The following is a 72,089-nucleotide window of genomic DNA, read 5'->3' as shown; positions in this document are numbered from 1 at the left end:
TTGTCCCTTCATTCTATTTACAGTGTCTTTCGAAGAATGGAAGTTTTTAATTTTAATGGAGTCTGACTTACCAATTTGTTTTTTCTTTTATGGATAATGCTTTTGGTATTGTATCTAAAAGTCATTGTCAACCCAGGTTTTCTCCTATGTTGGATTATATTTTACAATTGTATTATTGCACCATGCGTTACAGCTAAAATCCTGGTAGTCACATCTATATGGAATAGTTTGCCTTTTATAAAATCTTGTTCTAGAACCAGAAGGAGTGGAGTACCTTTATATACTATCAGCTTTGATGTAAGCATCTGAATTTGCTTAGGAATTAGTTTATAGCACCAAAGTACAATTAGAAGGCTAATTGGCTAATCATTTTTCTCAGCTACAGACATAATCATAGGAACATAGACTTTTTCTTTTGGGAAGGGTCTTAAATCTATTTTTTGAAAGTTCAATCCACTCTACAATATGTCTGCCAAGTGCTCTTTAAGGCTGGAATTTGCCTTTTGTTCTATAGCTGTGCAAACTCATGGCAGAAGTCCTACTGACTCTTGGTGATCAGGTTAAACTTTATCTGAATTCCCAGTTGCACCCCAAGGGGTAGCTGATAACCTTTCCTCACCTCTGGTGGGCTCCTAAGGCTTGGTGATCTACTTCTGAAAAACTGGCCATTATAAACCCTATGGAGCAGAGTTCTACTCTGACCCACATGGAGTCACCATAAGTTGGAATCAGGTTGATGGCAGCTGGTCATGGCTGTTGTCTGGCTTTCTCTGACTCATGATGCTTTTGACGCATGCAGCACAGGACTGGTGGTGGTAGGGGGGGCAACACCCAGTATTTCACTGGTTTTCATAAAAAACAAGCAGCAACAACAACAAAAATCCATCAGCTTCAAGCATGTTGTAAGTCTGATGTGTGTGTTGTAGGGGAAGAAGGCAATGCCACCTATAGCGCCCTTGGCCGTTTCTTTTTCTGCACTCTGATACCCACCCCGTCCACCTGAGGTATGAGGCAGGAGTCATTAAGAAAACTTGGACCACATTCAGTGCCAACTGTGTCTCTCGTTCTTTCCTAACTTTATCAGATACTTATTTTCAGCAAAGACTGTGCTCACCCTGAAAGAAATTCTGCTGGATAGCTTTTTTTCTCCCCCCCCCCCTTTGCAGATTACAATTACTTTTTAAAAATACATTAAATATCTACCTACGTATATTGTACAACACTACCAAGTTGAGGCCTTGCTAATTTGAATGTTTTACAAATTTGTAGTAAGATTTGGTAAGACATTTAAATTATTAAAATGCTAGGAGTGTGAATTCTTGCCCAGGCTCGGAGGAGGGGATCTTTGCATAGGTACAACCATGACATGGATGGTAGCTTGATAAAAGGAAGTAACTTGCTTGTAGGTTAGGAAGTCGTAAACAATTACAAGGTCAGTACTCCTATGTTGTATTCACATAACTAGAGAATCAGTAGATAAAAACTTATCTGTCCTTTATTAACTTCTTTAATGGCTATATGAGACCGTAATTAGCACATACGTGTTCTAATGGCAAGCCCTCAGAGCACTTCCAAGCACTGAATGAGTGACTACTCGAAGTCAAGCCCTGTGCTGCCTAGCATGGCTGCTTCTGTGATTTTAAACGTGCTTAGTCCATTTCTCAAACGGGCATATGCTGTTGTTAGGTGCCGTCGAGTCAGTTCTGACTCATAGCAACCCTGTGCACAATGGAATGAAACACTGCCCAGTCCTGGGCCATCCTCACAATCGTTGCTCTATTGCAGCCACTGTGTCAATCCATCTCATCGAGGGTCTTCCTCTTTTTGCTGACCCTTTTTCTACCTTACCAAGCATGATGTCCTTCTCCAGGGACTGGTTCCTCCTGATAACATGTCCAAAGTACATGAGATGAAGTCTCGGCATCCTGGCTTCTCAGGAGCATTCTGTCTGTATTTTTCCAAGACAGATTTGTTTGTTTTTCTAGCAGTCCATGGTGTATTCAATATTCTTTGCCAACACCGTAATTCAAAGGTATCAGTTCTTCTTTGGTTTTCCTTATTCATTGTCCAGCTTTCACACGCATAGGAGGCGACTGAAAACGCCATGGCTCAGTTAGGCGCATCTTAGTCCTCAAAGTGATATCTTAGCTTTTCCTTAGTTTGAAGAGATTTCTCTCAGCAGATTGGCCCAATGTTTGGGCATATATTCCTCTGAACAAAGAACGTGTTCTTACCTAAGTTTCAAATTTGACTCATTTCTGAATGACTGTAGATACATTGATCAGTTTTTCTAGGATGCTTAGTTTTGTTCTGGGGTACACACATTTATTAAAAAGGATCACATGAAAACTAAAAGAGACATTTACTCTGTTTCTTTCTTGACAGCGTTCTCTCTCACCTATCTGTGTATCTATTCTCTTTATCAATCCTTTTCCTCAGTTTTTCAATATTGTGGATAAAAAGGATCTTGAGATCTTACTTAAAAAAGGATGTGTTTAACAGTTAATAGCTATGATACCCGAGAGCAAACTCTCCCCAGTTTTTCATATGACTCAGCTGTCTGAGAACATTATGGCTATTTAACTACTGCACCTTGACAGGTTTTTCATAGTTCTTTTTATAGCTAATGGATTGTTCTGGAGCCACATTCTCTCCAAATTCCTGCCAAAAAAAAAAAAAGAGAGAGAGAGAGAACTCTGGGGCTACAGCCATGCCTGTGATGATTAAATTTTGATAGATAAATAGGTGAGGTATCAAAAAAATGAGAGTTAATTAGAAAGCTCTGCATTGAAAGTGAAAAGGAATAACACCAGTGGAAAAGGGTTGTGATGGAGAGAGCGTGGCCTAGGCTAAGACATCCATAGACATAGAGGAGGTTGCAACTAAGGCTACTAATTTATTATTATTATTTAACTAATTATGACTATAAAAACTAGTTGTCCTTTAGTTGACTGGGACTCCTGACAACCCCATATGTGTCAGAGGAGAACTGTGCTCCATAGGGCTTTCAATGCCTGGTTTTTTTGAAGTAGATCTCCAAGGCTTTCTTCCGAGGCACCTCACGGTGGACTTGAACCTATAATGTTTTGATTAGCAGCCAACCATGTTAACTATTTGCACTACCGAGGAACTCCAGTTATGACTGTCCAGTTGCTGTTGAGCCAGTTCCCACTCACTGCAACCCTATAGGACAGTGTAGAACTGCCCCATAAGGTTTCTAAGGAGCGGCTGGTGGATTTGAACTGCACACCTTTTGGTTAGCAGCTGAGCTCTTAACCACTGCTCCACCAGGGCTCCATTATGACTGTAGTAGGTGTGAAATAGTGGGAAGGGTGGTCTTTTGGGTATTGAAAAGATTACTGACATGACACATCTTTAGCTCTGCGTATCCTTTTGTTCCCAGTGGTGGCAATGGTGCAGGCTGGGGTGTTGGAGTATTTCTGCCTATTTGCAACGTTGTCCTCACTGATTTGCATCAGCATTTTTCATACAGAATGGGACCCTAGTAAATAAATACTACATGTGTTCTCTCATGTGATCCTGCAAGTGTTTTTGATTGAAAGCAATGCTATCGTAAAATACCTGTCTATTCTGCTAAACCAATGAGTGCATTTATAGCCGTGGGAATTATTTAACGTTTGATAATCTCTTGTTTTGTTTATACTGAAAAATCATTAACTAAGAAGCAGAGAAAACGAAAAAGTGGTTTGTTAAATTCATATTACCTCTGTTCGTTCTTTTTTTCCTGTATTTTCTTCAAATTAATCAATTAAAATGCACAGATGTTCAATTAAAACTATAAAAATTTTCCATGGCTACAGCTGTTTTGAAGGTCCATTATTGAAAATTTAACATATCTAGTAATGATTCCCTCTCAGAAGAAATTAAATTAATGACTCTTTCCTAGATTATTTTCCATTTGATAAATTAAACAAAATTAGAAAAAAAAATCCCAAGACTTCCACTGCCTGCTACGTTTATTAATTAGCATGATAGACTAGCAGATATTAATATGAAAAGGCAACAAAATGGAAAATATTTCTTATTTTTTAAGTGAAGTGCCTTCAGGACTGCAGTTTATCTTATCAGCAAATGGTTACACGGTATAAATTATTAAAATTTCACCTGTACATCACAGACAAATGACAAATTTTGTTATCCCATGTAATAGAGATGGTAGCCATGCACTTACATGGGGCTGATGAGACATGTGTCTTTACATTTTCCCACCCCATGTGTGATAGTCAGTGACCCCTGGATAGAAAGTAGAGAAACGGGGTCTGGCTGCTTGGCAATGCCGCTGATACTGCAGTGGTTGAGTGCTCAGTTGCTAACTGAAAGGTTGATGGTTCGAACCCACCAGCTGCTCCGGGGAAGAAAGATGTAGCAGTCTGCTTCTGTACAGATTACAGCCTTGGATACCCTATGGGGCGGTTCTCTTCTGTCCTATATAGTCCCTGTCATGGATTAAATTATGTCCCCCCCAAAATGTGTGTATTACCTTGGTTAGGCCATGTGCGATTGTCCTCTATTTTGTGATTGTAATTTTATGTTGAGAGAATTCAGGTGGGATTGTAAAACCACCTTCACTCTGGTCACCTTCCTGATCCAAGGTAAAGGGAGTTTCCCTGGGGTGTGGGCTGTACCAACTTTTATCTCTCAAGAGATAAAAGGAAAGGGTCCCTGCACCTGAGAAGCTCCTCAGCCATGTGAAGATTGAGGACAAGGACCTTCTTCCAGAGCTGACAAAGACTTCTCCTGGAGCTGACACCCCGAATTTGGACTAGTAGCCTACTAGACTGTGAGAGAATAAATTTCTCTTTGTTAAAGCCAGCCACGTGTGGTAATTCTGTTATAGCAGCACTAGGTGACTAAGACAGTTCCTGTAAGTTGGAATTGACTCAATGGCAGCTGGTTTGGTATTTGTTTAATATTTAAAGGTCTGCCCACTCATTTTCTTTTTCTTGTGCCTAAACTAGTAAATGCTCATTAAGGAAAATTTTTTCCTTTTTTAAATTTTTGTTGTGCTTTAAGTGAAAGTTTACAAATCAAGTCAGTCTCTCATACAAACAGTTATTATATACACCTTGCTATATAAAAAAAAAAAAAATTTTTTTTTTTTATATACACCTAGTTGCTCTCCCCCTAATGAGACAGCATACTCCTTCTCTCCACCCTCTATTTTCAGGTCCATTCAGTCAGCTTCTGTCCCCCCGTGCCCTCTCATCTCCCCTCCAGACAGGAGCTGCCCACATAGTCTCGAGTGTTAACTTGATCCAAGAAGCTCACTCCTCTCCAGTATCATTTTCTATCCTATAATCCAGTCCAATCCCTGTCTGAAGAGTTGGCTTTGGCAATGGTTCCTGTCTCAGGCTAACAGAAGGTCTGGGGACCATGACCTCTGGGGTACTTCTTATCTCAGTCAGACCATTAAGTCTGGTCTTTCTATGAGAATTTGAGGTCTGCATCCCACTGCTCTCCTTCTCCCTCAGGGGCTCTCTGCTGTGTTCCCTGTCACGGCAGTCATGGGTAGTACCTGTGTACCATCTAGTTCCTCTGGTCTCAGGATGATGTAGTCTCTGATTTATGTAGCCCTTTCTGTTTCTCGGGCTCATAATTACCTTGTGTCTTTGGTGTTCTACATTCTCCTTTGGTGCAGGTGCGTTGAGACCCATTGATGCATCTTAGATAGCTGCTTGCTAACGTTTAAGACCCCAGATGCCACTCTCCAAAGTGGGTTGCAGAATGTTTTCTTAATAGATTTCATTATGCCAGTAGACCTAGATGTCCCCTGAAACCATGGCCCTCAAACCCCTGCCCCTGATACGCTGGCTTTCGAAGTGTTCAGTTAAATCAGGAAACTTCTTTGCTTTTGGTTTAGTCCAGTTGTGCTGACCTCTCCTGTATTGCGTATTGTCTTTCCCCTCACCTAAAATAGTTCTTGCTTCCTATCTAATTAGTGAATACCCCTCTCCCTCCCTCCATCCCCACTCTCTTAACCATCAAAGAATATTTTCTTCTCTGTTTGAACTATTTCTTGAGTTCTAATAATAATGGTCTCATACAATATTTGTCCTTTTAAAACTGACTAATTTCACTCAGCATAATGCCTTGCAGATTCCTTTATGTTATGAAATGTTTCATGGATTCATCATTGTTCTTTATTGATGCATAGTATTCCATTGTGTGAATATACCATAATTTATTTACCCATTCACCTGTTGTTGGGCACCTTGGTTGCTTCCATCTTTTTGCTATTGTAAACAGTGCTGCAATGAACATGAGTGTGCATATATCTGTTTGTGTAAAGGCTCTTATTTCTCCAGGATATATTCCAAGGAGTGGGATTGCTGGATCGTATGGTAGTTCTATTCACTAAGAAAATTTTAGAAAGTATAAAGAAACAAAAAGTAGATATTAAAAGATATTTATAATCAACCCACTGCAAGTGACCTCTTTGCCTCATCAATATTTACTCTTAAAGTCTTCCTGTTATTTTTATATGCTTTCTTCTTCCAGAATTGAGCATATAGTGTTTATTCTGTTTCATAACTCTATTCACTGAAGAATATAAATACTTTCTCACTGTATTAAAATTATTTCTTCTGCAACTTAAAGAAAAAAAAATTTTTTTTTTATTAAATAGCTGCAATATAACCAGTTGAAGGAATTGGTGGACTTTAGGTTTTAAATTTAGATGGACATTCTATCTTTTCACAGTTATCACAGTTATCTTTTGCATATATATGTTTGCTTTTAATAATATACACGTCTTGGAACTTTTTGCATGCATTTTTAAATCGCCTTCCAGAAATGTTATATCAGTTTACATTCAAAGTGGCAATATTTTTGAGGCCTGTTTACCTTCTCTACACTTCTTTGTTAAATGTTATAACTAAAAAAAAAAAAATCTAATATGAAAGATGAAAAAAGACCTTTCATTGTTGCTTTAATTTGTGTTTCTTTGCTTTCTGGCAATGTTGAATTTCACAAATTTATTGCTCTTTGTAGATTTTTTTCTTGTGAATTGCCCACTGCCTATTTTCCATTCAGATATTTGTCTTTTTCATATTATAAAAATTGTATGCAGTATATACACTTTGTTTATTTTGTATTTTGCCAATATATCCCTTTGTTGCCTGCCTTTCAATTTTGCTTATAATTTTTTGCTATACTCAAGGTTTTGTTTTTATTTTTGAGTAACTAAATCCATCAGTCTTTTCTGTTATGTCCTGCTTTTGATGTCATGTAGTCCAGCTTTTTCTAGCCCAGGATTGTGTGTCTTCTAGTGCCATTCATAATTTCTTTTCTTTTTTAAACTCAGTTTATAATTGATGACATATGGTGTGAGGTAGGGATTGTTTTTCACTTTATAATTTTGTGTAAAATGCTACTTTTCCATCTCCTTCTAAACATTGGGAAGATGGCATGCAAAAGACTGACAAGGCTAGACAGGAGCAACTTACACATTTCACCTCCAGTGAACCCAATGAAGATAACGGTGGTTCTGGAGCATTGTTTGGACTGCTGTGGAAAAACAGAGTTACGTGCAACAGCAGTCACCTGAGGCTTTCATGTGTGTGCATGTGCGTGTGTGTGTGTACAGGGGCGGACAAGTGAGCAGTTGTGATTTTGGGAACCACATCCAATGTGGCTCTATGATCTGATTAGCCACCAACACTTTACCTACTTGGGAATTTTTCTTCACAAACAATTTGCATCTTTAATCAGTGATCACAGTTGATCAAGCAATATCAGACTATAGCATTTTAACTGCAGGAGCATTTATCTACTAGGGCAGAACATGTCCACAGACAAGAGACTGCCGATGACCAAATGTTGTCACCAGTAACAGAACCGGGGCTGAAAGTTCACAGTTTCACCCTTCAGGTGCAGTGCCCTTAGTGGCCCTATTGTAATTGTCACTGTATTTTCTTACCTTCACAGGAAATGTCTTCCATTTATTCTTTCTGAAATGGTAGGTTATCAGGCCGCCTATCTATAACAGAGTGTAGTGTCTGAGATAAATTTCACCCCAGATTTTTCTTCTTTCTCACCTTAAAAATGCTCATCACTCTCTCCATCAGTAGATTTGGGACAGGGAGCAATAACTAGAGATTTCAAGTGAGCCATATTAAGGGTCATGATATTCACAATTACCAGAAGTAGGAGTTATGGTGGTGCAGTGGTTAGCTTGGGTGCTAACCAAAAGGTTGGCAGTTCGAATCCACCAGCTGCTCCTTGGAAACCCTATGGGGCAATTCTACTCTGTCCTATAGGGTAGCTATGAGTCAGAATCGACTCAACAGCAATTTTTTTTTTTTTAAAAAGTAGGCTTAGTATTTTACCATGATGTTTCACACATTCACCAATTTATTTTAGATTAATATGCTCTCTCTCTGAGATTACTTTGTCAGGGTAACCTTAGAGTTTGTTTATAATGTGGTAGAATTCCTTATTAATATCTGTAGGTTTTTATTTTGTATCGCACTATTCTTAGACCTGAAGTCTCTAGGAGATGGGGTTTGGGGTTTTGCATTTTTGTCAGGCTCCAAGATGATTTATATAGCCATTGAAGTGTATAAAGCACTAGACTCCTGTATCTGAGTTTGGAATTAAACCCAACTTTGGTGGATTTTTCTCTTGAAATGCGGTAAGATATGCAAAAGTCCCTAGTATGTCAGGTACAGTGTGGGCGTTGCATAAATCTGCATTACTTATTTTATTGGGGCATGAAAAATGGAATTATCAGTCAGTGGATGTGTAGTTGGTCTGTTCCACATTTTGTGGCTACTTCTAAGGATGCTTTCATTTAAATGCATGTATTTCACAATGTATGTTTTGCATTCCTGATCTCTATGAGTTTAACATTTAGAGGACAACGTTCATTGACTTTTCAGTGTGAACAGCTCATCGTTCTGTTAAAGATTCAATATTCTGAATATTCTAGGAACATGACTATCCACGAGTACTCCTTGCATTAGCTAACAGAACGGCCATGTATTTGCACAGCTGTTAAATTGTTGTCTTAAATTTTTTGAAAAATATTTCAGGTGTATGGAATTATTCAAATTATGTAAATATTCAGAGGTTTATACCAAAATAAGAAGATGCCACCTTGTGGTACAAAAAAAGGATTTTTTTTTAAGAATATGTATAGTATGTGGTTGATAAATGTTTTGAATAAATAGGAAAAGCAGCTAATATGGTCATTCTCATATTCAAGTGTTTTAGTTCAGTAATTATGTCACAAGTAGAAAGATCCCATGGGGAAGATTACGTGGAAGGGAGTGGTTTTTATGAAAGCAGGGGTCTATTCAGCAACATATAATGATGACATTGACATTAAAATAGAGAATTTCAATGACATTTCATATACCGTAATGAGTTCAGAACTTGTATTTGAAAATTAAGATTGTGTTGCACTTTTAAGAATGAATGTTACATTTTGTTCCTTTAGGTAAAAAGTAAAAATTTATAATGATTTAATTTCAATTAAAGATCATGTTTTAGCTCTAAATAACACTTTATATTAAAATGGTGTTTCTTTAAAAAGATAAAGATTACTCGAAATGGATTATGGAGAATACATGAACTATGATGTTTACATAGATGATAAAATTGTCCTAGAATGTCCCAGGATGAGTTGGTCTTGGAAATTATGTAGTTCAATGCTCTCTGTTTTATAGATTTGGAAACTGAGGCATGGAGATGTTAAGACGATTTGCCTGACCAGTTGTCAGTGATTGACTGTCTTTATTCTCTACTCCTTCTGTTGCCCTGTATAACATTTGAATTAGTCTCTTGTATTCAGAAGCTTTGTTTCTCAGAAAAAGAATAGAGCAGAAAATGCTTCTCCCCTCTGAACCTTTCATTAAATGTTTATTTTGTTGCATTTCTCCATAAGCACTTTTATATGGCCATTTTCTCCCCTTATTAGAATACTTAATATAGTTCCAAATAGTACATAATTGAAAACAGTTTATCATATCCATTTTTATTTATTAGTATAATAGTATCCCTGCGATCTGGTGGCAGGAAAGTACTGCACTATTTTATTGTAATTTATCCCATTTTAAATGTTCATTTGAGCCTATGAAATTGCATAATACTTTTTAGAGATATGCTTTCAGAATATGTATTGGGAAAACCTTTAAACATCAGAATTGGTTTAGAAAATTTTGCAGGAACACTGTTGTGGGATATTCCAAATTCCACATTTAAACACATCAGTCAGCCAATCATTTCAAAGATTTTGAATATGTGTGCACGTGTGTATGTGCACCAAAAAAATAAAGGACCTCGTCCAAAGACATTTGTCCATGAACAATGACAAAGGAGAACATCAGCCATCTGTATTATTGAATTTTAGAGTAGAGGATCAAGATAGCACTGGAAATAGGTTTATCAGGAAAAGGATCACCGATGGAATTATATTTATATAGGGTCTTGAGGAATAAGAAGGATTTAGATAATTAAGATAATTAGGTGGGGATGGTGGTGGGCATTCTAGGCAGAAATGGTGTGACCAAAAACGATTTCTATCTGGGACACCATAGTTGTCAAGTCGATTCTGATTCATAGTGATCCTATAGGATAGCGTAGAACTGCCCAATATGGTTTCCAAGGAGTGACTGGTAGATTCGAATGGCCAACCTTTTGGTTAGCAGCTGAGCTCTTAACCACTCTACCATCAGGGCTCCATCTGAGACATAGTTATTATAAAATATACCTAGAGATTAGAGATCTTCCATAAGGGTAAGACCCTTAAGGACATTGATAATAAATTAAGAGTTTTTAGCTCTTTTCTGTATATAATGGAAAACCATCAGTGACTTTTGATTAAGAAAGTGATATGAATGAACTTGTATTGTGGATGAAGTTTATACAGAAAAATGTGTTTTTGTGATGATAACATTTATATGTCTTGATGTAACTTAATTGAACAGATAATCTTTCTATTTATAGGTATACTTTGATTTGCAAGTTTCACAGAATAAAATATTCCTATTATTTTTATTTGGACATTTTCCCTTTTTTATATATCAATCTGAAATAGGGCTATGGAAAATTCACACTTCTTTATAAACGGCTCATCTCTTCAGCTACATCAATCTATGTGATGACAGTCATCTTCCATGGCAAATTTATTTAAAAAAAAAATCCTGAGGTGGTTGCACATTAACATGATGGTAGTAGAGTGCCTCATCCTTTATATGCTTTACAGATGGTCTTAGTAGGTGGTTGGTTTGCTCAGTATGGCTTTGAATAGGCTCTCAGGAAGCTAAAACATACCTTTCTGAAAAGAGTTCCTGTATTAGGCAGAGTGCCCCCCGCAAAAGATGCTCATTAAGGGGTATTAAGGTAGCAGATGGGATTAAGGTTGTGAATCACTGACCTTAACATAGAGAAATTATCCTGACTTATCGGGATGTGCCCGGTGTACCCATCAACTAAAACCAAACTCGTTGCCCTCAAATTGATTCCGACTCACAGCAACCCTAGAGGACAGGATAGAACAGCCCCATAGGGTTTCCAAGAAGTGGCTGGTGAAGTTGAACTGCTGACCTTTTGGTTAGAGCTGTAACTCTTAGCCACTGTGCTGCCGGGGCTGCAGTGTACTCACAGTCCTTAAATGTGGAAGAAGGAAGCAGGAGAGGGAGTTGGAGAGATTTGACACAAGAAAGACTCAACCCACCGTTTCTGGCTTTGGAGATGGAAAGGGTCATGAGGCCAGGAATGTGGGTGGCCTCTAGAAGCTAGAAAAGGCAAGAAAATGGGTTCCGCTCTAGAACCTCCAGAAAACAAAAACAAATCCTCAGCCCTGCTGATGCCTAGATTTTAGCCCAGTAAGGGAGGCCACTAAGTTTGTGGTAATTTGTCCCAGCAGCAATAGTAAACAAAAAGCAAGGAAAAAAAAAATCATGGTGATGATGTTGAAGAGGATGATAATCATGATGATGATGATGACGATGATGATGTTGATGATGATGACAATGATGATGATGACGATGACGACGATGACGATGATGACGATGACAACGATGATGATGACAATGATGATGACGATGACGACGATGATGACGGTGATGAAGATGATGACGATGACAACGATGACGATGATGCTGATGAAGGTGATGATGCTGATGATGACAATGATGACGATGATGACGACAGCGATGATGATGAAGATGATGATGAAGACGATGATAACAATGATGACAATGATGATGGCGATAGTGATGATGATGACAACGATGATGACGATGATGATGATGACAATGATGATGATGACGATGATGAAGGTGATGATGACAGTGATGCTGATGATGAAGATGGCGGGGGTGGTGATGATGATGATGATGGGGGTGGTGGTGGTGCTCATTATCCTTTCGCCCATCATCATATTGTAGCTACCATTTGTGTAGGGCTTACTATCTCTTAGGTCCTGGGTTAAGTGCTTTACGTATATAATCTCATCCACTTCTTACTTTCACTGTTGGTAATTATTGTCTAAATTTGCAGATAAGAAACAATTTTGAGGAAATTGCCCAAGGCTTTGCAGTTTGCATGTGGCTGAGGCCAGACTTAAACTGTTTCATTTGAGGACAATTCTCATTTTCTTTGCTGTAGGAGTGGTTGGGAGGCAGCAGAGCCTCAGGCTGAGCATGTTGGCACTGAAGCTGGACCAACTGGTGAAAATAGTCCTTAGATATAGTCAAAACTCAGTATATGTTAGCTATTACTATTATTGGAGGCCTGGTGGCACAGTGGTTAAGAGCTGGGCTGCAAACCAAAAGGTCAGCAGTTTGAATCTACCAGTTGCTCCTTGGAAACCCTGTGGGGTAGTTCTACTCCATATAGGATCAGAACCAACTCAACGGTACCTAACAACAACAACATAGAGGTAGCACAGTAAGAGCAGCTACTCTGATGAGAAAAATGTTTTATTAAAGTGTGTCTGCTATTAAATCTGCATTATCAGCTATTATGGATTGAATTGTGTCCCTCCAAAACACATGTTGAAATTCTAACATTTGTACTTGTGCAGAGGAGCCCTGGTGGCAGAATGGTTTAGCACTTGGCTGCTAACTAAAAGGGCTGCGGGTGGACCCCACAAGCGGGTCCTCAGTGGAAAAGACCTGGTGATCTCTCCCATAAAGTTTACAGTCAAGAAGACTTTATATGGGGCAGCTCTACTCTGCCCCATAAGGTCATAATGAATTGGAATTGACTCGATGGCACACAACAACAACAGCGTACTAGTGAATATGGCCCTGTTTAGAAAGAAGGGGTTTTCTTTAGTTATGTTATCAAGGTCATACCAGAGTAGGGTGGGCTCTAAACCTGGTTCCTTCTGAGTGGTGTCTTATATAGGCAGTCCTTGGATTACAAATGAGTTCCGTTCCTAAGTCTGTATTTAAGTTAAATTTCTATGTAAGTCGGAACAGTTAACATATGGTTCATATCTAACATAAGGTAGTCATAGTATACCTTTCTATGCATAAAAAAATTAAAGAAACACTTCCAGATACAATAAAACATCATTAACATAATAATACAGTAATGATAATAATATTTTGATGCGTATTGCAAAGCACTGCCTGTTTGCTATTATGAACCACTGTATGTACCTCAAATTTGTAATATAATAGACTTATGGGGATTGGTTCATAACTAAGGGTTGTATGTAAGTTGGACATTCATAACGTAGGGACTGCTAGTAAAACGAGAAAACAGACGAGAGAGACACACACGGGGGGAAGAGACCACATAAGGAACCACCTGTAAGCCAAGAAATGCCAAGGGAAGCCTGGGGCTGCCAAGAATGGCCTATTCATTGCAAATTTCTTTTTTCATCAACATAAACACCAACTATACACCTGGACCTCAACAGATGGAAAACACAGGAATCAAATCAACTACATCTGTAGAAGAGATGATGGAAAAGCTCTATATCATCTGTCAGAACAAGGCCAGGGGCCGACTTCGGAACAGACTATTATTTGCTCATACTCAAATTCAAGTTGAAGCTGAAGAAAATTAAAACAAGTTCACAAGAGCCACAGTATGACCCTGAGTATATCCCACCTGAATTTAGAGACCATCTCAAGAATAGATTTGATGCATTGAACACTAATGACTGAAGAAGCCCAGATAAGTTGTGGGATGACATCAAGGACATCATACATGAAGAAAGCAAAAGGTCATTAAAAAGACAGGAAAGAAAGAAAATAACAAAATAGATATCACAAGAGACTCTGAAAGTTGCCCTTGATGTAGAGTAACTAAAGCAAATAGAGGGAAGAAATGATGAAGCTGAACAGAAGATTTCAAAGGGCAGCTTGAGAAGACAGAGTAAAGTATTATAATGAAATGTGCAAAGACCTGCAGTTAGAAAACCAAAAGGGAAGAACAAGCTAGGCATTTCTCAAGCTGAACAAGCTAGGCTTTTCTCAAGCTGAATGAACTGAAGAAAAACTTTAAGCCTTAAGTTGCAGTTTTGAAGGATTCTGCAGAGAAGATATTGAACAAAGCAGGAAGCACCAAAAGAAACTGAAAGGAATACATAGTCACTGTACCAAAAATAATTGGTTGACATTCAACCATTTCAGGAGACACCATATGATCAAGAACTGATGGTACTGAAGGAAAAAGTCCAAGCTCCACTGAAGACATTGGCAAAAAACAAGGCTCCAGGAATTGGCAGAATACCAACTGAGATGTTTCAACAAACGGTTGCAGGGCTGGAGGTGCTTGTTTGCCTAAGCTAAGAAATTTGGAAGACAGCTACCTGGCCAACGGACTGTAAGAGATCCATATTTGTGCCCATTCCAAAGAAAGATAATTCAACAGAATGCGGAAATTATTGAACAATATCATTAACATGTCACGCAAGTAAAATTTCGCTGAAGATAATACAAAAAATGGTTGCAGCCGTACATCAACAGGGAAGTGCCAGAAATTCAAACCAGAATCAGAATAGGATGTGAAATGAAATATATCATTGCTGATGTCAGATGAATCTTGGCTGAAAGCAAAGAATACCAGAAAGAAAGATGTTTACCTGCGTTTTATTTACTATGCGAAAGCATTGGGCTGCGTTGATCATAACAAATTATGGATAACACTTTGAAGAATGGGAATTCCAGAACACTTAATTGTGCTTGTGAAGAACCTGTACATAGACCAAGAGGCAGTTGTTTGAACAGAACAAGGGGATACTGTGTGGTTTAAAATCAGGAAAGGTGTGCATCAGGGTTGTATCCTTTCGCCATCCTTATTCAATCTGTATGCAGAGCAAATAATCTGAGAAGCTGGACTATTTGAAGAAGAATGGGGCATCAGGATTGGAGGAAGACTCATTAACAACCTGCGACATGCAGTTGACACAACCTTGCTTGCTGAAAGTGAAGAGGACTTGAAGGACTTACTGATGAAGGTCAGTATAGATTACACCTCAACATAAAACAAAAATCCTCACAACTGGAACAATAAGCAACATCATGATAAATGGAGAAAAGATTGAAATTGTCAGGGATTTCACTTTACTTGAATCCACAGTCAATGCTTATGGAATCAGCAGACAAGAAATCAAATGATGTATTGCATTGGGCAGATTTGCTGCAAGAGACCTCTTCAAAGTGTCGAAAAGCAAAGATATCACTTTTAGTACTACTGTGAGCATGACCTAAGCCATGGTATTTTCAATCATCTTATATGCATGCAAAAGCTGGACAACGAATAAGGAAGGATGACCGAAGAAGAATTGGTGCCTTTGAATTACGGTGTTGGTGAAACATATTGAATATACCCGTGGACTGCCAGAAGAACAAACAAGTCTGTCTCGGAAGAAATCCAGCCAGAGTGCTCCTTGGAAGCACGGATGGTGAGACTTTGTCTCATGTACTTAGGGCATGTTATCAGAAGGGATCAGTCCCTGGAGAAGGACCTCATACTTGGTAAGGTAAAGGATCAGCAAAAAAAAGGAAGACCCTGGGTGAGATGGATTGGCCCAGTGGCTGCAACAACAGGCTCAAACAGCAATGACTGTGAGGATGGTGCAGAACCAGACAGTGTTTCATTCTCTTGTACATAGGGTTGGTATGAGGGGGAACTGACTTGAAGGCACCTAACAATAACAGCAATAGTGTCAGTGTTTCGTAGATGAGACCCATACCCCTTTCCAGCTTAAGCAACCCACAGCCAGGTCAGAAGATGGGTAGTAAGCCCAAAAATATGTACCAGGGCGGTATGAATTCCCTGGGTCACCATGGTAAATTTTTGGTCATCCAATATGGCAGCATTTTCAGTTGTCCCCAAAATGTGATTCTGTTGGCCAGGGCCAGGCCAATCATTCATCTCTGGCCCTCGTCAAGGAGCGGAGTAAGTTAGGTGGGGCAGCTAATTTCAGGATGTGTTTTATTTGACTGTAAGCCAATCTCTTACCAGTCAGCTTCCCAACCTTCCAGTCACTCTTCTGCTCCCTAGGCTTCTGTGATAGTCTTTTCTCCTTCCTCCTGGTTCCTTTCTCAGCTCTCGTTCTTGGTCTCTTTCATAGGCTTCACTTCTTTCGCTCTGACCTTTAAAGATGGGTTTTTTTTTTCCCCCAGTTTTAAAGGGCCCACCCTCTACTCTTCTTATTCTACCATCTCTTCTGTAATGATGTCATTGACTTCAGTCATTCCAGCAGTCACCCCTGTACCAGTTCTCCCCCTACTATCTCACTGTCTCCAGAATCCTTCCCTGAGCTTCAGACTTATAAATCCAGTGGACTGTCACCAGAAGCAATGGAATTAGTTGACACCACAGCCTTCAGGACTCATCGAGAGGAGAGCTCTTCCAGGCCTTTTCCTCCACATGTTATTTGTGGGTACGGCGTTTCCCAGGATGCCATGGGCTTTAATCATTCTTCTCCCCCTTTTCTTAGACTGTTACTTTCTCTGGCTTAACAACAACAAAACAGTTGCTGTTGAGTTGCCTCCCAACTGCTGGCGGCTCCTTGTGTCAGAGGAGAACTGCATTCCGCAGGGTTGTCAGTGGCCGAGTTTCCAGAAGTAGCTCAATAGGGCTTTCTTGCATGGCACCTCTGGGTGGACGTGAACCCTCAGCCTTTTGGTTAGCAGCTGAGTGCTTATCCATTCATACCTCCTACAGACTCCACTTTTTAACTTAATAGTGTGGAAATATGCGTGAATAGGAAGAGAATATAATATCCTGCCTGCGTTTTGAGCAGGAAGGTGGCCCTGTTTCCTGTTCAGTAGAATTCAAATCTCTGAGCTGAACTGTGCGGCAGACAACAGGAGCAGAAAGAAACACCTACTGCTTTTTCAAGAAGGTGGGTTTTTCTGTTTTATGAGGTGATGCTTGGATAGGCTAGCGACTGTCGTCTTCTTCATTACTCATCAGCCTTACAATCAGTCAAAATTTTTCCCAGATTTCGGGCACTGGTTTTCCTGTCAGTCTTAGTTTTCAGTGTTAAAGTCTTCCGTTTTTATACGTACATTGTTGAGGATCAGAAGATGCAGCACCAGGGGATGATGACCAGATGCCACTTTGTAACAGAAGTCTGCTGTTATCGATGTTTAATGGTTATAAATAACGAGGGCATTTTTGGAGAGTGTTTTTCTTTTCACTTACTCATTCTAACAAACCCTGGGACCGATTTTCCTCGTCATCAATTAAACTCAAAACCTACTGTGTGCCAGGCATTAAAATATATATATATATATATATATATATATATATATACCCAATACTCAGCTAAATTAAAAATGGTTTTTGCTCCGGAGTATTGTGATTAGGGCCATAACAGTGTTTGGTCGAAAGCTTATGGCACACCGGAGACAAGACTGTTTTTCTCCCTGAGAGATTGGAAAGTTTACAAGAAAATTTGAATCGTAAGTGTGATCTTGGGGTATAAATAGATCTTCAGAGGCTGAGAAGAAAGCTGATGACATTCTAGGAAGAAGGGAAACCACGGCGACATGGTGAGGTGTAGGGATAGGAAGTGGTGGTAGGGTGTCATCTGTTCAGCTGAAGAGGTTGATGGGGCCTGGTTCGTGCAGACAGTGAACAGGAGTGGGGAAAGGTGGATGGCAGGAAGACGAGATGTCAGAACAGTTAAAATCAACGAGGCAAGTGAAGATGTGGGACAAAGCGAAGCTGCAGCAACTTCAGAGGTACAGGGGGAGTGACAGGTATACGAGTTCAGTGTGAAGAGACAGAGGACAAGAAGGAGCACGTAGTCTGGGCATTGTTCCTTTCTTCTGGTCTGTCAGTCGTGGGCAGGTACAACTGGTCAAAAAGTGATTGATATGGAAAAATAAATCCATCTCTGTTTTCAATATTTGCAGACCAACCTATTGCCTGCTTTCGCTTATCAATCACGTGTTTGGGTTGTGATCAAATAAATCCACCGATCTTCACATACTTCTTTGTAGTAGAACTAATATATTTATTATCACATAAATAGTCACTTTTCATGAAGTAGTTACATTTCTAGTGATGGGAAAACTAAGACACAGATTGGATTGAGCAAACATCTTGAAGAATCCCTGATAGACCTAGTTGGGTAACTAATTCTGTTTTTGATTTCCAATGAAAGCTCTTTTCACTAGAATTATGTATTTTCTTGCTCAAGAAAATCCCTGTAACTATCTGAATAGTCGTGATAATCTACCAGTTAAGATGGAAGCTCTGTTTTATACTTCCGGTGATTCTTAGTTCCAGTGAATATATTTCTTTTATCTACTTCATATAGGTGTGATTAAGATAAATCATAAGAGATACAAAGTAGAATTATTTCCCTAAAGTTTTGGGGAAACTAATTTTCTACTCAGAGAACCAATTGGTGTTATCCAAGTGAAAATACTATTTATCCCCCAAAGGAATGTCTACCTATTACCCATAATTCAGTTAGATAGATTTGCTTCTCAGGTTTGAGTTTCTTCTCCAATACCATTTATCTTTTATTCAGCTGGAAAAAAAAATTCTTCAGCTGTGTTACTGAGAAGACTTCTACAATGAGAGAGTAAACAGTAGATCAGAAAATCTTTAATACGCACTAGAATTGTTTGAACAACTTAAAGTACCCGTCTTAGAAACTGATGATACATTTATAGTTTTCCAAAACTGAGAAAGAAATCTTCATTCGTTCTAGTCAGATAATTTTTAGAGAGGCACTGGAAACAAATGTATACTTATAAAACAAGGTTTAGTAACTTGGTGATGTATATTATAGGAAACAGTATTCTTTACACATTGTCAGTACAGAGGTAAAGATCTTTAGAAAATACTTAAATTTGAACTGTGACATTCACTCTGGAAATTAACGTTAAAACGTATAGTGATGGACTTGTTTTAATTGAAAAACAACTTGTTAGCCATTGTACAGTATCTGTTTCCAAACATTAAACAAAAAAAAAGAACCCTAGTAAAGTCTCTAACACCATCGTCATCAGCTATAGTCAATATGCAGACTCTGGTTTTCATTTTCCACTTCACACTGAGAGGCAGTTAAAGTACTGAGGACCAAGCTGTACTTGAAAATGGCTGAGCTTTACTTGCGCTTAGATCTCTTGTGTTCCTACTCAACTTCTAAGACATCCTTTCGCTTGCTAAGGATGCTTTAGAATCTGAATTTTAACATGTAGCTGCGTGCATTTAGGCATGCAAATATCTGCACTGTATATTATTTTGCTTTTACAGTAATTATTTTCATTTATGAGATTCTAAATCCGATGTTAAATATTGAATATTTTGGTTAAGCGACAGCTTGTGCTAGCTTTAGGATATTCCTGCTTGATAATTATTCATGAGAAGAACAGCTGAAAACAAACTAGTTGTACACCTTGGCAAATGACTGTGATCGCAATTCTGTGAAATTTCCCCACGGCCATGTGACTTTATTATAAGGACTCTCACGGTGCAGATGTCCAGAATGTTGTTGTCACAGACGCTATTCCTGTAGTCAGAGTTTTTGAATTACTCTTCACTGCTTCAGAGCCAACGTGAGAGAAGAGCTGAGACATGCAGTTTGCGTGACAGGACATTTGCTGCTCCTTCGACGCCCTCCCTTGGCTTGGAGAGAGCATGGTGCTTACGCTCTGCGTTCTGTAAAATACAGAAGCAGTGGTATTTTTGCGAAATTTCAGTATGATGAAAACATCTCCTACTAAACGTTCAGAAAAAGGGAAAATTGCCCCAATTCATCATCCTTCAAAAAAAAATTTTTTTTCAGTGTAAAATCAAACGTGATTTCTCTCCTTTCCTTCGCCCTTCCCATTTCCTCCCCCATATGGCTCCTGAAATGTTCCTCCATTTAAATGGATTTTAAAGCTCATTCCTTATAGTTCCTAGAGCATTCATTGCTTTTGAGAAAAAAAAAAAGAGAAAAACATTTTAGCATGTGCTATTTTTGTTATTCTAATTAGCAAAAACAGCTGGTCCTGTGCACTTAGACTGTAGTCTTTTTCAACACATTGTTCAGATTTTTTTTTCCTCCTCTTCTGTCAAGCTACAGGCTACCACCTCTCCTCTTCCCACACAAATCAACCCCCAAAACACCTGCACACACAACCTTAAATATCACCTACATCTGCCACGAAAGGAAAAGGGAGGCAGCCTCGCTTGCCTGGCTGCTGTGCAGGGCATGTGAACAAATTATCCAGAAGGTGGACGGAAGTCGCCCGCAAGGCACTCGCTACCTCACCGGTTTCCCATTCACCAAGCCTTCCACTCTGGTGTCTCAGAAGTACAGCTCTGTTGTAGTTTTTTTTGAATTTTTTTTTTTTAAAGTTTTTATCAATCCCTTTTGGCAGATGGGAGTAGCCTCTTGTAGAACCAGAGATTGAAAAATTGGATAATCAAACCTTACTCAAAATTTGATACCTATCAAAGGCATGAGACTGCCAGTGATCATTGAAGCTGATCAGAGTCACACTCTGTTGCCATGGCAATGAATCCCCATTCCGTTTACACAGAGGGGTGCGTGCCACAGGAGAATAATGCCACGACGAATTAAATTCACGTTGTTGGTTTAACGTGTGAGATGGTTAGCTCTCTCTACCTGATGCTGGGAGTGAGCTGAGTGGGTGCTTGTCAGGGGTGGGGGGTAGGGGCAAAACTAATGCAAGAGTCCAGAAAAACACCGAAATGTTTCAAAAGTGCATTTCTAAGATGAGGTCCGGGGGTGAGGTGATCATTTTTATTTGGTTTTGTTATTGACACGTCCCATGAGCTTAAGACTCTCCAAGATCTTTAGCTCTTCTTCTCTTTTCCAGATTTAAAAAGGGTTACAAGAAGATGCATCTTTCAAGTTTTCTATTTGCTTTTCCTTTGAACCAGAGCGAATCCTTAATCCTGTACCATTAATCTGCCAGGAAAAATGTAGTATGATGATCCCATTTAAATTTCCAGTGGTTTCTGACCTCCTTTTGCCAAATTTTGGGGTTGAATGAACCTTTTTGTGTTTTTGGTTTCCAAGATATCATCTGGCTATGAAGGTGATAAGCCACTAAATTCTGCCTATGATTTATTGACACCTCAGGCTGTTTAAAATTTTCTGAACAAGTGAAAATTTTCAACAAATTTCTCCTCAAAGAGAACACAATTTAGATGGGTATTTTAACTTTTTATGACATTCAGACACGGCGGTCGTTGCCACCTTACCCATCCTTTCTGCGTACACAGCTCTCCTCCAGCCTCTGTGTCCAAAGCTTGCTCCGTAATCCTTATCCAGCAGGAAACCGTCATTTCCCTGGTGTCCTCCAGCAGCCACTGGAATCATTTACTCACATTTTTGGGAAATAGACAAGCCTCTCCATCAGACGTCCAAATACCAGCTTCTTTCTGTTGCACTTGTTATTTTGCCCTTCTACCTCTTTATACTTCTCTCATTAATATTCAAAATATGGATTCCACAAATATCTGAAGTGACTGCCTCTTTCAAGGGTTGTGTTGGCACGTAAGATGTGCTCCCAGGCTGGGAGTTTATAACCCCGTTTTGAGAACGGGAGAGAAACCAACACTCGCTGACAGTCTCTTACGTGCCTGTGCCTCTGCTCAGTGCTGGATGCATTTATACATCCTTGAATCTTCATAGACACTGGAGGAGGTGAGTGGTATTCAGGTGAGGAAACTGAGCGACACAGACGTTACTCAACTTGCCTAAGGCCATGCAATGGCAGAGCAATGCTTAAGGTGTGCTGTGCCTTACTCTGAGGCCCTTGGTCCCTTTCCCAGGCCATGTTGGTAACACAACAGGTACAGGCATGCTTGCCACACATGATGTCGTACAATGATTGTCACATGGGTACTAATGGCAATACTTGCTTCAGAAGGGAAGGATAAGGAAAGGCCGCTTCTGACTACGAGTCCCTGGGAGGTGCAAACGATTAAAATACTTGGCTGCTGATCGAAAGGTGGGAGGTTGGAGTCTACCCAGAGGCACCTGGGAAGAAAGGTGTGGTGACCCGCTTCTGAAAAACCAGCCCTTAAAACCCCTGTGGAGCACAGTTCTCTTCTGACACATGTGCAATTGACCCTATGGAAACTGGGACCAGGATGGTCAGGGGTAATTCCGAGCCAAGGCAGCATTTGAATACAGCCTGAGAAGTGCAGAATTGGTTAGGGGACGACAGAGCCTGGAGTACCACTTGCTGTGCCCCCTAGGTCCACCATAAGTGTTTATCGAGGAGCATCAGGGTATTTACAATATATACTTAGAACAAACAGGGGTGAAATCTGTGTTTTTTGCTCTCATATTTCTCTTGGCTTCCACAAGAACCTTGTAACTTCCAGCTGGGGGGCTTGCTTTATTTGTTTATTTCTTAGTGCCTGAATTGTCCATCAAAAAAGAGCTAGCCTAGAATGGGATATGGTGGATGATATATTCCTGTTTTATTGAGCTATAAGGCCCTTGGGACCTGCAGCCTTTGCTAGTCAAATTAAATTAAATCAGCAAAGAACTAGTACAGCCAACCTTCTGAAACTCTGTATTGTGTGTGCTAATGGAGGTACGGGTAATGAAATTCAGGCAGGACCCACTAAGCACTGCTTGACTGTCTACTTTAGCTCTTTCTCATACCAAGGTTTGATAACCTGCCAACATTCAGTGAGATTCTATTATGATTCCAAGAAGTACTATTAAAGAGAGAGAGAAAAAGAGAGAAAGTAGGGGAAGAGAAAATTATGTCAAATAATCTAGTAGAGAGAATTGAATCAGGAACCAGAAGAGAAGAGGTCTCTATCCCAGCCATTGGGTTGTGTAAACTCTAGGAAGGCAGCCATCTTTCATTTCCTCATCTACACACTGAGAATTATAATCATGCTGGGTACCACTAGAGTTGGCAAAGAAGTATTGAATAGTCTCCGTGTCTTTTTAACTGAGTTGATGTTAATTTGTTACAGCAGCTTTAGGAGAAGGTCATTTTCCTAATAAAGCTATCTTGTCACCTCAGAGAGGTCCTGTCTGTGTCCCTCTTCCTCCGGAGACAAAAAAAAAAAACAAAAAAAAAAACAAAAAAAACAAAGGCGGCACAAAAGCTTTGTGGCCGTTGAACACCCTGCCATCATGGCGGGACCTGCAAGCAGGTGAGCACCTCCATGCTGACCCTTTGTCTGGCAGGATGATTGCTTTAGCCCAAGATTTCAGGGAAAATACATCTGGATTCTTTTTTTCCTTGGAGCATATCCTTGGAGGCTTCTTCCTCTTTTTTATTTTTAACCCCTCAGTTCTCTCCATCCTTGGAGAATACAAGCAAAGCTGCTAAATTTAGGGAACGGAATTCCTTAACCAAAAGTATTAAATAATCTAATTATTTGGTAGTCAAGTGTGTTTAAACCACTTAACTCATTTTTCTTTTTGGTTACGAGGAAGATGAAATCTGGCCAATGGCTTCCGGAAGGTAAAAGAATCAGCTGGCAAATGATGCTCCTGGTATTATTATCACTGACAGGTTATCTGCAAGAAAAGGTTTCCCACCACATTCCAAACCACCATCTGAGCCTATTTCAGGCTGTTCCGACCTTGTCTAAAGAAGCAGGGAGAGTGGATCCTACCGCTCCAGTTTACAACTTGAAGCACACATTGGGGAATTTTGAAAGCATTCCCTTCAAAGTCTGCGAAAGGCTGTTGCCAGGGGGAACCATCTGGGGACCACAGCTGTGTAGTTACCAGTTAGCGCCATCCGCACCACTAGCCCTGCCCCAAAGGGCTTTGAAAGCATTTGAGTTTTCAAAATGTACCTTCAGGCTGGGTGGCAGGGAGACAGGGTTCAGGAGCAGGGAGACCTTGCTCATCTCCTGTGTGGTGTTTGTGCCTGTGGAGTGTGCAGCAGGTTAGTGGTAAAGATCCTGAGCTCAGCACTTATCTTTGACTCTGCGTTGCTCCTTCCCACCATACGTCATCCAATTAACAGGGGCGTCAGGCCTTTCTCAATTCACACCAGGAGATCTGCCACGAATTTCAGCTTAATCAACTTTCCCTGATTTCGTTCATGTCTAGAGTATCGGGGTTTCAGTAATTGCCAGATTGTTAAATTGTTAAATAGATTTTGTGTAAAAATGAAGTCTCCTGGAATCCATTTGCATCATCAGAATTTAAACTTCTGATACTGGGCAAGCCTGTCTGCCTCTAAGTTTCTGAGTGGCTTTTCTACCCAGTGCTGTTTCTGTCCTGCTCAGCGGAACACATTCGTGAAAGAAATCTCCATTTGTTACAGCCTGATAGTATGCCCGTAATGACTGGATTTGACAATGAACTGACATCTGAATTTTAGTGCGTGGTAAATGAACGGATTGGAAGCCGCTGCTTTTAGAAGTGGGCTCCTTCTGTCCCTCCGTTCTGAATTTCCTACCAGAAGGGAAGTTATTTTGCAGGTATGGTCCTTTTTTGCCTGGAGGTTGATTTTAATTTACTTGAAATGGTGGTTTCTTTCTCTTTTTGCCGTTAAAGTTTCCTTTCTATTCAAGTCTAGAGCTTTGAAAAAACTGTAGCCAGTATTTAGACCCTTGGTGATTTGCAGGTTTTATGTAGATATTCAAGCAAGCATCCCCTGCCCAGACGTGGAGAAATATTGACGAAAAGTATAAATGAAAACAACAGTCGGGCTTAATGAATTCCGGGAAGCCTTAGGAAGACAAGAGACTACAGCTGATTTTCTCTGCACCCCCGTCTTTGCTACCCGTTCCTCTTCCTTCTTTCTGTTTTAATGTATACGTATTGATTTTATTATTTGATTTGAATTTTTTAATTGTTTTTTAGGTGAAAGTTTACAGCACAAATTAGTTTCTCATTCAGAAATTTATACACAGATTGTCTTGTGACATTGGCTGCAATCCCCAAAATGTGTCAGTACTCTCCTTTGCCTTTACATCCTGGGTTCCGCATGTCCATTTGTCCAGTTTTCCTGTCCCTTCCTTCCTTCTCGTCTTTGTTTTTGAGTAGGTGTTGTCCATTTTGTCTCATATACTTGGCTGAACTAAGAAGCACATTCCTCATGTGTGTTATTGTTTGTTTTATAGGCCTGTCTGATCTTTGGCTGAAAGGTGGACTTTGGAAGGGGCTTCAGTTCTGAGTTAGCAGGGTATCTGGGGGCCATAGTCTGGGGGGTTCCTCCAGTCTTTGTCAGACCAGTAAGTCTGGTCTTCTTTGTGAATTTGAATTTTGTTGCACATTTTTCTTCCTCTCTGTCTGGGATGCTCTATTGTGATCCCTGTCAGAGCGGCTGGTGGTGATAGCCAGGCACCATCTAATTTTTCTGGGCCAAGGCTGGTGGAAGATGTGGTTCATTTGTGGTCCATTAGTACTTTGGACTAGTATTTTCCTTGTATGTCTTTGGTTTTCTTTATCCTCCTTTGCTCTGGATGGGTTGGGATCAATAGATGTATCTTAGATGGCTGCTTGCAAGCTTTTAAGACCCCAGACACTACTCACCAAAGTAGGATGTAGAATATTTTCTTTATGAACTATGTTATGCCCGTTGACCTAGAAGTCCCCTGAGACCATGGTCCCCAGACCTCAGCCTCAGCAACTCGGTCCCTGAAGGTGTTTGGATGTGTCTAGGAAGCTTCTGTGACTTTGCCTTGGTCAAGTTGGTTGCCTTCCCTATATTGTGTGTTGTCTTCCCCTTCACCAAAGTTAACACTTATCTACTATCTAGTTAGTGACTTTCCATCCCCACCACTCCCTTCCCTCCTAACCATCAAAGATTTTTTTTTTCTGTGTTTAAACTTTTTCTTGGGTTTTTATAATAGGGGTCTCATAAAATATTTATTTTTTAATCCAAGAAACCAGATAAAATATTTGACACGTTAGAGTGATCCTAAATGGAAGATTCTGGTTGAATTAATGATGATAACAAGAGACTTACATACTTTGGACATACTTTTGGACATACTTTGGACATGTTGTCAGGAGGGATCAGTCCCTGGAGAAGGACATCATGCTTCGCAGAGTACAGGGTCAGCGGAAAAGAGGAAGACCCTCAATGAGGTGGATTGACACAGTGGCTGCAACGATGAGCTCAAGCATTACAATGATCGTAAGGATGGTGCAGGACCGGGCAGTGTTTCGTTCTGTCGTGCATAGGGTCGCTATGAGTCAGATCTGACTCGACGGCACCTAACAACAACATCAATAAGAGATAGTCGATGACAACAACAAGAAGAAAATCCCACTTATTTCTGTCCTACTCTACAGGTCATGTAGAGAAGGCATCTTCCTCATTGGTCTTCTGTTGGGTAGTAGGAAGCCAAGAGGGTTGGCTTCTCCTGCCTTTTGTTAAAAGAGTGGCCTCTTTTTGCCTTCCTGCCTGCAAATTTGTAGGAGAAAAGCAACATTACATATGCCTTGAGAAGAGGAAATAGTTTACTACTTTTATTTGGTTTCTTGCTAGAAAAATAAGAAAGTTCACATTCTTGTTTGCATAGACTTCATCACACATCCTCTTGTTGACAGATATTGTCATCAGCAGCACAAACTTGACGTTCTTGTCCTTGGAGTTTAGTCCTCTGCTCCTAGTAGCTGTAACCTGCCAAGACACTGGATTCCTCTGCCCTTCATTGTCTGACATATTTAATGGGAATAATATTTGATGGACCAGAAACTGAAAAAGTTGAGGTTCCTTCCAGATTTGCATGCAGTTCTGTGATGGGCATGTGACAGGTGCTGCTGATGGTCAAGATTTCCCACGTGCTGTTGTAAAATGCTACGACCCGTGTGCCAGTCTGTCATACTGTAGTGGCTTGCATGTTGCTATGATGCTAGAAGCTATGCCAACATTATTCAAATATCAACAGGGTCACCCATGGTGCACAGGTTTCAGTGGAGCTCCCAGACTGAGAAGAAAGGTCTGGCAGTCTCTTTCTGAAAACCGTATGGATCGCTGTAGAACGCTGTCTGATATAGTGCTGGGAGATGAACCCCCTGGGTTGGAAGGTGCTCCAGATACACCAATTCATCACTTACCAGCATGCTTACGTTCCAAAGACGAGGTCGTTCTACGAAAATCGGCCTCATGTGAGAGTCAGAGCCATCAGAGAGCTGATTGCATAAGTTTTTGCAGCTAATCAATAAAAGACTGTGGCACCAAAATTCATTTTTTTGGACAGAGTTTTTTTTTTTTTTCCTGCTAGGCTACAGTGCTCCTTCCAAGAACCATCTTTAGTAGTTAGGGAGGAGATAAGAAAGACACATTTATAAACAAGTCTAGCATTAGATGAAATTTGATAAGTACCATAAAAAGCTATGAGAGGTAGGAGGGCTTGCTTTTTCATAGAGCAATTAGGGGAACGCGTCATGGAGGAGGTGGCATTTGAATTAAGACTTGAAGGATTAGTAGGGTTTTAACATGTGGAGATGGGGATAAATTTAAATAAAAAAAAGATAAATAAACGTGAGAGCTTAAGACTGTCGAAGTGTATGAAGGGAAAAGGAAAGAAGGGGGAAAATGATGTTTCACAATTACTATCCAGACTAAGAGAAACAAATGTTGGAACAAAGTTACGGGAGTGTGGAGACTTGGAGACCCCTGGGAAATTGCAAATCCTGTAACCCTTTTGTTGCTACATTTTTTCTCAATTTTTTTTTTTTTTTTTTGGATGATATGTGTTTTCAGTATTGGAATGCATGCTTACTAATTGAATGTGTTTAAATTTTTGGTTGGTAATATGGATTTTGAGAAATACAATCTGGTAATACAAGCTACCAGTGAGGCAAGTGGCATTGTGGCACCACCGGTGTGTGGTATGACAATATACCAATGAGAGCTAGCTAATTTATTGTGAGCACCTTTCCATTAGATTGCATGGGAACCTCTGGTTTTCCAAATATGACACAGGAACACCAAAATAAACCCATCAGGGCTCCTTAACTGTCACACAGGAAAGCCATAATTATGCTTGCAAGCCTTATGTCACAGATGTAAAGGAAATAAAGGGGGGGGGGAAGGCAAAAGTTTACAAAACTAACACAACCAGGAAGCATCCACTAATAGAATGTTCAGCCTACACAACAATGAGACTCCAGCTCTGGTCTGCTGAGCCTCACGCATATAAAAAGGGAACCACCATGAGGCTGAATGCATTAGAACTGGAGTAACACCTTACCTCTGAGGCCCAGAGGCATAAAAATTGGCTGGTATACCATTAACCCAATGGTAACAAAACAGTGTGATTTAGAGGGATCCATGGTGGAGATAAATGAGTTAGACTGGGAATGCTGGCTGAGTCCGTATCCTGAAGGATCAATATGGCAGTTAACAGAAGCTCAGCTAGGAGTTCAGTGAGTAATGAAGAGAGGCTGAAGTGCTTGAGAAGGGAAATGGCAGGAGCAGGGTGGGGTATCAGGAAGAGAAATCCAGCTGGGCTACCAGGATGTGTGAACGTGTTAGGAGACGGTGATGCCAGGGGATTTGAAGAAATCCAGGAGATAGTGTGGATGAGGGTTGCAATGAGGTTGGTGATGGCGCTATGAAGAGAGAGAATGAGGTGTGCTGGCATTTCCATAAAGAGCTAATTGCAAGTATGGAGCAAAGAGAAGAGCCATTGTTACTGTATCTGTATTTCTCGCCAACAGACCAGTGCTTTATTAAAGTACACGTGCCTCTTCTCTCAGATTATCCTTTTTTTTTTTTTTTACTTTATTAAGTCAAACTCTCTAGGGTCTGTACTGAACACCTGCATCTAATTTGGAAATGTGTTGTCATGGCTCCTGTTAAGACCGGTCTGCATTTGGAAGTTCATTTTCTATTCCATTTATTTCGATTAAATGCTTTGTTATTAGACTTCTTACAAGTCATACCCCCTGAATACAAAGTCAGAAAATAACAGTAGCAGCCACGAAGGTGCTGAATTGCTGGTCAGTGTTGTTAGGAGCAAGAGGCAGAGAGTGACAATGGTGAACATTGTAAGCAGATTTATAGAGGAAGTGGTTTGTCCAATTTTTACCCCTGAAATAGTTCAGATTAAAAGAAAAAGAAAATGATGTGCCTGGTTCATTCTGTTAACATCCCCCTGTCCCTCTGCCCCTCCAGGTAGGTCTGTGCACACGGAGAGGTTAATAGTAACATTGCCTTTTTACGGCTAAATTATCTGGCTCTAGAACCATTCACAGATTCTATTAAAGACCCCTATGGAGGCTTGCTTCTTCAAATAGGCATTTTAATTCACCCGGGTACAATAAGGTGTTACCTCCCTTTCATTAATAAAATGGGAACTCATAAAGAAAACCAGATTATCTTAAATTTATGATCAAGTAATTTTGTTTCTCTTAGCCTGGATAATAATTGTGAAACATCATTTTCCCCTTTCTTTCCTTTTCCCTTCATGCACTTCGACATTCTTAATTTCTCATGTTTATTTATCTTTTTTATTTTAATTTGACAGGGAAAGCTATCTAGGACCCCAGGAGGCAAGCGGTGTGACTGAAGAATTGGTCCTTTCCATCTTCAGTTTAATGAAATAATAAGCCAGTAATTGATTTATATTTATATTTACACTTGCCTTACAAATTCGGGGATTTTTGTCACCTTTATTGTAATTCTATAAGTAGTCACGAAATTACTTGCAATGAACTTTATTTTCTTGTTCCTTTCCCAATGACCGAAGCCTTTTATTTTAGTTATGGGGCTTTGTTCAGCCTCCAAGTTTCCCATCTCATTTTCCCTGGTCTCAAATTTTAGTTTTCATTTCAAGTTGTTATCGAAATATTTTTTTTTCTTTAACTCTTTAGTACCTTTATTAAAATTTGCTCAAAACAACCTAGCTTTGTGTCTTTCCGCTTTCTACACAGTCACATTTCAGGTGTTTGGAGAAGGACAAGCTTCTTATGCTACTAACAATTTGGAACACAATTTGGAAGTGGTAAGCCAGCAAGCCCATCTCCTGGGGTTTCAACTGGATTTATAAAACCCTTTTACCCAAACCTTGATCTTCTGGGGCCTTCCGTTATTCAGAGACTTGTTGTTTTACCCATGCTTATTAAGGAACACATATTATCTGGCAACAACTTAAGGAAGACCCCCCCCACACATACACACTGAGTTGCCATCGGCTCAATTCTGACTCCTGGTGACCCCTTGTGTGTCAGAGTACAACTGTGCTCCACAGGGTTTTTGACAGCTGATTTTTGGGAAGTAGGCTGCCAGGCCTTTCTTCCAAGAAGCCTCTGTGTGGACTCAAACCTCCAACATTTTGGTTAGTGGCCAGGTTGTTAACCGTTTGCACTAGCCAGGGACTAACTAAAATTAGAAGCAGCTTATTAAAAGGGGAATCGAGGAGAAAGGATCTGTTACGTGCAGGCAGGTAACATCAGAAATGAGAGCGGACAGCCTGATATTTGGGGAAACTGTAAAATACTTAGAAATTCCTAACCACATTGGTATTGATAAATGCAATCTCTGGAATACCTACTGCGTGCTTTTCCGTACACTGCCTAATTTAATTCCACGATTCAGGTATTAATATTCCCATTCTACAGATGAGCAAATTCAGGCTGAGAAGTTAAATATTCAAACTGCCACAGCTAGCAAGTGTCGGGGCCAGAATTGTCCCCTGGTCTGTCTGACCCCCAAAGCCAGATCGTCCTACTTCATCACGGCTCCTCAGCATGCCATGGTAATTGCTCATTTATTATTATTTTTACTTTGTGTTGGAAATGAACATTTTAGGTGTTTGAGAGATTACTTACGTGGAACACTTGACTCCAATGATGAAGTGAAATGAATTATTTCAATGTCATCCTAATATAACCGTTTCAGGAAACCTGACTTCTGGATTGGGTTACTCTTGAGTTAAAAAGTAAGTTCCCCGTGAGATATCTGTATTTATTCCTTCACTCATCCACTTCATATAACAAGCATCAAGTGACTGTGATGTACAGAGAAACACTGTCCCAGCCCTTGAGGATTCTACCAGATCAAGAAAACAAAACAAAGCAAAACACAAAAAGCCTTCAAAACATAATTTCAGTAGAATTTTGGTAATTGTTGAACAGCGCTTCTCTTCCTCCACCTCATCTTCCTCATGGCCTCTAGAGTTATTTTTTTTTTTCTACAGCCCCAATCTGCTGGTGTCATCCCCAGCTTCACGTCGCTGACAACTGCCATTGCCCAGTAAGTCCAGACTCTTGGCCCTTGAGAGCCTGGCGCCATCTTGCCTTTTCTGTCTCATCTTGAGCCGCCTCCACCCCAGAATTTAGCCCCCCTAAACTGCTCCCGTTTCTCCCCAGTGCTAGGCACACCCACATCTGTATCCTCTGCTCTGGATGCTTCCTCTTGGGGAACATCTGGGGGACATGCCCTCTGTCATTCAGTAGTGAGTCTCTCTGTTGGTTCCTCAGGATCCAACTTGAATGGCATCTGCCCTCTCAACCTTCTCCTGACAGCCTGCTCCTCCCTAGCAGAAAGGAAAAAAAAAGGTTCATCTTCCGGTAACACCCCGTGTTGTAGCATCTCATGCAATAGTGTAACGTAAAATTATTTGTATTGAATTGTCTCTGACTACAGTCGGAATCCTTCCAGAACACGAAGATAGTTGTAGTCATCCTTGTGTGCTGTGCCCTCAGGGTTCTGGCACATATCTGGCCATCCGTACCGGCTGGTTGCAGAGAGTAGAACAGAAAGGAGGTGAATAGGCAAATGCTATTGTTGTTGTTGTTAGCTGCCATCAAGCCAGCTCTGACTCCTGGTAACTCTATGTACAGCAGAATTAAACGTTGCCTAGTCCTGCACCAACTACATGATGGCCGGCATGTTTGTATCTTCCGGCACTTCATTGGACAATGCTCTGTTGTGATCCATAAAGTGTTTATTAGCTAATTTCTGGAAGCAGATCTCTAGGTCTTTCTTCGTAGCCTGTCTTAGTCTGGAAGCTCTGCTGAAACCTGTCCACCATGAGTGACCCTGCTATATTTAGTAGCATAGCTTCCAGCATCAGAAAAACGCTCAAGCCACCACAGTACAACAAACTGAGAAACCAGGGGTGGGGTGTGGCAAGAGGAGCTAAGCTTTCAGGAGTGGTTGGGGGAGGTTGTATGTAAGTAGGGCTTAAAGAATGAGAAGTAAACTCAATAGACAGCTCAAGCAGGACTTAGAGTGTACGGAAAAGGTATCGTGAGCAGAGAGAGCTGTGTGCATGAAGGCTTGAGAGGACATGACTTAGTAGGAAATTGCAAATAACCTAGTGTCTTTAGAGCTTAGGGGAATGGAGATGCGGCAGAAGACGAGGCTGAGATCATGGGATGGCTTTGTGTTGTGATGGGCCTGTCGGTGTGCAGATTTCACTCTCTGCTGGAGACCTCTGGTGGGCCATTGGAGGTGGATATGGTTGTAGAGGGTACGCTTGGATTCAGAAGAGCTCATTAGGAGGTGAGGCAACAGTCGGAGGCAGAGACAAAGGACCGTCTGAGGCAGTGGTCCAGGGGTGCTAGGGCTCCTGGGGCTGTAGAGAGCTGTCTGCCCTGCTTCATGTTTTCCTGACACTGTCTGCTTGTATCTCCCAAAATTTAATTTTATCTCTTGCACCTTCTCCCGGTTCTCTCAGTTCGAGCCACCTAGCCTTCTCACTATTTCTGGAACCACCAGGAAAATCCTGCCTCAGGGCCTTTGCACTTGATGCTCCGGTTGTCTGAATACACTGCCAGCTCCCTTCCACCCTGCTCAGGGTCTCTCCACATTGTCCTGCTCAAAGAGCAGCTCTGTCCCCCTGTGACCCCTTGCCCTGCTCTATTTTCATCCTTGGCTAGTATCACCCTCTTGCGTTACTTGTGTATACGTTTGCTGACCTAATTGTATTCAAAGTTCAGTCCCTGTGAGGTTAATCACTTTGTGTTGTTTTCTGCTGTATCCCCAGTACCTAGAACTGTGCCTGGTATATAGTATGTGCTCAATAAATATGTACCTAATCATTTAATGGAAATTTTGGTGGCGTAATTTTTTAGTGGTTAAGTGCTATGGCGGCTAAACAAAAGGTCAACAGTTTGAATCCATCGGGTGCTCCTTGGAAACCCTATGGGGTAGTTCTACTCTGTCCTGCAGAGTTGCTATGAGTCGGAATCGACTTGATGGCAACGGGTTTGGATTTTGGCTTAATCGTTTAATAAACAAATGGATTTCACAAATCCCCTTGGTTTCTCTACTGATTTGTTCCACCATCATAGGGACTGATGGTCAGCACTAGACCAGCATTTTTCAAATGTTTTCTCAACAGAGAATAGAAAATATAATATTTGCATGGTATTGGGGTATATTGGAGAGGATTTGGGCCTGTCTGTATATATGGTGTGTGAATAGACCACACAGTAACTGGTTTGATTTGGTGTTTCTATGGTGTCCCTGGGCCGTACAAAGTCTTCGCTCTTAGCTGCTAACTGCAAGGTTGGAGGTTCAGATCCACCGAGAAGCACCTCAGAAGAAGGGCCTGGTGATCTGCTTCTGAAGAACCAACCCCTGAGAGCCCGTGGAGCGCAGTCCTGCCCCGACACAGAGGAGGTGCCGTGGCTCAGAGCTGGCCTGACCGTAACTTTGTTTTAATCATAGCGCTGGTCGAGAAAATGATGACATTTTCTTTTTGTATAACTTTGTATGTTCATAGTATGAAAAATAAAATTGAAGCATTGGGGAAAATAATAAATGTTAAAATTGGATAAAAGTTCCAAATAAAAAGTTCGTATTTAAAAAAAAATTATGTAATCCTCATGGCACAGCGGTAACCTATTTGCCGCCCACCGGTGGGTGTTTGTCCCCCGTTGCTGTTTTGCATTCTGCCTGGGTTTGGGAGTTTACCTTTGGGGCAGGACTTGCTGGCAGTTCTGTGTCCCTGTTGGCCTCCTACATGTCCCCTTCTGCACGGAAACTAGCCCGCTCCAGCAGGGCAGTTGGCAGGACTATGGCCGGTGATATGATAATAAGGATACTGAGTGTGAGTTGCCTGCTTCGCCAGCATGATAAAGTAGTTAAGGAAGTAACGTTTGTGAAAGTTTGGAGCCCTTCTTGCTTAACCGCAGCGGAGCAGCACCATCTGCTTGGGAACAGCCAATTTGTTGTTTGTTTTACACTGAGTTTATTAAAGTTACCCAAGGGAGAGTAGGCGGGACCTTATTTGGAAGCTTGTTTCCTTGAAACCCCGCATGACAGAGTGGAAAGAATACTAGGATAGTCTTTATAAGGCCTAGGCTCTGGTCCTGCCGTGTCCTGAGTCAGGGGCGGATTCACTAGTACGCAAGGTACACACAGGCTGACATTAAGCAAAGCACCCTGCATGGGCTTAATCGTGCTTACTTACCAATCTGTAGCACACGGTTTCACAATTTCAAAGATGTGGTGAAACCCATGTGAAATCGTGCCCTACAGATTCGTAAGCAAGCACAAGTAAGCCTTGCGTACCTTGCTTATTGGGTAACCTGTCCCTGTCCTGAGCTGTGCTGTCTGGCAAATTGCAGGTTTATTTGAGCTTTGCTAACGTCAAACATAAACTGAGAATGATGGTTTTCCAGCTTATGTCTCAGAGCTTTTGTGAGAATCTTATGAAATCATGTAATGGTAATGGCAAACTATTAAAAAAAAAAAAAATCATTGCCTTCGAGTCCATTCTGACTCACGGTGACTCCACGTGTGTCAGAGCAGAACTGTGCTCTGCAGGGTTTTCAGTGGCTGGTTTTTCAAAGTACATCACCAGACCTTTCTTCTCCAGCCACCGGGTGAATTGGAATCTCCAACCTTTCAGTCAGCAGCGGAAAGCAAACTCTTTGCACCATCCAGGGGCCTGGCAAGCTGTAAATTGTCATTTTTTTCGGTTTAAGTTATTTAAGGTTTCTGCGTTGGACCCTAATGTCTGCAGAGTCCTGCTGAATAAACTCTAGATTTCCCATTGTACACCATCCCATTTGGCTGTTGCCAGGGCAGTTACCTTCTGTGTATGCATCCACAGTGAGTCCCTGAAAGTACTGGTCCAGGTACCCCTATTCAGAGACTTCAAAAGCCCCCAGTTTTCTCATTCTTTAAAAATGAATGACTCCTGAGTAAATGCATATTCTTGTTTTAAACCTGACAACTTGTTGACTTATATGTTCCTAAAATGAACACATTGGCATCAAGATTTGTCTGTTGTTTTGTTAGGTACCATCAAGTCAGTTCCCCCGCATATCTGTCAGTTTGTCGTACTTTGGGGGCTTGCGTGTTGCTGTGATGCTGGAAGCTATGCCACCGGTATTCAGATATCAGCAGGGTCACCCATGGTGGACAGGTTTCAGCTGAGCTTCCAGACTAAGACAGACTAGGAAGAAGGACCCAGCAGTCTACTTCTGAAAAGCATTAGCCAATGAAAACCTTATAAATAGCAGAGGAACATTGTCTGATATAGTGCTGGAAGATGAACCCCCCAGGTTGGAAGGCACTCAAAAGATGACTGGGGAAGAGCTGCCTCCTCAAAGTAGAGTTGACCTTAATGACATGGATGGAGTAAAGCTTCGGGGACCTTCATTTGCTGATGGTGGCGCAACTCAAAATGAGAAGAAACAGCTGCAAACATCCATTAATAATCGGAACCTGGAATGTGTGAAGTATGAACCTAGGAAAATTGGAAATCGTCAAAAATGAAATGGAACACATAAACATCAATATCCTAGGCATTAGTGAGCTGAAATGGACTGGTATTTGCCATTTTGAATCAGACAATCGTATAGTCTACTCTGCTGGGAATGACAACTCGAAGAGGAATGGTGTTGCGTTCATCGTCAAAAAGAATGTTTCAAGATCTATCCTGAAGTACAACGCTGTCAGTGATAGGATAATATCCATACGCCTACAGGGAAGACCAGTTAATATGACTATTATTCAAATTAATGCACCAACCACTAGGGCCAAAGATGAAGAAATAGAAGATTTTTATCAGCTACTGCACTCTGAAATTGATCGAGCATGCAATCAAGATGCATTGATAATTACTGGTGATTGGAATGTGAAAGTTGGAAACAAAGAAGAAGGATCAGTAGTTGGAAAATATGCCCTTGGTGATAGAAACAGTGCCGGAGATCAAATGATAGAATTTTGCAAGACCAACAACTTCTTCATTGCAAATACCTTCTTTCGCCAACATAAACAGTGACTATACACATGGACCTCGCCAGATGGAACACACAGAAATCAAATTGACTACATCTGTGGAAAGAGACAATGGAAAAGCTCAATATCATCAGTCAGAAGAAGGCCAGGGGCCGACTGCGGGACAGACCATCAATTGCTCATATGCAAGTTCAAGATGAAACTGAAGAAAATGAGAGCAAGTCCACGAGAGCCAAAATATGACCTTGAGTATATCCCTCCTGAATTTAGAGACCATCTCAAGAGTAGATTTGATGCATTGAACACTAGTGACCAAAGACCAGACGAGTGGTGGAATGAAACAAGGACATCATCCATGAAGAAAGCAAGAGGTCATTGAAAAGACAGGAAAGAAAGACCAAGAGGGATGTCAGAGGAGACTCTGAAGCTTGCTCTTGAGTGTCGTGCAGCTAAAGCAAAAGGAAGAATTGATGAAGTAAAAGAACTGAACAGAAGATTTCAAAGGACGGCTCGAGAAGACAAATTAAAATATGATAGTGACATGTACAATAGGGAAGAACATGCTCAGCGTTTCTCAAGCTGAAAGAACTGAAGAAAAAATTCAAGCCTCGAGTTGCAATAGTGAAGGATTCCATGGGGAAAATATTGAACGATGAAGGAAGCATCAAAAGAAGATGGGAGGAATACACAGAGTCATTATACCAAAAAGAATTAGGCAATGTCCAACCATTTCAAGAGGTGGCATATGATCAGGAACCGATGGTACTGAAGGAAGAAGTCCAAGCTGCTCTGAAGGCATTGGCAAAAAACAAGGCTCCAGAAATTGATGGAGTATAAATTGAGATGTTTCAACAAACAGATGCAGTGCTGGAGGTGGTCACTCATCTATGCCAAGAAATATGGAAGACAGCTTGCTGGCCAACTGACTGGAAGAGATCCATATTTATGCCTATTCCCAAGAAAGGTGATCCAACCGAATATGGAAATTATAGAACAATATCATTAATATCACACACAAGGAAAATTTTGCTGAAGATCATTCAAAAGTGGCTGCAGCAGTATATCGACAGGGAACTGCCAGAAATTCAGGCTGGTTTCAGAAGAGGATGTGGAACCAGGGATATCATTGCTGATGTCAGATGGATCCTGGGTGAAAGCAGAGAATACCAGAAGGATGTTTACCTGTGTTTTATTGATTATGCAAAGGCATTCGACTGTGTGGATCATAACAAATTATGGATAACATTACAAAGAATGGGAATTCCAGAACACTTAATTGTGCTCATGAGGAACCTTTACATAGACCAAGAGGCAGTTGTTCGGACAGAGAAAGGGGATACTGATTGGTTTAAAGTCCGGAAAGGTGTGCATCAGGGTTGTATTCTTTCACCATACCTATTCAACCTGTATGCTTAGCAAACAATCCGAGAAGATGGACTATATGAAGAAGAACGGGGCATCAGGACTGGAGGAAGACTCATAAACAACCTGCTTTATGCAGATGATACAACCTTGCTTGCTGAAAGTGAAGAGAACTTGAAGCACTTACTAATGAAAATCAAAGACCACAGCCTTCAGTATGGATTGCACCTCAACAAAAAGAAAACAGAAATCCTCACAACTGGACCAATGAGCAACATCATGATAAATGGGGAAAAGAATTGATGTTGTCAAGGATTTCATTTTACTTGGATCCACAATCAACAGCCGTGGAAGGAGCAGTCAAGAAATCAAAAGACTCACTGCGTTAGGTAAATCTGCTGCAAAGGACCTCTTTAAAGTGTTGAAGAGCAAAGATGTCACTTTGAAGACTAAGGTGCGCCTGACCTAAGCCCTTTATTTTCATTCGCATTATATGCATGTGAAAGCTGGACAATGAATAAGGAAGACCAAATTAACGCCTTTGAAGTGGTGTTGGCGAAGAATATTGAATATACCATGGACTGCCAAAAGAACGAACAAATCTGTCTGAGAAGAAGTACAACCAGAATATCCCTTAGAAGCAAAGGTGGCGAGACTGCGTCTTACATACTTTGGACATGTTGTCAGGAGGGGATCAGTCCCTGCAGAAGGACATCATGCTTGGCAGAGTACAGGGTCAGCAGAAAAGAGGAAGACCCTCAACGAGGTGGATTGACAGTGGTTGCAACAATGAGCTCGAGCATAACAACGATTGTAGGGATGGCTCAGGACTGGGCAGTGTTTTGTTCTGTTGTGCATAGGGTCGCCATTAGTCGAAACTGACTGGATGGCACCTAACAACAACAGGTGACTAAGACACCATCCACTTGTGGTATTTCTATTATAGCAGCACTGAGTGACTAAGACACCATGCGCTTGTGGTATTTCTGTTATAGCAACCGTAGGTGACTAAGACACCATCTACTTGTGGTATTTCTGTTATGGCAGCGCTAGGTGACTAAGACACCATCCACCTGTGGTACTTTTGTTATAGCAGCACTAGGTGACTAAGACACCATCCGCTTGTAGTATTTCTGTTACGGCAGCACTAGGTGACGAAGATACCAACGAAATGATCTCAATGGCAAAATAGGGTGTTCCTGTTAATAAATAACTGTGAGAAGCCTTTGCTGTAATTCTAAGATGTCTTTTTTTTTTTTTAATATTAAGGAGTATCAGAGTCATCACAATTATAACGTTTTTCTAAGCATTGTATTGCTAATTAGTAGTTTTCATTACTTTGATAATTCTGTTGTTGAGAAGTTGTTTTTCCTGGTTACTAGCTTGGCAGTATCTCTTAATGTTTCTGTGTGCTTCATAAACATATAAACATTTTTCCTCCTTTTTTGTCAGTGAACTTATTCTTTCTTATGCCTACTACACAAGCATTGAGAGGGGAAAAAAAGTGTTTTTTTTTTTTTAAATTTATTTTAATTTGCTCACTCTTTTTTAAACACGAATATTTCCAATTTGGTGTTTTGAATCTCAGGTGAGGCATGTAAGGGAGACAGTGGAAAATATCACTTTTGGGGGAAGCTCCTATTTTGGGTCCACAGATTGACGATGAGGTTTTTCCTAGGATTTCGTAGTATATGGAAATTGACATCCACTGAATTTTGGAAACACCCAAATATATAGTAAGGCCAGATTTATTTTGACTTCTGCCTTGAATAAACTAGTCTTTAGAGGATTATTTTTTCTTCCTACCAAAAGTTATATAAACTCATTATAGAAAATAAGACAAATTTAGAAATATATAAATAAGTAAAATATGAGTAATTTCACAACCCAGAGATAACTACTGTTGATGTTTTAATGTATTTCCTCTGAGTACTTTTTTCAATGCTTCTCAAATCTATATATTTTAAAAAATCAGGCCTTGATTTGTTTATACTCTCACATTTTGCTTTGTCTTTTACCATTATGAGTGTTTTTTGAATGAATAAAATTAAAAACTCATTAAATATCCAACAGTACTTTAAATTTCTGTATATTATTCTTCATATGGACACAATGTAATTTATTTCACTGCTCTGTTATCATTAAGTAGGTTTCAATTTTTGGTATTAATAACCCTTAAGGGAACTTTCCCATATATAAATTGTTATTTCTGATGGTTTCCTTGGAATCATCAAAGACTTTTTGTGTTCCTCCTCTCAGTTTGGGTTTTTTTTTTTTTTTTTTTCCTATATTGATGTTATTAACCTTTCTAGAGGCAAGTTTTTAATTATTAATTAGAATGTTAGAGACATTAGTTTTGTTTAGGTAGAACACGAATTAGAATGTTTTTCAAAATTTTCATAGCTATTCTTCATTCAAGAAATATTTATGAAGTTTTTCCTTTTGGCTAGGGATCTTTTTGCAAGACAGGTATATTTTGTGCCCTAACCAGAAACACAGTGTAAGTCTAGAGAAAGTCTTATATGTCGTCTTAAACTGAGCTCTAAAATCACTTTGGTAAACTTAAAAAAAAAAAAAAAAGCAGAGATTTGTAACAGCATGAAACCCTTGAAATAGTTATAGAAGAACTGAATTTACAGTCTTGCAAAATTCTGTCTTCTGGTTCTGACACCCAAAAATTCTACTTGTATTTTCTTTTATGATTTTCAGTGAAGACCTATATTATTATTTGTTCCTGCATTTTTTTTTTATTACAGTTCTCCCCAGGTATTTTGTATTTTTGTTGTGCTTTACAAAGCATCTGTTTTTTTGTTTCTCCCCATTCTGTTATTGTAGATATAGAGAACTATTTATTTTTGTAATTTATTTTTAGCCATTTACTGGAATTCTCTTTTTAGTTCTCCAGGACACACACATGTTGTGTGCTGAGGAGTCGATTCTGACTCATAGTGACCCTACAGGACGGAGTAGAACTGTCTCATAGGGTTTCCTGGGCTGTAATCTTTCAGAGAGCAGATCACCAGGTCTTTTCTCCCACAGAGCAGCTGGTGGGCTCCAACTGTTGACCTTTCTTTTTGGTTAGCAGTGGGGATCTTGACCATTGTGCCCCCAGGGCTCCTTAGGAGACAGACACAGCTTTAAGGACTGCTTTGACGTTTGGAAGTTGTGTGAAATTGAAAAAATTATGTAAGTCTTGGTCTCAGTTTCTTAATATGTGAGGACAATAAACTCACCTTACAGATTGTTAAGAGTTAATGAGCTACCCAGTAAAGAACTTAGCACAATATGGGGCACATAGCAAGCGATCAATAAATGGTAGATTGTTACTACCATTTCCTTAGATTCCTTAAATCATTTACTCCTTTATTTCAGTTTAGCCTAATGTCTTCCTCTATAATTGATAGTTTTTCCTTTATGAATTTAGATACTGTATTATTCAGAGCATAAAATTTTATTGTTAGTATTATTGTTATTATTATAACTACATGGCAGATTGTACCTACTGTATTATGATTCTTTTTCTGCCACTTACTTCTTTCATTGTAATTCATCTTTGCCCAGTATTCAAGTTGTTACCCCTGCTTTGTTTTTATTGTGATTGCTTGTTATTAAAGGACATTCTTTTATTTTTTTAATCTCTCTTTATTTTTTTGTTTTAGCTGTGTTTCTCTTAGCAGCATACACCCAAAATGATTTGCTCCGATCTCAAATCTTTTGTTTGCTTTTAAAAACAGTTCTTGTTTGTAATCTATGTCATAATTGATATAATTGATTTTATCACTCACATTTGTTTGAAGTGTGTTTATGCCTCTTTTTTTTTTCTGGTTACTTTATGAGTTAAATTATTTCCTTCTTTCTTTCCATCCTTTTTTTGTTTTTTTCCTATAATTATTTATGAGGTTACATTTTTTAACCCTAATAACTACATTTACATTAAATAAAACTTTTCAAACCCCTGCTTCTGTGATTGGCATCATGGAGAACAAGCTGCTTTTGATTAGCCACTCTGTGAGATGGGGATATTGCCTCCTTTTTATTATTTTCTTCTCTTCAAATCCCTTCCCAGTTCGTGTCAATATAATCTGGGTGTAAGACTCAGATAATAAATGTTAAATAATGGTTTTTGTATATTATGCTTCTTCTCTTGCAAGAACAGTTTTATAAAAATATTTTAAAAATTTTTTGAAATTTAATACCCTACTTACTTACCATCATTTTTTAATGTAAATATCTCACAACTTTTAAAAAAATTTGGGGTGTCCTCCATTAGCTTATATATATCTTTGAGTGATTTCTTTTTAAAGAAGGCTGTGGGACTGACAAACTTTCTGAGCCCTTGTGCATCTGAGAATATCTCTGTTGCCTCCGTAGATGTTCTGCCGCTGTATGTATACGGAATCCTCGAGTCACAGGTTTATTTCTGCAAAACTGTGTAGACATTGTATCATTGTCACCTAGTATTTAATGAAGCCTTTCTTAGTTACCTAGTGCCTCTGTAACGTAAATACCATAAGCGGTGGCTTTACAAAACAGAAGCTTATTTCCTCACAATTCTGGTGCATAAAAGGACAAATCACAGCCTCAACCCTCTCGATTTCCTTCGTTGTCAGCAGCGTAGGGAAGTCCTTCATTCCTTGGCAAGTTGACAGTCATCACATGGCATCTGTCGCCTTCCTGTGTGTGCATGCTTCTGTCTGCACACGTGTGTGTGCATATGTGCATGTGTGGGTGCCTCTGTGTGTGTGTGTATGTGTGCCTGTGTGTACAACTGAATTTTTTTCCAAATCTTAAGCCGATGGCCAAATGGTCAGTGTCAAGTAGTCACCTAGTGCTATTCTTTGGAACTGGCGAGAAATTTTCTGTTCTGTTTTGGTCATCTCACTTTGAGTAATTGAAGCATCATTTGAATTTTCTCATTCCAGAATAAAAATCACCAGTGTCCAAACTGCATGTCTTTCAGGGCGCTTCTGGATGCAGACATGCCTGTCTCAGATTCAGTGTGTCACTGCCTTTTCCACCTGTACTTATGACGCTTTACTGAACGTTTGGCCTGTAAAACAATATAGAACAAGAGGGACTGATAGGGATTGGGGGCGAGTGTGTCTCAGTGAAGATGGATTTACCCTGGCGATCTCATAAAGCAGCTCCTACTCAGTTCCTAGTTTTACGGTCAGCAAGTGCCTCCATGTTGCCGGAAACAGGTGTAGAGATGAGTAGAAATCCCCAACTTTCTTTTCTCCTCTTTCCTGGCTAGTCTCAGTGCTCCGCATAGTCTATGATCATAGGACATTTTTTCTGGTGTGTATCAGGTGATTTACAAGTAAATATATAACCCAAACCAAACTTGCTGCTGTCGAGTTCATTCCAACTCATAGCAACCCTATAGGGCAAAGTAGAACTGCCCCATTGGTTGCTAGATTTGAACCGTGGAACTTTTGGTTAGCAGCCAAGCTTTTAACCACTGTGCCACCAGGGCTCCATTTATATATTTATGATCAAAAGTGACTGTATACACACACACACACACACACATATATAGTCACTTTTGATTATGCTTTCTATATTTAAGAGTGGAAAGAGAAGTGTGAACTTGCTGCTCCTGTACGAGGCCCGTTGTACCACAGATGTATGGCCTGATCACGAAGAGAAGGACCACCCAGGCCGGAGATAAGTCAGGAAGCAGTGATTGCGGCATCGCTAGTTAATAGAGGATCTGCCCAGGGCTTCTCCGAGGTTCAGTGGTGGTGGCCTTGCCGTCATTCACAGGAGAATATTGGATCCAGTTTCTGTATTCGTGTTAGAGAATCTCGAGGACGTATCACACACGACGAATACAAGAATTGAATAAAGGGGAATTGACAAGGCGTATTATTAACCAGAGGATCTGGGAGTTTGGGTCTACTGATGATATTTAGAAGATCTCTGCAATCCTGTTTATTAACTTATTTAAATAACCTGCTCTTCGAGTTCTCAGCTGTGTGTTGAGAATAACATTTCAGGAAAAGTGTCTTTATACTCCCAAGTTGTGAATGTCTAGGGGGGAGTCCTTTTTAAAGGTGTCTCTCATTCACGCGTGCAGTTTTTGTATTCACATTTTTGTCTCTTTTCAGAGTAGAGCAGCTGCTTCAGCAATTGCAGGGGACTGTCCTGCTTGGATCGAGGACTGTCACTATCACGTCATGGCAGACTGAACGTGGTGTCGCTTGTTAGCTTCCGATGTAATTAAATTTTGCCCGCTGTTGTACATCCTTCATCTAGGGCTCCTTTGCAAAGCACAGTTGGGACTATAGCTGAGTCTCCTGCATTTCATTCCATGGACTACCAGCTGGGTAGAATTCCAGAGACACCTTAGTGCTTTCCAACATTGAGACAGGTCATGCTTGAATGATGGGGATCATGAAGCCAAATCCAGAACCAGGAGGGAGATTTTGAGAGTGGTGCATAAGTAAGGGTTGGCAAACAGAGGGGCAGGGCCAAGGGTAGCTTCACTCTCAGTTTACCTGTTCTGCTCACGCAGGTGACTCCTGGGAGTTCGTGGGGTTGAGATGAGCTTGAAGGCCATCAAAAACTAGAAGGATTGCTCGGGACTTACCCAGAACGCTGAGCCCGATAGCAAGATGGATGGGCAGGGAGACTCAAGAAAAGAAATGTGCCCAAGACAGGCCAACTCTGACCATGACATACCAAGAAGGCCTCTGGAAAATAGGACTTTTCGTTTTGAAAGTTCTGTGTTTGGCAGAGCCATTTTGCTTTGCAGTCAATAATCTAATGATTAAAGTAAGGTCTTTGTTCCATAAGAGAGCTGGCTGAACACTTTATAGTTCCAAATACCCTCTCGTTTATTCTGAATTAGCTTGTTCATACTTTAACAGATAAAAAAATTTCCTTTTTAGGTTTTTGTATATGATTATGGTTGTAGTTAAGGCCTGTTTTTGGGAAAGGTTTTACAATGTGATTTTATTTGTTTGGTAGTAAAATTTATTACCGTAATACTTTTACCATCCTCATTTAATCTTCAGGCTTCTCTTTAAAAAAAAAGTCCATTCACCATTCTGTTATCCACTCTCACCGAGGTGGGAGAAAGGTGGGATTCCAGCCCTGAAACCGCACACATTCTTATTGCTTTTGTCTTAAATATTTTATTCTGAGAAGGCTGAAGTCAGTTTTTACAGAAATAAATCATTTAGCCATATTAAAATTTCAAAGTGTTATAAATGGCTTATTTTCAGCCATTAGTGTGAAAATAGAAAAAGAGAGGGGAAAAAACAAAACAGAACAAAACAAAAACCTGCCTCATACTATCATTTAAACATGTCAGGTCTTCAAAACAGTGTTGAGGAAAAGCTGCTTCTTTTTCCTTTTTTGAAACAAGATTGATTGAAAAAAATGTTATCTGGTTATTTCCTCTTGAGCTCCTCCCTTGGAGTGACTTTCAATAGGAGTCTACATTTAATATTTTTAATATGACTTTTAATATGAATATACATTTCTGAAACAATAACTGTTGTTTCCAGGGAGCATACAGAGAAATAAATACGTTTTGAGTAAGTATAGCAGTATAAAAGAAATACTCCTTTTGTATAAGGTGCATGTTTCTCGAGTTTATTTTAATGTTTAAAATATGTCTGTGAATTCCAGAAATAAAGCATATAGTCTATTGCCATTTTTAAAAAGCACAGTATGTTGAGGGTTTTTTTTGTTTTAAGTTTTTTGTGTGTGTGCCTACGAATATCTCTTTATTCACATATGTATGGGGATTCATTTGTTTTAACACTCAGAGCGTGACAATTTAAACCCTGTGATGCTGTTGGACTTTATGGGGACCCAGGGTTGCCCACAGGACTCAGGTGCTCCCAGCCACACAACACAGTGAAGCAAAGGCTATCTAGCAAAAATAGGTCTGTCACTTTGACTCTTTGGTTATTGATTTTGTAGGATAACTCATTAATTTATATTTTCAATTTTTTTTTCCTGAAACGGTTGATCAGTCTGGTTATGTCTTGTATTTAGCCTTAAAAAGAAAAGGAATGGTGATTTAATGCTCACACATGGGGCAAAATTTCTTCTTACTGTCTCCTCATAAAAGCCCTCTTTAAGTTGTTAATTGATGCTGAATTTTTATTTTCATGTTTTGGGAATACACAGCAGGTATTGTAAACTCAAGTTGGAATGATTGTGCTTCAAGACATAGTTACTATGAAAGATGTTATAAAAGAAAAATCGGATTCTCTCTGCTACCATATATCCATATAAAACCCGTTGCCGTCGAGTCGATTCCGACCCATAGCGACCCTAGAGGACAGAGTAGAACTGCCCCACAGAGTTTCCAAGGAGCACCTGGTGGATTCGAACTGCCGACCTTTTGGTTAGCAGCCGTAGCGCTTACCCACTGCGCCACCAGGGTTTCCACATATCCATACACCAATCAGCAGTGCAAATTCATAGGCCTCTGAAAATATTTGTAAATGTTACTCGGAATACACATTGGGTAGATTCATTATTGAATCTTTATATAAAATTCATCTTCTATAAGCTGTTCAGAATCTTTAGAATTCTTCAACATGTCTTAATAATTGTGTTTGAGTAATGTTTTACATTTATAGGAGTTTTAAAAAGGCAGGTGCAATGTGACATATCAGAAGAAGCAAATTAAACTCTTGTAAAGCACAGCTGGAATGCTAAAAATGTGTATTTGTAATTTAAATATGTGACACCATCACACTGTAAAATCAGTTCATAATTAGAAAACATCTGTTTTTTCCAATATGATGCCTAATAGTATATTTAAATAATTTAGAATGTAATAAGGAAAAAAAAAAAAAAGAAGAGTCAAGGAACAATAAGTGATTCATGGACATTTCTTTCCCTTTGTTTTAATGCCCTGTACGAGATCTGGAAGTAACCTCTCACTCCGAGGCTACTTTTTGTATGGCGTGTAGTCACCAATGATGAAATGCATATGCCAGACACATGTACTGGTGTGACCTTACTGTGTCAGTCAAAAAAAACAACAGCTCAAAGCCAGGTTGTATAGGTTGTGGTGTTAAAAAGGATTTACACGCTGTTATTTCTCTCTCACTCCCACCCCTCTTTTTTTTTAATCCAAAGACACTGAAACAAATACAGGTTGATTATTTTAACAGGGAATTTATGCGAGCGTTTTGCAAATCCAGCGAAGCTGTTGAGTTGTACGAATTCTGGAAATCTACTTGAAGCAGGTAAAATATTGAGTTAAAACTTATCAGGATCAATTCTAGTTTAGCTAATAAAGTTTGAACAAAACCACGATTTCTCAAATGAAGTTAACATGGTAGATTAGCCACACAGCTGTCATCAGAGTCCACACAGGAAGGTATTTATATACGTGTGATGAAAACTGGGTTGGGTATTTTCCTTCTAACTCAAGTGTACACACCGAATAGCCTCTTGGTTTATTGGCAGTAAAACATGTAACCTTTTTATTTCTTTTTTAACCACAGTCCAAGCATTTGTTTCAGGTATGGATCTTGGACGGCTCTGTTTTTGGTATTACCGGCCTGCGTCTGGAAATATTTGCAAATTCAAAGAAATAATAAAAGGAGCATATGTAGCAGCTAAGAAAACGTGTACACAGCCGTCAGCAGTCTAGGTCAGGAGCTCTTCCTAAGGCCAGGCACCAGGCGACGGAGAGCCAGTGGAAATGCAGCAAGGCCTGCCTGACAAGGAACTTTGCCGAGGGGAGGAGGACCAAGCATGACCTATAGTCTCTCACCTTTCTGTTTTAAATGCCGTTTTCCACTGTAACGCTTGGGTTGGGGGCGGGGTGAATACTCACTTTTTATTTTTATGTTTTTACAGGGCGAGGGTAGGCAAAGTTAATCGACTACCATTTATATTCGTCTACTTTGAATCGCCTTTTTCCACCTTTGCCGCTGCAGCCCACCACTCGCCGTTCATCAGTTTATGCATTGTGCGCCGGGGCAAATAATGACAGAATATCTCGCTAAAGAAGGAGTACTTAATCAGCAATCAAGATTCAATTTGTTTTAATTTTAGCAGGTGTTTGTGAGGTACATTGACGGGAGAGATAATATGTGCCGCTTTCATTAGCTCTCTTGTTTTTGTGCTTGAACATTTAAGAGCCAGATGTTCGGAGGTGAGCTGATCAGAATATTAAGTCCCCAGAGGTTGGTTTCCATAGTGTCTTATACGTCCCTTTCTTTATCTTCCTCGATTCACCCTGGGCTCTGAGGTGCAAATGCTTGCGACGACAGGCTCCCTCTCTTGCCCTGTTCAACCCAAGCTTTAAATGAGGGTCTAATTCCCCATATAAAATACCTTAGCTTAATAATCTGTCATTAATTCCTGGACTCTGGGTCAGCCTCGTTCCTCGTTCAGAACTCTTTCAGCGGATAATCTGTTTTAGAAATTATCTGTGTAGCAGCTGATATTTCATCAGGATGTTTTCCTGAAGCAAAAACAGGGGGGCCACATAAGCTGCAAAGGTAACGACCCCACCATCTTGTGAAATCAGTATCCAAACTTGGTCAGCTTTCTGTCACCAGCTAGTCAAAACCCGGCAGTGACAGCAACATCGAAGAGTGAGCCACACAGCAACGCCATTTGAAATCGGTCGCTTGGCCGAGTTGGAAAGTTACAGCCTCTGGAAAGGAAGTGTGAATATTCTTAGGTGAAATTATTTTACAGTGTAATATAAGGTTACTATGTTACCATGTGCAATAATGCATTCATAGGACTTGGAGAAGATCTCATCAATCATTAGGCTTGGTTTTACAATTTTAACTCAATTGTAACTGAATTTGGCTTTTATTTAATAGCTTCTGAGGTTACACTTTGATAAGCTGCACCTCTCTCTCTTTCTCTCTAATTTTGGTTCTCCCAGATATTAGGAAATAAATTCCCTTTTAGCTGAAAAACAAATTCCCCAATAAAGAGTTAATTGAATTGTCGTTGGCAAGAAAACGCATTCTCCCCGCTATTAATTGTTCTCTGTTTACTTTGATGTGCAAGGATTGTACTGTTTTACAAGCATATTTTCTTAATTGTGTCACCTTGTACTCTAAGTATGTCAGAGGGGAAACATTTGCAAGTGATTAGATACGGACCTGCGTGTCACCAAATGTACGAGGTACATACCCTTATAGGATATAATTGTGATCTTTTAATATGCGGCCATTGACCCAGACTTGTTATTATCTATTATAGTTTATAATAATGTATCTCTTTATGATTAAATGATGATGCCCGGCAGAACACTATGATTAGCATTTCAGTTATTTATAGATTATGGCAGAGCAGTAATAAACATAAAATGCTGTTAATGTGTGGCTAATGAAATCTGGACATGAACAAGTTTATGAATTGATATAATTCATTTGAGTGTTCTAACTGAGCTGCTGGTTCTCGTCATAATTCAAAAGCTTAGCAGGGTTCACCGATTAGGTGGTAGACTAATTTGCTACAAAAAGTCAATGGGTTTTCATCGTCTTGGGCCATCATACCCAGCATGGCTGATCGCATAAGGACTATACAAAGTAATTCTCATAAATATATTTATTAAGCTTAATATGTTTTGTGAGGATAAGACAGAATCTACTATTGCAGAACATACGTAGAACAAAAATCGTGGTGTTTGTTAGAAAGCCAAAAAGATATAGATAGCAAAATCATAAAAGGCCAGAGAATTATTTGATTATTAAGGGAGGAAAAAACTGGGGTGATTCAGGAGTGGATGTTGATGAAGGCTGCGAAACCAGGCTGCCCTTTTTCTTTTTCCTGGGAATATTCACCAAAAAAAAAAAAAAAAAAATTTAAATTCCATTTGGCCAGTGAGGACTACAAGTTGCAAGTTGCATTCTCTGGCCTTCAGTACTAACTAGCCTTCGTGTCCAGAGCTAAGTTCAAGTCCGCAAGCAAAGGTACCAGCTTGTGCTTCATTCCAGTGATGTTGACAAATTCGTTGGAAGGGTCTGTTTGTTAGACCAAGTGCAAAGGCATGGCTTCTTCTCAGGAAACAGGATGCAAAGCTGTCTCTTAGGTTCTTAGAGATCAATCTTTACAGCTAGACAGAGACCAAGGCCACTCACCTTCAGCTTAGAGAAAACAAATTCTCAGCTCCCAGGAAGTAGTGGCCAAACCTTGGTCTGCCATCCTCACACATAACCCCGCTAAAGGGCCTTAACTGCCTCATTTAAAAACAACAAGAAGAAAACAAATGATGCAGTTTTGAATGTCCTAATATAAAGAGGAATAGTGTGTTGATTTTGCTTTGAATGTGAGATATCTGGTTTCTTCACTGTGCCAGTACGTCTAATTTATGTACCACTTCTTTCCATGATAAGTCTATACCAAACCGTGCTTTTTATTAATTCAGCAAGGTTCTCTAGGAGGCAGAACTAGGACAGGGGAGAGGATGATTTAAAGTGTCATATTTTGGCCCAAAATTCTTGTTACTAGTAGTACTAGTATTAGTACTATTACTAATAGTATTAGTATTATTAGTATTACCACTGCTAATAATAATACAACCAAACTACCTACAATAGCAACCTTCCAACAGTAAGTCTCAGTGCTGTCTGGCCATGGAGCGAGTTCCTCAGGAGAGGTGAGCTCAACCTTCCAACAGTGAGGCTCAGTGCTGTCTGGCCATAGAGCGAGTTCCCCAGGAGAGGTGAGCTCAACCTTCCAACAGTGAGGCTCAGTGCTGTCTGGCCATGGAGCGAGTTCCCCAGGAGAGGTGAGCTCAACCTTCCAACAGTGAGGCTCAGTGCTGTCTGGTCATGGAGCGAGTTCCTCAGGAGAGGTGAGCTCAACCTTCCAACAGTGAGGCTCAGTGCTGTCTGGCCATGGAGCGAGTTCCCCAGGAGAGGTGAGCTCAACCTTCCAACAGTGAGGCTCAGTGCTGTCTGGCCATGGAGCGAGTTCCTCAGGAGAGGTGAGCTCAACCTTCCAACAGTGAGGCTCAGTGCTGTCTGGCCATGGAGTGAGTTCCTCAGGAGAGGTGAGCTCAACCTTCCAACAGTGAGGCTCAGTGCTGTCTGGCCATGGAGCGAGTTCCTCAGGACAGGTGAGCTCAACCTTCCAACAGTGAGGCTCAGTGCTGTCTGGCCATGGAGCGAGTTCCTCAGGAGAGGTGAGCTCAACCTTCCAACAGTGAGGCTCAGTGCTGTCTGGCCATGGAGCGAGTTCCCCAGGAGAGGTGAGCTCAACCTTCGAACAGTGAGGCTCAGTGCTGTCTGGCCATGGAGCGAGTTCCTCAGGAGAGGTGAGCTCAACCTTCCAACAGTGAGGCTCAGTGCTGTCTGGCCATGGAGCGAGTTCCCCAGGAGAGGTGAGCTCAACCTTCCAACAGTGAGGCTCAGTGCTGTCTGGCCATGGAGCGAGTTCCCCAGGAGAGGTGAGCTCAACCTTCGAACAGTGAGGCTCAGTGCTGTCTGGCCATGGAGCAAGTTCCTCAGGAGAGGTGAGCTCAACCTTCCAACAGTGAGGCTCAGTGCTGTCTGGCCATGGAGCGAGTTCCTCAGGAGAGGTGAGCTCAACCTTCCAACAGTGAGGCTCAGTGCTGTCTGGCCATGGAGCGAGTTCCTCAGGAGAGGTGAGCTCAACCTTCCAACAGTGAGGCTCAGTGCTGTCTGGCCATGGAGCGAGTTCCTCAGGAGAGGTGAGCTCAACCTTCCAACAGTGAGGCTCAGTGCTGTCTGGCCATGGAGCGAGTTCCTCAGGAGAGGTGAGCTCAACCTTCCAACAGTGAGGCTCAGTGCTGTCTGGCCATGGAGCGAGTTCCTCAGGACAGGTGAGCTATCTTTAGGGAGGTGTGGGTGATTAGATGAATGACAGACACCCAGACTGGACCAGCATTTGCCAAAGCTTATTCCATGGAATAGCAGCACCTTCAGATGCTCCATTAAAGAAAAAGTATTCAAATGAGTGTAGAAAACACCATGTATCCCAGCATGCCCACTCCAATAATTATTCAAAAAAATAATCTGAGACTGCAAAAATGCAACAGGAAGGAAGTTGTTAAGGGATGGAATAGATTTTCCGTAAATTTTTGCTGCGTCAGTGACTCATGGAATGAATGCATTCATTAATCACAGGTTCCCGGGAAGTTCTTTATTCCTGGGAGTGTAGCACTTGGAGTGTCAGCCACAGTGTTTGTCTGCTAAATGCGGGTGATTTGTTACTTGTCCTGCGGTTGTGGCATATGGGCAAGGATTTTTTTTTTTTCTTTTTTTAAGAGGAAATAGAAAACATTGAGGGAGAATGGGCTCTTTAGCTCCTGTCAAACAGTTCTGTTTTGTTTTGTTTTTTCCCCTAGTAACATACCGTCCCCAAAGTGTACATTTCCCCTAAAATCTGCTGGGCCATGTCAGATAGGCTCTTTCCAAGTGTAGAGTGAAGGGCTTCTTGGGGCTGGGTGGGAAGGATCAGTGAGACCTGAGAATGGGAACAGGTGACAAAGCCAGAGATGAGGGGGAGGAAGCTGGCTCTGGTGTCTTCTTTCATGTTATCCCTTCTGCTTGAATTCCCCTTGCCTACTTTGTGCAATCTCTGTATTGAGTGAGCCTGGAAATAAAGCAAGACCTCAGAGAGGACATTCAGCCAAGATGTTGTTCTTAGAACTGTGAGTTCCAATTTTTGGAAACTGGCTGTAAAACAAAATACGAAACTAGACCCCACTCTTGGAGAATTCGTTTTTGAAATTCATTTCAACAGGGGTAAGGCCTGGAAGCTTGTCTTTAGAAAACAAACAAAAAGAGCATGAACCAAAAATACTTTCCTGGCTGGTCATATATCCTGTTTTAGCTACCCCCCATCCAAAAAAAAAAAGAAAGCCCATTACCATTGAGTGGATTCTGACTCATAGTGACCCTACAGGACAGAGTAGGACTGCCTCATAGGGTTTCCAAGAAGTGGCTGGTGGATTCGGACTGGCAGGCTTTTGGTTAGCAGCCAATCTCTTAGCCACTGTGCCATCAGGAGGCCAAAATGTTAACTTGAAGGCCCTGAGCTCACCAGGAAGTACAGTCCTGAAAAGTGCATGAGAACCGGACGGCACCTGGGGCTCACCAGGTATTGAGATTGGCCTCTGCACATTTACCTATGGCTGGGAGATCTTACCAATCCCCTGGGAGGAGGTGTCAGAAGATACCTGGGATGGACACACACATATTCACAGCATGTTTATATACAATCATTTTCTGTTAATTGTTCTGTAAAGAGCCCTGGTGGTGCAGTGGTTAAAGCGCTCAGCTGCTAACAAAAGGGTCGGGGGTTCCAAACCACCAGCTGCTCCTTGGGAGGAAGATATGGCAGTCTACTTCCCTAAAGATTCACAGTCTTGGAAACCCTATGGAGCAGTTCTACCCTGTCCTATAGGGTTGCTGTGAGTTGGAATCAACTCTATGGCAGTGGGTTTTATAAAACTGGGTAAGGTTTATCCGTAGTGCCTTGCTTACGCTACATCGGTCAAGTCCGAGTTGGAAGGTTCCCCATTGCCATGAAGCAGAATTCTACAGGGTCTCAGAGGTAGTAGAGAGGGTCACAGTATTTCAAAGAGCTTAACTGAAATCGTATGTTTACCTGGGATTAGGCCGCCTAGGCTGACTTAAATGACAAGCTTCTTGCTTTTGGCTTTAATGAAACCAAGTTAATATGGCACCTTGCAATTTCCTTATCATGTTCTGTGCCGAAGACAGAAATAGCTATGCGTATATGTAGAGTAAGTGTGTTCTTACCCAACTCGGGGGGATTGGTAGTTACGCAGTACTTGGAAAAGTTTGGTAAAATCAGGAGTCCTAAAAAAATAATACTACATATAGGGAGAATTTTATTTTAACTTAAAACTTTGAGGATGGCTCCAGTGATTGAGATTCTATACAGTCTTCTTTTTGTGTAAAGTGTGCTAATAATCCAGCCATTATGGTATTCAGCTTCACTTTCTTTAATGTGGAATGAAATCTTACAGACAGTGCTGAGGAAATCGGAGAGCAGAATCTTTCAGGTTTTTTTTGTTGTTTGTCTGTCGTTAGTGGTGGTGGCCTGGGGGCAACTCAGCTTGATCTAGTCTTTTCAAAGCTTTGAATGTACTTTCATGGATACAATAATTATTTCTTTTTGCTCTTATGTCTCATTGATTTTTGGGCCATTACAAGAGCTTGTATACCTATACATGTGTACACATATACATGTATATACATATATTTGATTTACAAAAAATATTTAAAATTGGTCATGATTCAATGCATGTAGTTTTTTTAGCTGATAGAGTCTTTGAAAAACCGAAGTCAATAAGATCTTCTGTGGAAAAAAAAAAGTAAAAAGGAAAATTAATATTAGCAAAAGGTTAAAATTATTTTTTAATGAATCCCTTTGATGCCAGAGCCCTAATTGAATGAAGAGCATTCTCAGGTTGTTAGAGTAGAAAAGGCTGAGCTTGGTGGCACCTCTACCACCAGTCCATGGGTAAGGCCAAACCGTGCTTTAGAGTTCAAGATTCTGGTCATGCAGGTAAGAAAGGGCGTTGTCTAATTGGGGTAGTGCCCCAAACCCAGATTTTACAAAACTGTGTCTGGATGAGTGTTCTCTTATAATAACATTTTGCATTTACAGAATAGAATTTTTTTTTATTTAAGTTGCATTCATTATAAAATTCCATTTTTCCCCCTCATAACATCTGTTAGTAAGTGTCTGAGTGTCTTTACTAAAGGTCTTTAATGAAAGATTTTTCTGTATCCCAGAATCATACTCATGAAAATGTTTCAATTTGGGGTACTTTGAGAAACTTTCATTCCGCCATATGCAAGACTAAACACGGGTGTCTCGGCGGGCCACAAGACTTACTTTTCCTAGTTCAGAGATACTTTTATCTATAAACCCAATGATTAGGCTGTGTGTGATGCACTGTGTAAGGAAATGTTAGTTATCTACTAGCCACGTGCCATCTGCATTCCCATCCTCCGTTCATGTAGGTGTAATTGTGTGACCAGTTTGCACTGATGGACCATGAACAGACTTGATGTGTCACTTCCAGTCCAAATCTCTTAAAAGTGGGTAGGACTTCTACATGCTCACTCTTTCTCTTTCTCCCTGGCTCTCTTTCTTTTCTCCCTCCCTCCCTGTCTCTACTTGTGTGTTAGAAGAGAAGGACCCACGGACTGCAAGTTAGAAGTAGTCCAAGTCCCAGAGTCGCCAAGTCGAGAATTAACCAAATCTCATAGGCTGCGTGTCTGTGTGTGTGTGTTTTAGGCCACGGAAAATTCAGGGTTTATTTGTTACTGCAGCGTATCCCGAATGATAGTGTGGATCATGGTAGCATAATGTTCATTAAAAGAACCGAAAGTTGCTCAGTTTTATATACTCTACCCATAACACGTTTCTATACTCTATTAAAATAGTTACAAATAGAGAGATATTTTTGTATATATAAAGATTTGTTGTGAGTATATAGACTTCGAATAAGAAGTTAAACATGGACTAGGAATAATAGGACCAAAAACCAGTAGCAGCCCCAACATCCTCCTCTCCCTTCTCCTCAATCCTGGCATTTATTGGATGCTTACTATCTTCTGGTTATTTTGGTTATTTTTCTAAGAGCTTTACTTAGATAATCTAACCTAATCTTCACAATAACCCAGTGAGGTAGGTAGTATTATTTTCCTCAGAAAACTGAAGCCCGAAGAAGAGAATTGCCCAAGGTCATGTAGCTGGTAATGAAGGGGATGAGCTGTGTAGCCCAGAGAGTCAGCTGCCGGAGCCTGTGAGTTTCACCTCTACATTGTGTTACATAAGCCAGAGGTCCTTCAGTGGTGTTCGCAGTGGTGGATTGGGAGATCTATAAGCCTAGTGCTGGGCATATAGCCAGTTCTCCAAATAATACTGGTCCATTTCTTGATGCAGGGCTCCCAGAAGCCAGCTCTTTTAGGCCTCGGAGTGGTTGCAGGGCTATGAGCAATGCTGCTTCATTAGGACTAGCTAACGTACCCCTGTCTATAACTGTCTTTCATATAGCCTGCTCTTCCTTTGCTCAGAAATTCTGGTAGCCTGGTGAGCCCAGAGACTCCAAACCTTCAGCATTCCTTTGGGATGAGAATAATATGTGTAATCTGGCTTGGGAGAGCCCTTTGTGGGAAGAAATGCTTAACCTGTGGCGTACAAATTATCTGAAATATCCCATACCATCTTCACCTCTGGAATGTGTTCCTTTGCCTCGTCTTCAAGGTTCTCCTGTTCTAACCTTATTTTTGTCTCTCTCTGGATCACAGTCTCTTTATACGATTAAAAAAAAAATGGTATAAAAGATGTCTAGGATGCTTTGATTTGGCAGCCAGGCAGCTCATCTGACTGCTCACCACCTTTTTTTCTCCCTCCTACAATTCCTCTTTCCATATGGTGGAGAGTGTTCACATAATTGGTTAGGCAGACCTGGATCTGAACCCAGATTATGCTACTTCATAAAGGTTTGTCCCATGGAACCTGTGACTGGATCTCTCCAGCCCGTGCCTCTCGTCTATAAAGTAGAGTGGATCCCTCCAGCCCGTGCCTCTCGTCTATGAAGTAGAGTAATTGTGTTGACTTCTGCAGTTTGGTCCATGGTAGGCTCTTAATGAGTAGCAACCCCCCCGCACCTTTTAATCTCCTCCAATCTGCACATATCCCATATTTCCATGTCTGGCTTTACCATCCTCTCTTCCTTGAAGCCTTCCTGGATGAATTCAAGCCACTTTTTCTTACTTCTTTTCAGATTGCTTTTGCACCTATTTTCTTGTGCTCTACAAATAGCCATTTAGTTGGCATCTGAGCTGACATCCGTAATCACGTCTTGTCGACTCAATCTTCTGTTGCTTATGACTGTCCAGCTGGCACTCAAAATGAGGGTAAGGAGGCCTCTTCTGCCTGTCCCATGGATCAGGGCACACAGTAGGTGGCCAACTGATGCTTTTTGTGATTGATTGTTAACTCATTTATCTTTTCTATAAAACAGCATAAGAAGGGACAGCTCAAGAACTGATTATTTTCTTTACGGTGCTGCATGTGGAGATACCGGGGACCCCCTAATGAGAAAAAAATTGTGATGCAGGGAAAAAAAAAAAGTGTAAAATAACTATAGAAAAACAAACCCGTTGTCACTGAGTCAATTCTGACTTATAGCAACCCTATAGGGCAGAGCAGAAACTGCCCCATAGGGTCTCCAAGAAGTGGCTGGTGGATTCGAACTGCTGACCTTTTGGTTAGCAGCTTTTAACCACTGTGCCACCAAGGCTCTGTACAAAATTCTTTTTAATTGTATGGCAATTAAAAAGAAAAAAAGTTCGAAGCTCAGTTGGACCACATTAATACAAAATCTACTCCCCTTCATTAGAAAATATCAAATTTATTAAAGCTTAATGTGAAACAATGTATAACTGACCAGAAATACAACTTCTGTTTGTTTAATGGACTAAAAAAACAAACCCATTGCCGTCCAGTGAATTCTGACTCATAGCGACCCTATAGGACAGAGTAGAACTGCTGCATAGGGTTTCCAAGGAGCGGCTGGTAGATTCGAACTGCTGACCTTTTGGTTAGCAGCTGAGCTCTTAACCACAGTGCCATAACTGTACTGTGTAAAGCAATTTGAGAAATAGAAACACAGGGCATCTAAAAGATGGGAAAAAGCACATCTGGTACGGGGACTTAGAAGGGATGAAGGACACAGTCTCCATTATAGTGGACAGTGCCTGTAACACTTCATTGGTCTGCTTCGTCATCAAACGTAACTGAAGAACCTCACCAAGCTTCCTGGGAAACAGAGGGCTTCGAGCCTGTGTGTATAAGCAGGGTATTCTTTCTGTCCCACTTGGAACTCAGGTACGTATCCTCATGGCCCCTAATGGCATGGATTTCCCCTCACCCAACATAGTTCTTTTAAAATAAAGCTCATAAACACGAGGATATTTGTGTATACATTTGGAAATGAATGCATTTTTAATTTTTTGAAAAGCAAGCAGATGTGTAGATTTGAATAATGAGGACCCGACCCAGTCAACCCAGTGCCGTTGAGTCGATTCCGACTCATAGCGACCCTATAGGACAGAGTAGGACTGCCCTGTGTGAGGAGGACACTGAAAATACTGCCTGTGATCCCTCCGGTGCCCACGCTGAGCCATTTAACATTCCTTCCTCCTCGCCTCTCTTTGACCCAACTCGTGACTCTCTCGTGAGCCCCTGTGCCCTTATCTCCACCATCAGCCTCTGTTCGGTTACCTCTAGTATCGTTCACACTACACGCATTCCTTTACCATGGGACATAAATCTTCTTCCTGTCTGGACAAAAAAGTGCTTGGTGTAATCATACACCACCAGCTCCCATCAGATTTTGCCGGTCCTTCCTTTCCTTTCTCCTTCTTCTGTTTCAAACGTCTCAGGGTGAAATTAGTTCTTTCCATGTTGTTCCCACGAATAATTTTTGCCTCCCCTTTGAAGATCAGCCATACCTTCTCCCTTGTCTACACTGAGTTAGGGGAAGCAAAAACTTGAAAAGATTTGTAATTAAACTTATTGCTCACCTCAATAAGGTAAACTGTCATTAATCACTCTTTAACAATCTTGACATCTGTAATAAAACTTTGTTCTTACATACCCCTTGGTGTCAGCCTGGATCTTTCAATATTCTTAGTGAGGAAACCAAAATAATCGTAGACTCTGTGTTAGTACAATGCGTGTAAACGCCCTGGACAATTGGAAAACATCCGCACTGTAAACTTGGTCGCGGCCTTCTTTGGCTTAGCTTCCAATCTTCCTTCTTAGCGGGGGGAGGCGGCAGGGAATAAGCCAGCATATTACCCTTTTCTTCATCCTGATGCGAAATTCTGTTTCTGCATATCTAAATACATATCGGACTCAACTCCTTCGGAACCTTACCCACGGCTTTATCGCCTTCCCGTTCACTGGCTTCCCCACTCAGTAAAGTTAAAAAGAATTATGAGTGTAAGCCCGGAGAATGCAGAGCTGCAGAAGTGTGTGATTTGAAGATCTTGGTGATAAGCACGGAGAATTACAACTGCCTCCTTTAGCTAGAGTGCCAAGTGCCTGCCTTACCACCCGCAGCACACCACAGGCAACTCAGAGGAATGGTGTTTTGTTTGGGCCTGTATCGTACTGCTCCATTATGGTGGGATAGAGCGAGCATGTTCAACATATGAGGTGATTTAATTAAAAAAAAAAAAAAATTAGCTCATGCACTTTGGAAGGAAGTCAGTCGTGTTCAGAAATACTCTAGCATTTCTGTAACCCCACTTTCTAAGACAAAAGAGAACTAATTCAGAGTCCAGATAACAAAAGTTGTTAGGAGAAGCATTACCTAAAAGATTGGTAAGATAGACTTCTTCAACAATTTTCAGGATACTTGAACTGCTTGTGCAAATATTTGTACAAATAAATATAAATGCTACTTTACACAATAGGTAGTTATTTTATGGAATGCAGCGTCCAAAGTAAAATAAAAATAGCTTCAACATGGATTTAATTATGTTCACCAGTTTGGAGTTGGTGCCGTGGAGACCACTACCTCATCCTATGAAAAGTGCCGCCCTTCCCACCTAGTTTTATTGTGAGAAGGAAGATACAAACTAAATTGATAGCGGTTAAGTCTTGTGGCTTCTTTGTTCTATTTTCAGTTAGTTTTTAATAGATTCACCAATAATTTTTGCCCCATTTGTTCCATCTTTAAAAAAAATGTTTCTTAGTGTAAAAATAGGTGTTTAAGTTTCATAAGATTCATTTGAATTCACAAACAGATAAAGCATTTTTAAGACTGGCCTAAAATTAGGGTGGTTTTAAACTCTGTCATAGCCGTGAGAGATTATTGTGTGCGTCTGTAAACAGGGTAAGCCCAAGTGTCATTTAGATCAGCATGGATGACACTAAGTAGATGTCATTTCTTCTTGCTGCAAAGCAAAATGAAAATGGTCAGCAGCACACCGTCAGATGCTTATTGTTGATGTTACTAGCTACCCTTGAGTCGGCCCCTGACTCCTGGCGATGCAATGCACAGTGGAACAATTCTGGGCCTCCTCATAAGTTTGGGGGGATTGCGACACTGTGAGCCATAGAGTTTTTCTCACTGGATGATTTTCAGAAGAAGACTGCCAGGCACTTCTCCCTAGTCTGTCTTAGCCTGGAAGCTCCCCTGGAATTTGTTCAGCATCAGAGCAATGCACAAGCTTCCGCAGAGGGATGAGTGGTGACTGTGCCTCAGGCACATTGGCCAGGAACTGAACCTGGGTCTCCCATGTCAAAGGCAAGAATTCTACCACTGAACCACCATTGCCTTGCTAGATGCTTAAGGGCGTAGAAAAGTGGATGGAAGATACTATTCTTACTCACGAATAGTTTCCAATCTTTTGAAAGTCTCAGGGCACACTTGGATGTTCTGCCAGTCCTGATCTAGAGTACACATCCCAACAGAATTAGCAAAGGGAAGAAAGTTTTGGTGCAAAGTACTAAAAAAATTTTAAGGAGGAGGAAGGATGTGAACCAGGTCTAAGGGGAAGCATAGTGGGGAAACATGGCAAGGCAGGGTGGTGGGGGCAGAGGAGTGGAACAGGGCTGCAGACAGCATAGGTGAAAACTCACAGGCATGAGTCATCATGACAGTGGGAATGGTGAAAAGAACTTTGAAGTGAGAAAAAGTAGTCTTGAGACATTTAACATTTCTGACATCCTCTTTCTTCATCCATAAAATTGGAATAATGATACCTACGTTGCACATCTTACAGGGGAGGGGGGTTGGTGGCTCAAAAAATAATACTTGTGAAATTACCTTCCAAGTTTTAAATCCCACATGTATTGTGGGAGTAATCGTTGCTGTATTTGTGAGTGTGGCTGTGGGGTACAGTGTCAAAGAGAAGCAGTAGAGAAAAGCTAAGAGGGCCATTGCTAGTGGAGAGGAGTGTAGCCTTCCTTCAGCAGATAGAAGTAGCCACAGAAAAAAATTATGAAGTCCAATTAAATTTTTAAAAATATTTTCTAATATTGACATACATGGTTGCTGTTGTCGTGTGCTGCCGAGTCTATTCTGACTCATAGTGACCCTACACGACAGAGTAGAATTGCCCCACAACGTTTCTGAGGAGCTGCTGGTGGATTCGAACTCTGACCTTTTGGTTAGCAGCCTGAGCTTGGTAGGAATTCAATGATAAAGAAGACAGACACGTGCCCTGCCTTTCCTAAGCTTATGATCTTCTCCCAGAACACCGTCCTTGTGCCAAACCTGCAGAATCTTGATCATGACCATAGTATCACCCCTTTAAAGAAGATGGTCTTAATTATGTATGGTATCTTGAAGAAGGAAACCCTGGTGGCATAGTGGTTAAGTGCTACGGCTACTAACCAAGAGGTCAGCAGTTTGAATCCTCCAGGCACTCCTTGGAAACTCTATGGCACAGTTCTACTCTCTCCTATACAGTCGCTATGAGTCCGAATTGACTCAATGGCACTGGGTTTGGTTTTGGTTTATCTTGAAGAAGACTGAAAATAAATGACTAAATATTAAGTGACAAAGTATAAGGAGCTGGAGACACGTTCCTAAGCCTTTTACTGACCATGTGGCGTGCTGAAAGTGGTATTTGAGGAATATTAGTTTGTTGAGGGTGTGAGGAACATATTATTGAGAACTGTAGCAAAGGCATTTATTGCTTCCTGAATATCTGTGTGCTGCGCTTCCATGTATCTTAGACCTTGCCCAACAAGCAGTGCCATGTTCTCTGTACTGGCTAATGGGCTGTGAGTAAAGGTGTTTTCCTTGCAGGCAATACTTTTTAGGATTAACTCAGGTACTTTGGACATGTTATCAGCAGGGACCAGTCCCTGGAGAAGGAAATCATGTTTGGTAAAGTAGAGGGTCAGTGAAAAAGAGGAAGACCCTCAACGAGATGGATTGACACAGTGGCTGCGACAATGGGCTCAAGCATGGCAGCAATTGTGGGGATGGCATAGGACCAGGCAGTGTTTTGTTCTGTCGCACATGGAGTAGCTGTGAGTCGGAAGTGACCCGACAGCACCTAACAACAACAGCATGACCTACCAGTCCTCTTTTCCGATGGTGGTGCAACCTTGGAGATCTCTGGTTGAGGTGTAGAGATTCACAGTGAAAACAATCTTTGCATGAGTATTTTTTTTTTTTTTTTTTGCCTTCAACAACCAGGCCCTACCCTGACTCTTAGAAGGAGAAAGAGGCTACATGGCAGGAATATTAATCTGGAGATGAGATGACATAGCCTTAGAATTGGGGGTTTCCTTGAATGCTCACCTTCTAGCTTCCAGTCCTCATGTGATGTCATTCCTTTTAACTTCTCACTCGTTAATAGAAGACTGCAGGTTGAAAACCATTAAAATGTATTTTTATTAGTCTTTCCAAGATTATATACTAAATAAATAAATAAATAAAAGCAAACAAAACAAGGAAACTGAAGACCAAATCCCAAGGATGGTAGTTTGGTGCGTAAAAGAATCATGACGACCAAGGGGAGACATGAACGTTGGATTATATCTGCCCTGGGTGGGTCCACGGCGATTTTTTCGTGTCCAGGCTTTCTTCTGATGACAGAACAAGCAAGAAATGACTGTGACATCTACTACCATGTCTGTGGGCTGTGTTTACTCTATAGGCAATTTCTCAATGAGGAGAGGCATTTCAATTATTCCTAGTAGCCATGTTCCTGTTGACACCTTGCTGCTGTATGGGAAAGAGTTAGTGAGCTTTAGCCTCTGGAGCTAAACATATTTTATCAGGAAACAATTTCAGCAGTTGACTCTCATCTGGTCATGTTACTTATATCTTGTTATCTTTCAAGGGCCCTGTAATTAAAGCAGGTATGTGTCCTCTTAAATTAGAGATGTGGCAACTCTAGATGTTGCAGTAAGTTCTGACCAGAGACCTTCATGACCCACAGAGTCAGTAATTATAATGAAGCCGTGGGACTGTTTGGCCAGGGAGAGTGTCAGAACGGGCAAATATGTCCCCAAGTGATGGGCTCACAGGATACACCCTAACTGAACCAAGGAAGATTTCAGATAAAATCACAGATCTCTTTCCTTCTTTCTTTTTTTTTCCTTCTTTCTTCCTCTCTCTCTTTTTTTTCTTTCTTTCTACAGATACATAAATGTTTTCAATACTAGTAGTTGTTGAAATAATTTTAGGAGATTTTATTCTTCTGACTTATGCCACTGGAATAAGACTTCATTCACTATTTAGGAAGGACAATTTAATCAACACTTTGTCTCTTTTGCCTTTGGTTTTTGGAATGATGCACTGAAGTGAGCCTTCTCCAAGCAAATTTGGAAATAAAGTTATTCTGACCATAACTGTTAACACTGTAGCTGAGAAATGGAAGCCAAAGCACTCCTGCCTGCATACCTGTAACATATCGAGCTCAGCAGAACTATGGGGACATGCTCCAAAGAGCACAGGCAGTATATCCCTTTGAGTTGATGCCCTAGGATCTTGCCAAGCCTAGAACATTTTAACACAAATTACTACACTTGAGACCTTCTGAGTTTCAGTAGTACTTGTAGTACTACATTTTTGTTAATTATTTTATGATGTTTTCAGTTGTCTTTTCATGTATATATGTATGATTCTCCTTTCATCACTCACTTGGTGGTAAGGGCTTTGAAAGCTGCAGAAAGGGTCTTACACATCTGTTTTACATAGCATTTTATATGCATAGGGTAGAAATTCAGGAAGTAGCCCAGGTCAGCTGCTGTGTTCACTGTTAGTGCCAGGAGGGGAAATGTCATGAACATTTTGCTTTTCACTGTATCCCCGTCACCTACCAGAGTGCAAGGTTTCTGCATGAAAAATGAAAGTTCAGGATTTTCTTGTAAATGTAAACATTGATTCCTTGGTTGATGTTAGCATGAATCAGATGATGGTCAGGGAAAATTAGATTCTTATTTGGTCATATTTTGAAATTCTGTTTGGTTTTGTTTTTTAGTGAAGATTAACAGGTTAATTAATTCTAATATTCTTGATAGACTGGTGGTATGTATATGGGCTACTATCATAAGGTACAAGAGCTGAAAATAAAAAAAATGACCCTTTTCAATTAAGCAAGAATTGCCTCAGCTCTTTCTCATAATAGGTCTTCCATAATGCTTCTGGATGATGATGGTGATTGTATTTCTCTCTCTCTCTTTTTTAATGAATCAAAAAACTATAAATAGGCCAAAGCAGAATTTTAATTTAGATGTGTTTCCATTATTCAGTGTAACAAGTAAGACCTTCTCGCTATAATGTTCTCATAATCAAGTGACCCAAAATTCTTTTGGTTGCATTTTTGGAGCTAGTTTTTATATCTTAATTGGGTAATGGGTGTACCCCATGTTCTACAACTTTTGAAGGTTTTGTGAAGGTAAAGCTGGTTGAAGAGTAAGAAAGAATCTATTGAGGTGAGGGAGGAGAAGGTAAAAAGAATAACGTGGCAAAGAGGACCTACGAAGGAGAACCAGGGGAGAGTGGTGGTGTGTTCCTTGAAAGGAATGGGGGAGGGGATCATAAAAGCCTTCCTCTGAATGAACAAGTCAGTGTTCTACAAAAGTAATCCCACTTAAACACTACGTGGAACTGCTGCTCTTGTGCCCTTATTTTTATTTTAAAAAGAAGAACCTAAAATGATCTCCTCGAGCTATTCCAGCACAACAAATGTGTAGTAGATGATACTTGTGCCCACAGCACGTTCCCTTGGCCCTTTGACTTTGGCCACAGCCATTGTGAGCACTCCACGTGCGTGCCGAGGGTTTCCCACCTTGGGTTCTCTCAGCCCCTCTACTTTGGGTTTTCTGCAAAGCCGTATCTTGTTCAGCCCTGATAAGGTGCAGCCTCAAAGTCCGGGATAATTGAAGCTCTCCAGGGCGGGGCAATGCTCAGCCGATCCTGGGCTGGGGTCAGAGAAGAAATGCCCCAGCCCTCCACCCACCAAAGGTACAGTTCTGAGGTTCGTTTCTACTCTGTTCCTGAGGGAGCCTGAGAGGAATAAGTCTCATGTGTCCACAGTGATAACTGGCTCAAAACTTATCCTCACTTGCTTTCCTTCCTTCCTTGGCTGCCTGTCCCTGCTCCTGCATGCCAGCTTCCTGGGATTTTTTAAAATTCAACTCCTCGGTTCATTTGATCTAGTTTTTCAAATGTCTTTGGAATGAATTGGATTCTCGTATTTCTTACACAGACACGAAACTCCTGAAAGGATGGGAAATAGATTTAGGGGACAACCTTCCCACCCCCAGAATTTTTCACTGGACAGACGAGATGCCTGTTGGTACTTTTGGGATTATTATCAGAAGTGCTAATTGGTTAGTACATAAGAAAGCTTATTAGAGAATTACAGATGAAAAATGCTCAAAGTAATATATTATTTTTATTTCTTTTTCCCTTACCCCCACAACTATTTAGAACTGTTTAACCTGTAAGTTATTAAGGATTTTTTTTTCTTCTTTCGAGATGATAATGCCTGATGATTTCAATGTCCTTAAGCACTGCCCCCGCCCCGAGAAAAATGCAATTGGTGGCTCAGTGGTTAAGAGCTTGGCTCCTAACCAAAAGGTCTGCAGTTCAAATCCCCCAGCCACTCCTTGGAAACCCTATGGGGGCAGTTCTACTCTGTTCTATAGCTCCCTGTGAGTTAGAATCGACATGACAGCAATGGGTTTGGTTTCCTATGTCCTTAGGACAAGGGTAAATCTTGGTGTGCAGCCTGAACCAAACAAACAAATATAATTATTATTTCTGTATATTTGATGATGAAAGGGTTCTGAGCCCCACAGACTGATCTTTCTGTCGCCAGCTATGTACTGCTGAAATTTTGATTAAAGGCTCACTGAAGTAGTTTATTCGTATTTGTTTGGTTTCAGGAAGCAAAATATGTGAGCTCAATATGAATGACAGACTACATCCATTGGAGCATTTGTTTCCTCAGTCTGGGAAACTCGGGACCCTGCAGTCGATAATGTATGAGGGAGATAGTTTGCCTTTCAGATTTGCATAGTGCTCAATAGTCCACTGATTCAGACATATTATGTTCTGTGGTGTCTTTCCTTGCCTCCATTTTCCTCCTGCAAGCCTGAATGTGCAAGAATACAGACATCATGTAAAAAAAAAATAATTTCAGCCCTTCAAATTCTTCTGTCTGGAAAATGTTTATACAATTTGTAACAGAGAAGCCCAAAGTGCTGCTGAAGAAAGCCAAAATATTTTGCTGACTTTTTTGAAGGGATCATTTCTAGGCAAGGGCGGGGTGGGGGGGGGGGAGAAAAAAACACAAAAAATCAAAAACACTGATCTCAATAAAAGGAGAAAGAAAGAGTGAAAAAGCAGGTTCTGAATTTTAAGCTATTTCATAAAAATATCAGCAAATAGTTCAAGAAATTTCTTTTTAAAATGCTAAAATTGGTGAATAGAAAAGAAGAGGCTATGACATGGCTCTTCAGTCTTGAGTCAGAAGAGACGGAGGAAAGAGTTGGGGCCACCAGAATGAATTTGAGGTTTTCTCTGTTTGCCTCAGAAAGAGAGAGGAAAGGTGGGCAGAGAGAGAGCGAACCAGAGATCACGCTAGCTTGCTCTCAATTGCACAAGCGACTTGGTGGGGGTGGGGGCAGAGAGAAAAGGCAGCCAGAAAAACAAGACAACCCTAAAAGAACTCCCAGAACTCATCTGCTGTCTGCAGAGGGGTGATTCAGACTCCCCTACCCCTAATGGAAAGCATTAATTAATGGAAATAACCTGCTTTCAGGAAATCTCAGCTCTTCAGTTCTGTGTATGAAATTTGAGGTATTTACCCACATCATGAGAAACTCGAGTCTTTGTGTCTTACCAATATTCTCATGAACCTGAGCCCCTGTCATTCCGTATGCACACATCACATGCACAAGTGATTACAAAAACAAAACAAAACAAACATCAAAGACGCATGCCTTGATTTCTTCCTGTGGAGCAATGCCATAAGAAAGCAAAGACAGTCACTATCTATTCTAACTTTGGTCGTTTTCCAAATTAACTGCAATACTGCAACCTCTTTGTTCAGACCTTTTAAAGTAACACAAACAGGCAACGCGCAGAACACTTAGAATGAAGGCTGACAGTGTCTGTTTAGCCGATGGGACTTGGGATAAAAAAAAAAAAGTAGTAATAATAAAAACAATGCACACAATATGAATTAGAAAGAAAATACCTGTCTCTGCATTTTAGATTTCTGGGCTTCTTTACATTTATCCTTTATATTTTGAAATGGTGGCTGACGTATATTTTTGCCTTTTATTTTCCCTCTTTCTCTCATTTGTTTTTAAACACCAAACTCTCTTCTGTGTGTGGGATAAGCACACAGTGAGGTATCTGAGAGGCACTACAGCAATTTTCAAAATGTGTATTATTTGGCAAAACAGTCTGTAAAGATTTGAGCTCATTGTGTACGTGTGTATTTGGAGACTTTCTTAAAAGGGAATTTTTGATCCGATGGGCTGTAATAGCTTCTTCTGCAGCAGACCCCTCTCGGATTCTGAATTATCAGGACTCCACTGTAGTTGCGGTTTACTGGGTAAACAATAGTCTGATTTTACTGAGTCTGCTGCAGGAGTCACAGACGGCCTGACGCACATGTTGGCTATACACAAGTCCTTCCACAGTTTCACTGAGAATAATCACAGGCCAATGGCAGGGGCGGGGGCGGGGGTGGGGGGAGCGATTCCCTTTGGATAATTATAACACAGTGCCCTCTATACTTTTCAAAGCCTTTTCTTCTTCATGTGTCTTTAGAATATGACAATAGAGCTGACAGGCCACTATTGAGAGCTTGTTTGGCCAATGAGGAGACTGAATATTAGTTCATTAAATGATTCACCCAGGGTCTTGGAGCTTATTGGATGGACAGCTTGGCTGTGATGGTGGGTCTCCCACTCTCTGCTGAATTGCTGCTTTTTAAAGGGCTCATATGATTAGGTCAGGCCCACTTATATAATCTGATTTTAGGGTCAACTGATTTGGGACTTTAATTTCATCTGCAAAATTGTTTTACATCAAAACCTGAACTAGAACTTTATTGAATAACTAGATACGTCAGAAAAAAAAAAAAAATTTTTTTTTTTTTCAGAGCCAAAAAACTTGAAGGGAGGGGTACATCTTAAGATTCTGCCTACCCCCCCGCCATATGGGAACTTAAAATCCTTTAAGATGGGTATGGTGAGGATATAAAGAGATAGGAGAGTGGTAGAATTTTAAGAGCTGCAGGAGAGGGATACGCCAGACTTCACCAGGTCTCTAAAGAGAGAGGGGCCACTTTTGCTTATGGAAATCCAGAGAGGTTTCATGAAAAGGTCCTTGAAGTGTAGGCAGTATTTTTATTCATGGAGACTAGAAAGGATCCTGCAGGTGGAATTCACACCATAGACGATGGCACAGAGGTGGGGAAACACACCTCGGGGAATGGTTAGCAGCACCATAAAGCTACAGCATTTTTTTTTTAAGGATAAGTGTTCTATTGTGTTGATCTGTTTTTTTTTTTTTAATTTTGTTTTGTTGTTCAAAATATACACAGCAAAACATATTCCAAATCATCAGGTTCTATGTGTACCGTTTAGTGACACTGATTACATTCTTTGAGTTGAGCAACCATTCTCACCCTCCTTTTCTGAGCTGTTCCCCCACCATTAACATCAACTCACTGCCCACTAAGGTTCCTATCTAATGTTTCAAGTTGCTGTTGTCATTTTGATCATATATGGATAGTTCTTAAGAGAGCCTGATGCTCAAGGCAGACATTTTTTGCTAGTTAAACTAAACTATCATTTTAAGAAGACTTCAGTGGGTATTTTTGGTTTAAGGTTTTAAGATTATCTCAAGGCAGTAGTTTCAGAGGTTCATCCAACCTTCATGGCTCCAGGAAGTCTGGAGGGAGGAGCCATGGAGTCCATGAGAATTTGAAATTCTTTTCTGCATTTTGCCCCTTGTGATCAGGATTCTTCTATAGAACCTTTGACTAAAATGCTTAGTAATGGTAGCTGGGCACCATCCAGTTCTTCTAGTCTCACGGCAAATGAAGCAGCTGTTCATGGAGAAAATTAGCTACACATTCCATATTCTCCTCCTGTTCCTGACTGTCCTTCCTCTGTTACTGTGTGCCTTGGATGGCCATTTGCAAGCTTTTAAGACCCCAGGCAGTACACACTGAACAGAAGCACTAAGCATGTTATTAGGGCAATTCACTGGAATGTCCCATGAAACCAGGACCCTAAACCTACAAACCAAGACACCAAATCCCATTAGGTTTTTGGTTGTACATAAGCAGTCTGGGCAGCTACTCTTTTTTTTTTGCCATTGTTGTAAATATATGATGCAACTTTTGCCAATTCAACTTTTTACAGGAGTACAATATATTGACAGCAATTACAACAATCAGCTGTGCAACCCTACCCTCAATCAATGCAATATTTCCATCACCGTTAACTCCCCCTTTCCCCCTCCCTCCTGCCCCTGGTAACTACTAACAAACTTTGGTCTCTATACATTTGCCTTTTCTTGTCTTTTTATATAAGTGAGGTCATACAATATTTGTCCATTTGTGATTGGCTTATTTTACTCAGCTTAATGTCTTCCAGCTTCATCCATACTGTAGCAGGTATCAAGACTTCATTTCTCCTATGGGCTGAGTAGTGTTCCATTGTATGTATGTACCACATTTTGTTTATCCATTCATCTGTTGATGGGCATTTAGGTTGTTTCCACCTTGTGGCTGTTGTGAATAGTGCTGCAATAAACATTGGTGTACGAGTCTCTGAGTCTCTGCTTTCCAGTATTTTGCGTGTTTGACAAATGTTTCTAGTTGTCGGAAACAGCAAAGTAACTTCTACCTGGCAAGGACTTTGAACGCCAGTTGGATGAATTTGCCTCCAATGTGGTGGGAGTGGGCCATCAGGAAGGTCTCTGAATGTGGGAAAGTTGCGGTGGGAGCTATACTCTGAGAAGGCTCTATTGTGCAACAGGAAAAATTTGGAGTCGGGGGGTGTCAGTGATGGTCTTTTACAATAGTCTAGCAGGTAATGAGGGCCTCAACTCTACAGAGGGAAGTGAGAATGAAAAGAAGATGGATGCATGCGATAAGTCTTTAAACTGGAAAACCTGTTATCTGAGGAGAGACGAATAGAAAGTCGGCTTCACTGTGATAAGCAGAAATGGGGGCATCAGAGTGAGCTGTTTTGGGAAGGAAATGTGATGAGGTAAGTCGTGCATAAAACAATTCAGGTGGACTCACTGTTGAAGCTATTCTTAAACCTCAGCATCAGAGTGAGGCCCTCTAGAAATAGGGATCCAAGGTCTTACTGGATAAGGGGCTAGTGGGACTACCTGGACCCTCAGGCTGCCATGAGTGGGCCAAAAAAAAAAAAACAAAACACCAAACCCGTTGCAGTGCAGTCAATTCTGACTCATAGGGACCCTACCAAGGAGTGCCTGGTAGATTCGAACTGCCAACCTTTTGTTTAGCAGCCGTAGCTCTTAACCACTACACCACCAGGGTTTCTGTGAGTGGGCCAGCTATGGGAATGAAATGAATCCAGTCACTGCAGCAGAAGTGTGTTTACTGGCTGTCCACGGAGATAGGCTTGGATTCTTACTAGGAGCATAACCTGGGGTTTTAGGAAATTAATTATTTTGAGTAAGTCAGTGGCCATAGATACAGTGTATATGATTTTGTCTTCAAAAGGAAGGGCCTAGTAAGAACTAGTTAGGATACAGGGCCCCAGCTCCCTCACCTACTGAGAAACTGATAGACTATTCAGAAACAATTAGTGTTTTCTATGTGTATAGTTGATGTGAACTAGGGGAGGGCTGAAGTGTGGCAACCTACAGATCCCAGTGACTCACAGTGGGCACAGTGGAAGTAGTACTTCTGTAGGTCCCGTGGGATAGGCGGTTATCAATGCAGTGATATGTATTAGGCACCTGGGAAAGGAAGGGCACAGCCCATAGGGTAAGGATATTACTATCATATTTACAATGGAAAGGTTATACACAAGACTAAGACAATCATTGAATATGCTAACTTTCAGGGAATATTCAAGTAAAACTTTCTGGTAGACAGGTAGTAAAGATGGTTCTGTCCCTTAGAAAATGACAGAGATTCTGCATCCGTTCATATTTTAAGGAAGGGCAGGAAGGAGATTTTAGATATATGAAAAAGGCGGCAAAGAAATTGTTATAAGCTAATTTTCCAATAATTTTTTAGTGACAAGAAAGAAAAAGAGATGGGTTCATGAAAGTGCAGGCTTTCTGGTTTATTGATTTAAAAAAAAAAAAAATCTAGTGGTCCTGAGCTTCTTTGTAGGCAGAGAAGAAATAGACAGTAGAGATACTGAAGATGAGGATGGAAGGCCAATCAGACGGTGTAAGGTCCTGGAGGGGAGAGACAGAAAAGGATGAAATTTAGGGTACTATGAAGGGTTCCTGGTGGCGCAGTCGTTAAGCGTTCAGCTGCTAATCAAAACGCCGGCAGTTCGAATCCAGCAGCCACTCCTTGGAAACCATATGGGGCAGTTCTCTGTCCTATAGGGTTACTATGAGACAGAATCCACTTGATGGCAAAGGGGTTGATTGTTTTTTTTCTTTGAATGAAGTGGTTAGAGTTTACTCTTCTCTGGTGGAAGTGAAAGCATAACAGATGTAGAACATATCATCATCGTGCTGTCCACCTGAAAATAATCAATGTCTCCTTCATAATACCTGCTTTTGAAAATATTTCCATGACCAGATGTGGACTTCATAATAGCACTTAGGTTCTCACACCTTTCCTTGAAGTCTTCTACTGGCCAGTCCTTGTCTTCAAGGGGGCTCCACAGAGGGGACTGGACTGTTCTTAGAAGTCCTGGTTTTATCTTCTCAGCTGCCCCCAGGAGTAGAGTAAGACAAAGGACCCTGACAAAAAGCCAAGGAGATCCGAATCCCAAGTAGTTAGTGTGAGCAATATCCAGCTGGGAGGGAGGAGGTTAGATGCCAGCTGGGAGATGAAGGTGGAAGGTTATCTGCCAAAGGAGACTACAGAACTGGAGAATGAACAGGTAGTGGGGGAGAAATAACGAACCCAGGGTGCACTGCCATAGGAAACCAGATACATGGCTAAAAAAGGCATGGCTACAAGGTAGGAT

General features: G+C 40.8%; 1 protein-coding gene across 1 annotated transcript; it reads left to right on the top strand.

Moving 5' to 3' along the window:
* Nucleotides 1-23,575: 23,575 nt before the first annotated feature.
* On the top strand, nucleotides 23,576-52,354 carry LOC126067909 (uncharacterized). Its single transcript, XM_049870149.1, has 5 exons — nucleotides 23,576-23,595; nucleotides 24,256-24,341; nucleotides 30,983-31,119; nucleotides 50,577-51,068; nucleotides 51,135-52,354. The coding sequence occupies exons 1-5, from the start codon at nucleotides 23,576-23,578 to the stop codon at nucleotides 51,744-51,746; spliced, it is 1,347 nt and encodes a 448-aa protein (XP_049726106.1). The 3' UTR covers nucleotides 51,747-52,354.
* Nucleotides 52,355-72,089: the final 19,735 nt, after the last annotated feature.

Source organism: Elephas maximus, chromosome 26 (genome assembly GCF_024166365.1).
Source record: "Elephas maximus indicus isolate mEleMax1 chromosome 26, mEleMax1 primary haplotype, whole genome shotgun sequence".
Classification (NCBI taxonomy): domain Eukaryota; kingdom Metazoa; phylum Chordata; class Mammalia; order Proboscidea; family Elephantidae; genus Elephas; species Elephas maximus.
The sequence above is the reverse complement of the archived record's forward strand: the minus strand, read 5'-3'. Positions and strand labels throughout refer to the sequence as shown.

Bases quoted from the DNA above. Each gene is read 5' to 3' on its own strand.
- LOC126067909 (XM_049870149.1), top strand. From the start codon at position 23,576: ATGGCGGGACCTGCAAGCAG. The intron at 31,120-50,576 runs GTAATTGCTCAT...GTCTGGCCATAG, and splicing joins CGGCTCCTCAGCATGCCATG to AGCGAGTTCCCCAGGAGAGG. The intron at 51,069-51,134 runs CTTCCAACAGTG...GGTGAGCTCAAC, and splicing joins TCAGGAGAGGTGAGCTCAAC to CTTCGAACAGTGAGGCTCAG.